General features: G+C 32.0%; 1 protein-coding gene and 1 non-coding gene across 2 annotated transcripts; both read left to right on the top strand.

Moving 5' to 3' along the window:
• The first annotated feature begins 14,742 nt into the window (after positions 1 to 14,742).
• Positions 14,743 to 52,241, top strand: LOC148625289 (poly [ADP-ribose] polymerase 1-like). The gene is made up of 27 exons (XM_088568759.1): positions 14,743 to 14,924; positions 22,639 to 22,659; positions 24,184 to 24,307; positions 24,748 to 24,878; positions 27,122 to 27,261; positions 27,648 to 27,734; positions 28,937 to 29,027; positions 30,028 to 30,144; positions 32,217 to 32,299; positions 33,548 to 33,667; positions 34,122 to 34,226; positions 34,906 to 35,048; positions 37,600 to 37,745; positions 38,834 to 38,903; positions 40,633 to 40,710; positions 40,989 to 41,121; positions 41,639 to 41,837; positions 42,210 to 42,335; positions 43,785 to 43,868; positions 44,131 to 44,253; positions 45,436 to 45,558; positions 45,935 to 46,033; positions 47,993 to 48,145; positions 48,963 to 49,090; positions 49,492 to 49,553; positions 50,126 to 50,246; positions 50,736 to 52,241. Exons 1-27 carry the CDS (start codon positions 14,820 to 14,822, stop codon positions 50,806 to 50,808), a joined length of 2,985 nt encoding a protein of 994 aa, XP_088424885.1. The 5' UTR covers positions 14,743 to 14,819; the 3' UTR covers positions 50,809 to 52,241.
• On the top strand, positions 39,414 to 39,543 carry LOC148625290 (small Cajal body-specific RNA 8). Its single transcript, XR_015920500.1, has one exon.
• Positions 52,242 to 72,089: the final 19,848 nt, after the last annotated feature.

Raw genomic sequence — 72,089 nt, 5'->3', positions numbered from 1 at the left:
TTTCACAAAAGGTGATATATTTGGCTTTAAATTTGTAAATACAGTGTTTTCACATTAAAACATGACCAGTAAAGGGCACCTAAAGCAAAAAAAGTGCTCAATAATGGATTTTCCATGTTGCCATAGGGGAATGCTTATATGGCCTTAACCGCAGTAATGAAAGTGAGTTTTTCCTCATTTCTAACCTAATTTTTGCTCAAATCTACACAAAACTTGATTTCAAGTGCTTATTACTACCATATTTAGGTAAATATAGCCCTCAAAGTTTAATATTTGATATTTTTACTAAATTTTCTACACTTTTTACAAGATAGGACATAAAAATCAGCCAAAAAGACCAATTTTCCATAATTTGGACCTATAACTTAAAAAAATGCATATTTTGAAGGATTTTTGTAGTGTATTCCTCTCATGGCAAAGTTAACAAGATCTTCAAGTAGTTTAAAGCTATTTCAAGAAACTTTTCATTTTGCCATGGCTTCATCTTAAGGCTAAAAACCACTAATTCCACTTCCCATAGGCTTCTATGCTAATTTCACAATATTCAATGGCTTCTCTGGACTTTACCTTAACTTTAACCTGCAGATGACTATATATCAGCATGATTCTACATATGTCAGCTCACAATCCTCAGAATGGCATGTGGGGTTAGCAGACTTGCAGTGCAGTACTGGTCACCGGAAGTGAAGGGTCTATAAATAGCATGGGAAATCCAAGTGTTTTCACAAGATAGGGGTATATTTAAAAATCATTATGGAGATTAGGCTTCACATCACAAGAAGCAAAATGCACCTATAAAATGTACAGAAATGTTTTTCCTTTCAGAAACTGTTTCAATTTTTTAAATAAGATGAGAACTTTTTTCACAGCACTATGAGGAACAGGGGTAATTTCTTCGTAGGACTATTTTTGCGTACGTTCCAAATGCTCATTGGTTGAATTGGTGGTCTGTAACCTAAAGGGTCACTTTTTGTCTTAGAAAAAATAAATAACTATACAGGTATCTTCCTACACACATACTGAATGCATTTGCAAAGTTTCAGTGAAATGTGACAAGCACTTTTTTAAATATTTGATTTTTAAATATAGGGTAACCAAGTTGTGCGAGCAAAAAAGTGAAAATATTCTACCATACTGAAATGCATTAAATATTTGCAAAGAACTTTTTCTGACTTTTCAAATAAAAAATATCAATCACAACTTGTTTTTTAACAATATTAATGAAGAAATAGTTTTAAAAGTAATCATTTTCTGAGAAATTGGTCTATTTTTAAAAATTTATTTCTGACATGCCTCCCCCTTTTTCTTGATCACATGTCAAAAATCCTAAATCTTTAAATTTTCACAAAAGGTGATATATTTGGCTTTAAATTTGTAAATACAGTGTTTTCACATTAAAACATGACCAGTAAAGGGCACCTAAAGCAAAAAAAGTGCTCAATAATGGATTTTCCATGTTGCCATAGGGGAATGCTTATATGGCCTTAACCGCAGTAATGAAAGTGAGTTTTTCCTCATTTCTAACCTAATTTTTGCTCAAATCTACACAAAACTTGATTTCAAGTGCTTATTACTACCATATTTAGGTAAATATAGCCCTCAAAGTTTAATATTTGATATTTTTACTAAATTTTCTACACTTTTTACAAGATAGGACATAAAAATCAGCCAAAAAGACCAATTTTCCATAATTTGGACCTATAACTTAAAAAAATGCATATTTTGAAGGATTTTTGTAGTGTATTCCTCTCATGGCAAAGTTAACAAGATCTTCAAGTAGTTTAAAGCTATTTCAAGAAACTTTTCATTTTGCCATGGCTTCATCTTAAGGCTAAAAACCACTAATTCCACTTCCCATAGGCTTCTATGCTAATTTCACAATATTCAATGGCTTCTCTGGACTTTACCTTAACTTTAACCTGCAGATGACTATATATCAGCATGATTCTACATATGTCAGCTCACAATCCTCAGAATGGCATGTGGGGTTAGCAGACTTGCAGTGCAGTACTGGTCACCGGAAGTGAAGGGTCTATAAATAGCATGGGAAATCCAAGTGTTTTCACAAGATAGGGGTATATTTAAAAATCATTATGGAGATTAGGCTTCACATCACAAGAAGCAAAATGCACCTATAAAATGTACAGAAATGTTTTTCCTTTCAGAAACTGTTTCAATTTTTTAAATAAGATGAGAACTTTTTTCACAGCACTATGAGGAACAGGGGTAATTTCTTCGTAGGACTATTTTTGCGTACGTTCCAAATGCTCATTGGTTGAATTGGTGGTCTGTAACCTAAAGGGTCACTTTTTGTCTTAGAAAAAATAAATAACTATACAGGTATCTTCCTACACACATACTGAATGCATTTGCAAAGTTTCAGTGAAATGTGACAAGCACTTTTTTAAATATTTGATTTTTAAATATAGGGTAACCAAGTTGTGCGAGCAAAAAAGTGAAAATATTCTACCATACTGAAATGCATTAAATATTTGCAAAGAACTTTTTCTGACTTTTCAAATAAAAAATATCAATCACAACTTGTTTTTTAACAATATTAATGAAGAAATAGTTTTAAAAGTAATCATTTTCTGAGAAATTGGTCTATTTTTAAAAATTTATTTCTGACATGCCTCCCCCTTTTTCTTGATCACATGTCAAAAATCCTAAATCTTTAAATTTTCACAAAAGGTGATATATTTGGCTTTAAATTTGTAAATACAGTGTTTTCACATTAAAACATGACCAGTAAAGGGCACCTAAAGCAAAAAAAGTGCTCAATAATGGATTTTCCATGTTGCCATAGGGGAATGCTTATATGGCCTTAACCGCAGTAATGAAAGTGAGTTTTTCCTCATTTCTAACCTAATTTTTGCTCAAATCTACACAAAACTTGATTTCAAGTGCTTATTACTACCATATTTAGGTAAATATAGCCCTCAAAGTTTAATATTTGATATTTTTACTAAATTTTCTACACTTTTTACAAGATAGGACATAAAAATCAGCCAAAAAGACCAATTTTCCATAATTTGGACCTATAACTTAAAAAAATGCATATTTTGAAGGATTTTTGTAGTGTATTCCTCTCATGGCAAAGTTAACAAGATCTTCAAGTAGTTTAAAGCTATTTCAAGAAACTTTTCATTTTGCCATGGCTTCATCTTAAGGCTAAAAACCACTAATTCCACTTCCCATAGGCTTCTATGCTAATTTCACAATATTCAATGGCTTCTCTGGACTTTACCTTAACTTTAACCTGCAGATGACTATATATCAGCATGATTCTACATATGTCAGCTCACAATCCTCAGAATGGCATGTGGGGTTAGCAGACTTGCAGTGCAGTACTGGTCACCGGAAGTGAAGGGTCTATAAATAGCATGGGAAATCCAAGTGTTTTCACAAGATAGGGGTATATTTAAAAATCATTATGGAGATTAGGCTTCACATCACAAGAAGCAAAATGCACCTATAAAATGTACAGAAATGTTTTTCCTTTCAGAAACTGTTTCAATTTTTTAAATAAGATGAGAACTTTTTTCACAGCACTATGAGGAACAGGGGTAATTTCTTCGTAGGACTATTTTTGCGTACGTTCCAAATGCTCATTGGTTGAATTGGTGGTCTGTAACCTAAAGGGTCACTTTTTGTCTTAGAAAAAATAAATAACTATACAGGTATCTTCCTACACACATACTGAATGCATTTGCAAAGTTTCAGTGAAATGTGACAAGCACTTTTTTAAATATTTGATTTTTAAATATAGGGTAACCAAGTTGTGCGAGCAAAAAAGTGAAAATATTCTACCATACTGAAATGCATTAAATATTTGCAAAGAACTTTTTCTGACTTTTCAAATAAAAAATATCAATCACAACTTGTTTTTTAACAATATTAATGAAGAAATAGTTTTAAAAGTAATCATTTTCTGAGAAATTGGTCTATTTTTAAAAATTTATTTCTGACATGCCTCCCCCTTTTTCTTGATCACATGTCAAAAATCCTAAATCTTTAAATTTTCACAAAAGGTGATATATTTGGCTTTAAATTTGTAAATACAGTGTTTTCACATTAAAACATGACCAGTAAAGGGCACCTAAAGCAAAAAAAGTGCTCAATAATGGATTTTCCATGTTGCCATAGGGGAATGCTTATATGGCCTTAACCGCAGTAATGAAAGTGAGTTTTTCCTCATTTCTAACCTAATTTTTGCTCAAATCTACACAAAACTTGATTTCAAGTGCTTATTACTACCATATTTAGGTAAATATAGCCCTCAAAGTTTAATATTTGATATTTTTACTAAATTTTCTACACTTTTTACAAGATAGGACATAAAAATCAGCCAAAAAGACCAATTTTCCATAATTTGGACCTATAACTTAAAAAAATGCATATTTTGAAGGATTTTTGTAGTGTATTCCTCTCATGGCAAAGTTAACAAGATCTTCAAGTAGTTTAAAGCTATTTCAAGAAACTTTTCATTTTGCCATGGCTTCATCTTAAGGCTAAAAACCACTAATTCCACTTCCCATAGGCTTCTATGCTAATTTCACAATATTCAATGGCTTCTCTGGACTTTACCTTAACTTTAACCTGCAGATGACTATATATCAGCATGATTCTACATATGTCAGCTCACAATCCTCAGAATGGCATGTGGGGTTAGCAGACTTGCAGTGCAGTACTGGTCACCGGAAGTGAAGGGTCTATAAATAGCATGGGAAATCCAAGTGTTTTCACAAGATAGGGGTATATTTAAAAATCATTATGGAGATTAGGCTTCACATCACAAGAAGCAAAATGCACCTATAAAATGTACAGAAATGTTTTTCCTTTCAGAAACTGTTTCAATTTTTTAAATAAGATGAGAACTTTTTTCACAGCACTATGAGGAACAGGGGTAATTTCTTCGTAGGACTATTTTTGCGTACGTTCCAAATGCTCATTGGTTGAATTGGTGGTCTGTAACCTAAAGGGTCACTTTTTGTCTTAGAAAAAATAAATAACTATACAGGTATCTTCCTACACACATACTGAATGCATTTGCAAAGTTTCAGTGAAATGTGACAAGCACTTTTTTAAATATTTGATTTTTAAATATAGGGTAACCAAGTTGTGCGAGCAAAAAAGTGAAAATATTCTACCATACTGAAATGCATTAAATATTTGCAAAGAACTTTTTCTGACTTTTCAAATAAAAAATATCAATCACAACTTGTTTTTTAACAATATTAATGAAGAAATAGTTTTAAAAGTAATCATTTTCTGAGAAATTGGTCTATTTTTAAAAATTTATTTCTGACATGCCTCCCCCTTTTTCTTGATCACATGTCAAAAATCCTAAATCTTTAAATTTTCACAAAAGGTGATATATTTGGCTTTAAATTTGTAAATACAGTGTTTTCACATTAAAACATGACCAGTAAAGGGCACCTAAAGCAAAAAAAGTGCTCAATAATGGATTTTCCATGTTGCCATAGGGGAATGCTTATATGGCCTTAACCGCAGTAATGAAAGTGAGTTTTTCCTCATTTCTAACCTAATTTTTGCTCAAATCTACACAAAACTTGATTTCAAGTGCTTATTACTACCATATTTAGGTAAATATAGCCCTCAAAGTTTAATATTTGATATTTTTACTAAATTTTCTACACTTTTTACAAGATAGGACATAAAAATCAGCCAAAAAGACCAATTTTCCATAATTTGGACCTATAACTTAAAAAAATGCATATTTTGAAGGATTTTTGTAGTGTATTCCTCTCATGGCAAAGTTAACAAGATCTTCAAGTAGTTTAAAGCTATTTCAAGAAACTTTTCATTTTGCCATGGCTTCATCTTAAGGCTAAAAACCACTAATTCCACTTCCCATAGGCTTCTATGCTAATTTCACAATATTCAATGGCTTCTCTGGACTTTACCTTAACTTTAACCTGCAGATGACTATATATCAGCATGATTCTACATATGTCAGCTCACAATCCTCAGAATGGCATGTGGGGTTAGCAGACTTGCAGTGCAGTACTGGTCACCGGAAGTGAAGGGTCTATAAATAGCATGGGAAATCCAAGTGTTTTCACAAGATAGGGGTATATTTAAAAATCATTATGGAGATTAGGCTTCACATCACAAGAAGCAAAATGCACCTATAAAATGTACAGAAATGTTTTTCCTTTCAGAAACTGTTTCAATTTTTTAAATAAGATGAGAACTTTTTTCACAGCACTATGAGGAACAGGGGTAATTTCTTCGTAGGACTATTTTTGCGTACGTTCCAAATGCTCATTGGTTGAATTGGTGGTCTGTAACCTAAAGGGTCACTTTTTGTCTTAGAAAAAATAAATAACTATACAGGTATCTTCCTACACACATACTGAATGCATTTGCAAAGTTTCAGTGAAATGTGACAAGCACTTTTTTAAATATTTGATTTTTAAATATAGGGTAACCAAGTTGTGCGAGCAAAAAAGTGAAAATATTCTACCATACTGAAATGCATTAAATATTTGCAAAGAACTTTTTCTGACTTTTCAAATAAAAAATATCAATCACAACTTGTTTTTTAACAATATTAATGAAGAAATAGTTTTAAAAGTAATCATTTTCTGAGAAATTGGTCTATTTTTAAAAATTTATTTCTGACATGCCTCCCCCTTTTTCTTGATCACATGTCAAAAATCCTAAATCTTTAAATTTTCACAAAAGGTGATATATTTGGCTTTAAATTTGTAAATACAGTGTTTTCACATTAAAACATGACCAGTAAAGGGCACCTAAAGCAAAAAAAGTGCTCAATAATGGATTTTCCATGTTGCCATAGGGGAATGCTTATATGGCCTTAACCGCAGTAATGAAAGTGAGTTTTTCCTCATTTCTAACCTAATTTTTGCTCAAATCTACACAAAACTTGATTTCAAGTGCTTATTACTACCATATTTAGGTAAATATAGCCCTCAAAGTTTAATATTTGATATTTTTACTAAATTTTCTACACTTTTTACAAGATAGGACATAAAAATCAGCCAAAAAGACCAATTTTCCATAATTTGGACCTATAACTTAAAAAAATGCATATTTTGAAGGATTTTTGTAGTGTATTCCTCTCATGGCAAAGTTAACAAGATCTTCAAGTAGTTTAAAGCTATTTCAAGAAACTTTTCATTTTGCCATGGCTTCATCTTAAGGCTAAAAACCACTAATTCCACTTCCCATAGGCTTCTATGCTAATTTCACAATATTCAATGGCTTCTCTGGACTTTACCTTAACTTTAACCTGCAGATGACTATATATCAGCATGATTCTACATATGTCAGCTCACAATCCTCAGAATGGCATGTGGGGTTAGCAGACTTGCAGTGCAGTACTGGTCACCGGAAGTGAAGGGTCTATAAATAGCATGGGAAATCCAAGTGTTTTCACAAGATAGGGGTATATTTAAAAATCATTATGGAGATTAGGCTTCACATCACAAGAAGCAAAATGCACCTATAAAATGTACAGAAATGTTTTTCCTTTCAGAAACTGTTTCAATTTTTTAAATAAGATGAGAACTTTTTTCACAGCACTATGAGGAACAGGGGTAATTTCTTCGTAGGACTATTTTTGCGTACGTTCCAAATGCTCATTGGTTGAATTGGTGGTCTGTAACCTAAAGGGTCACTTTTTGTCTTAGAAAAAATAAATAACTATACAGGTATCTTCCTACACACATACTGAATGCATTTGCAAAGTTTCAGTGAAATGTGACAAGCACTTTTTTAAATATTTGATTTTTAAATATAGGGTAACCAAGTTGTGCGAGCAAAAAAGTGAAAATATTCTACCATACTGAAATGCATTAAATATTTGCAAAGAACTTTTTCTGACTTTTCAAATAAAAAATATCAATCACAACTTGTTTTTTAACAATATTAATGAAGAAATAGTTTTAAAAGTAATCATTTTCTGAGAAATTGGTCTATTTTTAAAAATTTATTTCTGACATGCCTCCCCCTTTTTCTTGATCACATGTCAAAAATCCTAAATCTTTAAATTTTCACAAAAGGTGATATATTTGGCTTTAAATTTGTAAATACAGTGTTTTCACATTAAAACATGACCAGTAAAGGGCACCTAAAGCAAAAAAAGTGCTCAATAATGGATTTTCCATGTTGCCATAGGGGAATGCTTATATGGCCTTAACCGCAGTAATGAAAGTGAGTTTTTCCTCATTTCTAACCTAATTTTTGCTCAAATCTACACAAAACTTGATTTCAAGTGCTTATTACTACCATATTTAGGTAAATATAGCCCTCAAAGTTTAATATTTGATATTTTTACTAAATTTTCTACACTTTTTACAAGATAGGACATAAAAATCAGCCAAAAAGACCAATTTTCCATAATTTGGACCTATAACTTAAAAAAATGCATATTTTGAAGGATTTTTGTAGTGTATTCCTCTCATGGCAAAGTTAACAAGATCTTCAAGTAGTTTAAAGCTATTTCAAGAAACTTTTCATTTTGCCATGGCTTCATCTTAAGGCTAAAAACCACTAATTCCACTTCCCATAGGCTTCTATGCTAATTTCACAATATTCAATGGCTTCTCTGGACTTTACCTTAACTTTAACCTGCAGATGACTATATATCAGCATGATTCTACATATGTCAGCTCACAATCCTCAGAATGGCATGTGGGGTTAGCAGACTTGCAGTGCAGTACTGGTCACCGGAAGTGAAGGGTCTATAAATAGCATGGGAAATCCAAGTGTTTTCACAAGATAGGGGTATATTTAAAAATCATTATGGAGATTAGGCTTCACATCACAAGAAGCAAAATGCACCTATAAAATGTACAGAAATGTTTTTCCTTTCAGAAACTGTTTCAATTTTTTAAATAAGATGAGAACTTTTTTCACAGCACTATGAGGAACAGGGGTAATTTCTTCGTAGGACTATTTTTGCGTACGTTCCAAATGCTCATTGGTTGAATTGGTGGTCTGTAACCTAAAGGGTCACTTTTTGTCTTAGAAAAAATAAATAACTATACAGGTATCTTCCTACACACATACTGAATGCATTTGCAAAGTTTCAGTGAAATGTGACAAGCACTTTTTTAAATATTTGATTTTTAAATATAGGGTAACCAAGTTGTGCGAGCAAAAAAGTGAAAATATTCTACCATACTGAAATGCATTAAATATTTGCAAAGAACTTTTTCTGACTTTTCAAATAAAAAATATCAATCACAACTTGTTTTTTAACAATATTAATGAAGAAATAGTTTTAAAAGTAATCATTTTCTGAGAAATTGGTCTATTTTTAAAAATTTATTTCTGACATGCCTCCCCCTTTTTCTTGATCACATGTCAAAAATCCTAAATCTTTAAATTTTCACAAAAGGTGATATATTTGGCTTTAAATTTGTAAATACAGTGTTTTCACATTAAAACATGACCAGTAAAGGGCACCTAAAGCAAAAAAAGTGCTCAATAATGGATTTTCCATGTTGCCATAGGGGAATGCTTATATGGCCTTAACCGCAGTAATGAAAGTGAGTTTTTCCTCATTTCTAACCTAATTTTTGCTCAAATCTACACAAAACTTGATTTCAAGTGCTTATTACTACCATATTTAGGTAAATATAGCCCTCAAAGTTTAATATTTGATATTTTTACTAAATTTTCTACACTTTTTACAAGATAGGACATAAAAATCAGCCAAAAAGACCAATTTTCCATAATTTGGACCTATAACTTAAAAAAATGCATATTTTGAAGGATTTTTGTAGTGTATTCCTCTCATGGCAAAGTTAACAAGATCTTCAAGTAGTTTAAAGCTATTTCAAGAAACTTTTCATTTTGCCATGGCTTCATCTTAAGGCTAAAAACCACTAATTCCACTTCCCATAGGCTTCTATGCTAATTTCACAATATTCAATGGCTTCTCTGGACTTTACCTTAACTTTAACCTGCAGATGACTATATATCAGCATGATTCTACATATGTCAGCTCACAATCCTCAGAATGGCATGTGGGGTTAGCAGACTTGCAGTGCAGTACTGGTCACCGGAAGTGAAGGGTCTATAAATAGCATGGGAAATCCAAGTGTTTTCACAAGATAGGGGTATATTTAAAAATCATTATGGAGATTAGGCTTCACATCACAAGAAGCAAAATGCACCTATAAAATGTACAGAAATGTTTTTCCTTTCAGAAACTGTTTCAATTTTTTAAATAAGATGAGAACTTTTTTCACAGCACTATGAGGAACAGGGGTAATTTCTTCGTAGGACTATTTTTGCGTACGTTCCAAATGCTCATTGGTTGAATTGGTGGTCTGTAACCTAAAGGGTCACTTTTTGTCTTAGAAAAAATAAATAACTATACAGGTATCTTCCTACACACATACTGAATGCATTTGCAAAGTTTCAGTGAAATGTGACAAGCACTTTTTTAAATATTTGATTTTTAAATATAGGGTAACCAAGTTGTGCGAGCAAAAAAGTGAAAATATTCTACCATACTGAAATGCATTAAATATTTGCAAAGAACTTTTTCTGACTTTTCAAATAAAAAATATCAATCACAACTTGTTTTTTAACAATATTAATGAAGAAATAGTTTTAAAAGTAATCATTTTCTGAGAAATTGGTCTATTTTTAAAAATTTATTTCTGACATGCCTCCCCCTTTTTCTTGATCACATGTCAAAAATCCTAAATCTTTAAATTTTCACAAAAGGTGATATATTTGGCTTTAAATTTGTAAATACAGTGTTTTCACATTAAAACATGACCAGTAAAGGGCACCTAAAGCAAAAAAAGTGCTCAATAATGGATTTTCCATGTTGCCATAGGGGAATGCTTATATGGCCTTAACCGCAGTAATGAAAGTGAGTTTTTCCTCATTTCTAACCTAATTTTTGCTCAAATCTACACAAAACTTGATTTCAAGTGCTTATTACTACCATATTTAGGTAAATATAGCCCTCAAAGTTTAATATTTGATATTTTTACTAAATTTTCTACACTTTTTACAAGATAGGACATAAAAATCAGCCAAAAAGACCAATTTTCCATAATTTGGACCTATAACTTAAAAAAATGCATATTTTGAAGGATTTTTGTAGTGTATTCCTCTCATGGCAAAGTTAACAAGATCTTCAAGTAGTTTAAAGCTATTTCAAGAAACTTTTCATTTTGCCATGGCTTCATCTTAAGGCTAAAAACCACTAATTCCACTTCCCATAGGCTTCTATGCTAATTTCACAATATTCAATGGCTTCTCTGGACTTTACCTTAACTTTAACCTGCAGATGACTATATATCAGCATGATTCTACATATGTCAGCTCACAATCCTCAGAATGGCATGTGGGGTTAGCAGACTTGCAGTGCAGTACTGGTCACCGGAAGTGAAGGGTCTATAAATAGCATGGGAAATCCAAGTGTTTTCACAAGATAGGGGTATATTTAAAAATCATTATGGAGATTAGGCTTCACATCACAAGAAGCAAAATGCACCTATAAAATGTACAGAAATGTTTTTCCTTTCAGAAACTGTTTCAATTTTTTAAATAAGATGAGAACTTTTTTCACAGCACTATGAGGAACAGGGGTAATTTCTTCGTAGGACTATTTTTGCGTACGTTCCAAATGCTCATTGGTTGAATTGGTGGTCTGTAACCTAAAGGGTCACTTTTTGTCTTAGAAAAAATAAATAACTATACAGGTATCTTCCTACACACATACTGAATGCATTTGCAAAGTTTCAGTGAAATGTGACAAGCACTTTTTTAAATATTTGATTTTTAAATATAGGGTAACCAAGTTGTGCGAGCAAAAAAGTGAAAATATTCTACCATACTGAAATGCATTAAATATTTGCAAAGAACTTTTTCTGACTTTTCAAATAAAAAATATCAATCACAACTTGTTTTTTAACAATATTAATGAAGAAATAGTTTTAAAAGTAATCATTTTCTGAGAAATTGGTCTATTTTTAAAAATTTATTTCTGACATGCCTCCCCCTTTTTCTTGATCACATGTCAAAAATCCTAAATCTTTAAATTTTCACAAAAGGTGATATATTTGGCTTTAAATTTGTAAATACAGTGTTTTCACATTAAAACATGACCAGTAAAGGGCACCTAAAGCAAAAAAAGTGCTCAATAATGGATTTTCCATGTTGCCATAGGGGAATGCTTATATGGCCTTAACCGCAGTAATGAAAGTGAGTTTTTCCTCATTTCTAACCTAATTTTTGCTCAAATCTACACAAAACTTGATTTCAAGTGCTTATTACTACCATATTTAGGTAAATATAGCCCTCAAAGTTTAATATTTGATATTTTTACTAAATTTTCTACACTTTTTACAAGATAGGACATAAAAATCAGCCAAAAAGACCAATTTTCCATAATTTGGACCTATAACTTAAAAAAATGCATATTTTGAAGGATTTTTGTAGTGTATTCCTCTCATGGCAAAGTTAACAAGATCTTCAAGTAGTTTAAAGCTATTTCAAGAAACTTTTCATTTTGCCATGGCTTCATCTTAAGGCTAAAAACCACTAATTCCACTTCCCATAGGCTTCTATGCTAATTTCACAATATTCAATGGCTTCTCTGGACTTTACCTTAACTTTAACCTGCAGATGACTATATATCAGCATGATTCTACATATGTCAGCTCACAATCCTCAGAATGGCATGTGGGGTTAGCAGACTTGCAGTGCAGTACTGGTCACCGGAAGTGAAGGGTCTATAAATAGCATGGGAAATCCAAGTGTTTTCACAAGATAGGGGTATATTTAAAAATCATTATGGAGATTAGGCTTCACATCACAAGAAGCAAAATGCACCTATAAAATGTACAGAAATGTTTTTCCTTTCAGAAACTGTTTCAATTTTTTAAATAAGATGAGAACTTTTTTCACAGCACTATGAGGAACAGGGGTAATTTCTTCGTAGGACTATTTTTGCGTACGTTCCAAATGCTCATTGGTTGAATTGGTGGTCTGTAACCTAAAGGGTCACTTTTTGTCTTAGAAAAAATAAATAACTATACAGGTATCTTCCTACACACATACTGAATGCATTTGCAAAGTTTCAGTGAAATGTGACAAGCACTTTTTTAAATATTTGATTTTTAAATATAGGGTAACCAAGTTGTGCGAGCAAAAAAGTGAAAATATTCTACCATACTGAAATGCATTAAATATTTGCAAAGAACTTTTTCTGACTTTTCAAATAAAAAATATCAATCACAACTTGTTTTTTAACAATATTAATGAAGAAATAGTTTTAAAAGTAATCATTTTCTGAGAAATTGGTCTATTTTTAAAAATTTATTTCTGACATGCCTCCCCCTTTTTCTTGATCACATGTCAAAAATCCTAAATCTTTAAATTTTCACAAAAGGTGATATATTTGGCTTTAAATTTGTAAATACAGTGTTTTCACATTAAAACATGACCAGTAAAGGGCACCTAAAGCAAAAAAAGTGCTCAATAATGGATTTTCCATGTTGCCATAGGGGAATGCTTATATGGCCTTAACCGCAGTAATGAAAGTGAGTTTTTCCTCATTTCTAACCTAATTTTTGCTCAAATCTACACAAAACTTGATTTCAAGTGCTTATTACTACCATATTTAGGTAAATATAGCCCTCAAAGTTTAATATTTGATATTTTTACTAAATTTTCTACACTTTTTACAAGATAGGACATAAAAATCAGCCAAAAAGACCAATTTTCCATAATTTGGACCTATAACTTAAAAAAATGCATATTTTGAAGGATTTTTGTAGTGTATTCCTCTCATGGCAAAGTTAACAAGATCTTCAAGTAGTTTAAAGCTATTTCAAGAAACTTTTCATTTTGCCATGGCTTCATCTTAAGGCTAAAAACCACTAATTCCACTTCCCATAGGCTTCTATGCTAATTTCACAATATTCAATGGCTTCTCTGGACTTTACCTTAACTTTAACCTGCAGATGACTATATATCAGCATGATTCTACATATGTCAGCTCACAATCCTCAGAATGGCATGTGGGGTTAGCAGACTTGCAGTGCAGTACTGGTCACCGGAAGTGAAGGGTCTATAAATAGCATGGGAAATCCAAGTGTTTTCACAAGATAGGGGTATATTTAAAAATCATTATGGAGATTAGGCTTCACATCACAAGAAGCAAAATGCACCTATAAAATGTACAGAAATGTTGTTCCTTTCAGAAACTGTTTCAATTTTTTAAATAAGATGAGAACTTTTTTCACAGCACTATGAGGAACAGGGGTAATTTCTGCGTAGGACTATTTTTGCGTACGTTCCAAATGCTCATTGGTTGAATTGGTGGTCTGTAACCTAAACACATTCCACAATGATAAAATTATAAAAAAAAAGTACTGTTATTGACAAAGGTAAAAATTACAACCCCGATTTTGAGGTCATTTGTGAAAAATGGACCATAATTTTGCGGCACATAATACTACCATGGCATTTATAATGAAAGTAACCCCCGGGAACGTATGTTTCACTTTCCGGAATACAACAGTCCGACTGTTCTCGCATTTATTATTCTTTGGCGGGAAAACATAATACCATTAATAATTTTATAACGTAAAAATTTCCAAACAAAAAGTAAAATTGAAATAAAAGTATTGAAGTTTTTGTGATATATTTTCTCAAATTATTCTTTGCATACGCTGAAAATTTTATTGTGAAGTATTAGTTTTATCCGAAACTTTAAATAAGTTGTGGTATTTGGATGTATCCTAATGCGAAGCTCAGCAAAAAACGTGTAAACACAAACAAAACAGAACTTCAACATGAGCGACTTCAAAGCTGAGTATGCAAAGAGTGGTAGGGCTGCATGTAAGGCATGTAAAGGGACAATAAGTCAGAACTCCCTCCGGCTTGCTGTGATGGTCCAGGTGAAATTTTGATATTTATCAAAATAGTACATTGTAATGTATTTCACCTTCAGCATTCGTTATGATTTAACCACAGGGGCTTGGTGAAATGTATTTTTAGTAACATACATGCTCGCTAGGCAATGGGGACATTGGAATTGATTTTTTCCAATGTTCCCATTGCCTAGCACATTTCACGAAGCCCCTGTGATTCAACATTATTCATTGCAATACATAATTAACTATGCTACATGTATGTCAGTTCATGAATAATGATAAAGAATGTGTGTACTTACATGTAAGTTTGGCAAGCCAAACTGGACAAAAAAAAATCAGTATTTTGTAATATTAGAAAATGAATTTTAATATTAGAAAAGATTTTTTTAATATTAGAAATTCATATTGTAATATTAAAAATTCATTTTTTTTATATTACAAATTCCTGATTTAGTACGGAGCAGTCAGCGTACCAAAGACTTGCTGTCTTTTATAAACATAAGCTAATGTATAACTGTTTTTTAAAGTTTTGAATACTAAATCTACATACAATGTTTTTTTTTAAGTAAATTATTCTTTATAACCAGTGGCATCAGCAAATTTGATTTATTTGTTGTCTATATATACAATAAAGGTACATGGTCGAAAATTAATGAAGATATGTGATGAGGCGATGGAACGGGTAGGAAATGCGAGGCTCTGCAGAGCTATTTCCCCCCTTCCAAGCCGAATACAAATATCTTCAATAATTTTCGACAATGTACCTATATTGTTTTTATCCTGTTATATTAATAGTTTTGTGCATGTGTATATTTTTAAAATACAATTTTAAAATGCATATCCCCAGAGGAGCCTCAATCATTAAACCGGAAGAAAAAAATTAATACACATGGTGCATGACTCAGTAAACATTGAAATTCAATCTGCACCATATAATCCGTCAAAGCTATTTGAAGAAAATAAGCAATGTATCAAAATTTATTTAATTCCAAGAGACAAATAAGTAACATGAACAATAAATACAAATATTTTGAATGTTGTAAAGTCGATTTTAAGAACATTAAAGTTTTGAATTTCGTGAGGAAGGTGGAAGCTGACACATTTCTGTTTGGTATATGGCAGTAGATTTCAGGGGTGAAATTTGTGCAATAGTTTCTTTGGGATTTGAAATATTTGTTTGAGATTTTTGAAGAAGAGGAGGCAGTTGTATGGGTAGATCTATAATGTAGTGTTCCTCTGATTCATTATCTTGGGGTTTAGGCAGTAATAAATCCAATACCATAACAGTTTCCTGGTCATTTGTCTCTTCAAGAGTTTTATCATATTTTAATGCTTCAATTTCTTTAAGTGGGGACCAGTTTATTTTAAATTGTGACGGACACTCTGGGTCTGAGACCAACATGATTGAAATGACAGGGGAAGTCGTCTGCGAACTGATAATGAATCAAATCTGAACGAGATTTGGGATTTGCCATATACATGACGGTGAAAAAAATACAAACAAAATCTTTATTTGTTTTACATAAAATCTTTTATTTCATTCAGCTAAAAAAAGTGAGAACGAAACAAAACAGCGAAAAAAAGATTAACCGGATATGCAATTGGAATTTGTTAATACATGTATTGTATCTATGGTGGCGGCCATGATTAATTTATGCATACCAGAAAAAAGTAGTTCCACCGATCACGTGAGTGGGAGGAGCCAGAAAGTCAATAACCTGCTAATGTTCAGATACAGCAAAATAATAACCGTATACCTTTATTCGTTTAACAAATAACCTCATTGCAGGATAAATAACCAACATGCTGTTTTCTTGTAAACAATGAAAGTCCAGTAATTCTGCGCATGCTTAGAATAAACACCTGGGTATGGATAAAGGAATGATTTTCAAACTTCAAATTAAGTTTTACAAATTGTTCAGAACATTCCTTGAACAAAGCGAACTGTTTTAGTTGATTTCAACCAATAAAAGTTGCAAAACGATGGGTTCGAATTATTGTTGTGATACCTTAGAGATAACATGTAATGTGATTTTTAAGTGGAGCTAAATGAACAAGTTTCTTTAATTAAATAACTGATTAGTTATAAGGTTTAAAACCAATTAATATATATTGTACATGTCTATGCTACAGTCACAAAATCAAGTTATGTATAAAATGCTCTGTGATGTAACACACAAGGGACAGTAGAAGTTATCAGATATAGATATGTGTTCCTCCTCGGTACAATACTTCAAATGGACCCACTTAAGATAGCAATCACATTGTGCCCAGTTAACAATTTAAGGCTTAGATCCAGTTTGAGTCCATCTGGCTGACATTTTCCACACACGATGCAAGTTTCTGTATCCTCAACTTCAAATTCATCACCATCCTCTAAAACATTTGACTTCTTTTCAGAAGTTTTTGTTTTTTGTTTACCTGTCCTTTTCCTTTAGATTTGTTTTCTTTTGAAGACCCCTTCCTAAATTTTCCATTTATTTCATTTTAATCTGATTCGTCTGGTTTTGACATAGCATTTGATGTTGATGGAATTTCGTTCTCAATGTTAGCATATGGTGTTTCAAATGTTTTTCTTTTCTTTTGAGCAAATTATAATTTAGAAATGTTAAAAGAGGCTTTTGGTGATGTCAGAACTAGGAGAGAAAGTATTAGGTATGCTGCTAGATGACATGGTGTCATAGAAGGCACAATCAGATTACAATTAAGCAATATAACAGGGGTTGATAACCTAAGAATGGGTACTCCAACCATTTTTACAGAGGAGATAGAGTTAGCAAAGCATTGCGTGTCAATGGCAGAAAAATGTTTTTTTTTTTCTTTTGCATTGTCTAAAATTAGGTGAAATTCAAGAAAAAATTTGTTTCTAAAAGTTTTTTTTTTCTTAACGTCAGTATTACTAACACATTGAAAGCTTTCCTTTATTCACTACTTTAGAATAATGTTCTAGCCAATCAGAATATTGCACTATCTAAGGTCAATGTCAAAGTAAAGCAGACGCTCTTGTGTGATCATGGCAGATAAAACTTTCGTTTATTTTTATATATGTTTAAATTTGCATATGGCGAATCATTTCCTTTGGAGATTTATAAAAAAGGAACATGGTTTTGAGCTTATATATGAAAATTCATATATCCAAAATCCAAATCACATGTAGTTCATTGTTTACTAGGTCAACATGTCATTGGTCATTGCACATCAGGGAATCCCCTCGAAGCCAGTCAATTTATCGAATTCTACATAATGTTAAAGATTTTTTTTAACAATTTTACTTAAAAGTGGTATTTAAAGAACAAAACTTACTAATTGTATTCTTGATTGGTATTTTTTAAGGATGAAACAGGTGATTGTAAATTTTCTATTACGGGTATGACGTCAGCGCAGTCATACTGGATGCACAGTGTTCGGGGTAAACACTGTAATATAAAAAAAAACATCACACATTTTGTAATATTACAAATTGAATTTGTAGTATTAGAAAATGCATTTGTAATATAAGAAAATGAATTTGTAATATTAAAAAAGTGTTTTGTGATATTAGAAATCTAATTTGTAATATTAGAAACCTATTTGTAATATTAGAAACCTAATTTGTAATATTAGAAAATTAATTGTAATATTGAAAAATCACTTTGCAATATTGCAAAATCAGTCACATTTTTTAATATAGCAAAATGATTTTTTAATATGAAAAAATCGTAATTGAATGCAACAAATGTATTTTCTAATAGTAGAAAATCAATTTCTTATATTAAAAAATCGTTTTTTAATATTAGAAATTCAATTGAATTTTTAATATTAAAAATTGATTTTTTAATATTTAAAAAGTGTTTTGTGATATAAGAAATCTCATTTGTAATATTAGAAAATGAATTTGTAATATTAAAAAATCATTTTTTAATATTAGAAAATACTCATTTTTGTCCACATTGGCTTGCCATATGTAAGCTTTAATCACAGAGTGGTTAGAAACTGTGTGAAAGGGGTATTATTGTCCTCTCCTATTATAGTTGCTTTCTTAAACTTTATCTTGGTTACCAATTTAGATTTTGCTGTACATATACATGTACATGTATATGCTGGGTTATCCCCAATCTTTTAGTCAAAATGTTATTTGTCTGATCGAGTTACAGATTTGGCCAGACAGCGCTAATGTTATTTATATGAATAAAATTTGGACATTTTTCTTTCCACTTCTGTATATTATGTCATATTATTATCTTTTTTAATTATTAAATGAGTGCATGAAAATCAGATGTCAACTACATCTGCCATTATTGTTGTCATACCCTACTTACAATGCAGAGATTTAACAAGTATGGAGCCCCATATGGGATACAATACAATTCCACTATATAAAGAGAAATATGCTAGTGTTTGATTTAATATATTGAAGAAAATTATTTGATTGAAATTTATTTAGAATTGAATTCATTTACATTTTGTAGATTTTTTTCTAGATCACTTAAAATTGATATACTGTAGGGTGGTCTCTATCATTAGATATTTAAAACTTGCTAATTTCTAAATGATAAATTTTCAAATATTTTATATACCATTTTTTGTGCAACTTCTTATTCATTTGAATCAATTCTGTCTTTGAAAATTAAATCATTTATACATTTGAATACCTTTTAAAAAAAAAAAATAAATAAAATTTTCAATGCAGTGTAAGAAACCATTTTTTCCCCAACTTCTGGCTAGTGGAATATTGATCTTGCTAGCCAAATATAAATTCAATTAGCCAAAATTTTTGTTTTTTTTCCGGTACTATCATCTGTTTTCTCTTGGATTTGACTATCTTCTGCCTTTCTTTTTCCTTCTTCAACTATCTTTTCATTTGTTTTTAAATATATCAACAACTTTTCCATTTTTGAATATTCCCTCCCATTGAAGTTTTTCATGTACTTTACAGTAACACAATGAGTACTCAATTTCTGAACTCATACTTTAAAAATAAAATATTTCAACAGATTTTAACGGTTTTCAGCCAATGTCTTGAAAAACTATAATAGATAGAATGAAACTTTCAATTGAAAAAATGATCCTTTTGTTAAGTCCTAAAGTGTTCTTGAGTCAAAATTGTTGGACAACTTGTTGGAGTTATTGCCCTGGTAAGGCGAAAATTTAACCAGGTGAGCAGTGCTTTCATTAAGAGCTGGTACCTGGTACTTTTACCCAGCTATGGTAGCGTCTGGTACCGGCAGAATAAAATAAAAGCCAAAAAAATCATGAGGAAAAATCTAGATAATAGATATCTAAGATCATTCCGTCTGTAGGATATGTCTCCAAAATTGCAATCTCTAGTGTTTATTATTGTTTATATGGGTGTTTTTGTCAAGATCTGCATCAAAATCTAATCGGTAAAGCACTTTAACCTACGACGATTTAACGTACAGTGTCCATTTATAGAAAACATGTGGTGACTTAACAATGTCAAAGCAATCACTGATTATTTTGTGCTGAACAAAAAGCTAAACACAGGTGAAGATTTTATGTGTCAAAAAATGCTGTTTGTATTTGGAATGCCCCATACCTGTCATTTTTCCAGATATTTGTTGTGACTTGTATAGACGAGTGCAGTAAAATTTAGTGTTGAGAATAAGTCAACTTCTACAGAATATGATTTAAGGGACAACCATTTGATTCGGCGGGGAGAGGAAGTTTTGATAAAAATATTCTAGCAACCCTTTGCTCAAAAGAATATAAAAAATATTGGATCCGAGGTTTAACACTGCTATAGATCATAACAGAAAATAAATACATTGTAATGTTTAAAAAATTCTGTCTGTCTAAGAGTCAACCAGACTAAAACTGCCAGCCTTGTTCTTTTTCTTATCAGACTATGATTTTTAGACCATTATTTCACAATAAGACACATGCAATTGCACTACATGTCACAGTAATAATTAGGCAATAAACAACAACAAAGTTTTATTATGAAAACTATTTAATCAGCACTTGGAACTACCACATGCTATGGAATTTCATTTAATAAATGTTTAGTTTTGTTCCTATGCTTTTATTTGCATGTGTTAGTGGTCAAATTTTGTAACAAGTAAATAAAAGCATAAGAACAAAATATGACATTAATCAATATTTCATATGAAATGGCATAGTATTAAACAGTCAACAAAGTTTATTAGCATTAGTCTAGAAATGGATCTGTTGGGAATCTTGGGGAGTTCCTGGATTTCAGGGTTTTGAGACTAAATCAGTTATGATTCATCATATATCTTGATTTCAAATTCATAAATTTTAAACAAAACTGAAGCAAATATTGCAGACTTAATCCCATATTTTCAAGTCAAAATTTAAATCTCAAAAAGGCTAACATCCAGGAGCTTCCGGGGCACTTTATTCGGTACATCCTACTTTCTGTAAAGTAGCTCCTGCCTGAAAAATTAATGGAACCCCTGACAAATAACATTTTGACCACCAGAATGAGGATAAACCAGTAAACTGTTCTTGGAAAAAAAATTAATCCCTTTATTTGCATTATTTGCTCAGAATTAATTAGTATTTAATAATGGAGGCTAGTTTATGTTTCCTATATTGGTGTGTCCTCCATCGCATTTACCAATATACCAAAATGATGCTGCCATTATACTGTTTTAAGGTCTTAATTGAAGCTTTTTCTGCCCATAAATATATAGTACATGTGTGACCCAGTTTATAATACAGCCATTTAGTTCAGAAAATGTCATGATTTGGTAAAAAGTGGGAATATTTATTGTATTTGAAGTGTTTTTTTCTGAAAAAAGTACACTTTTAAATTTGATGAAATTTGATGATCTAAAAAGTTGCAGGTCTCAAAATATTGTATTTTACTTACATGTACATGTAGGTGTGTAACTTATGAATTGTTATATGGAAATAAAAATATAAGTCATTTGCAATTGTTATTCAAAATTACACAAATATTCCCACTTCATATCAAGAAAACTTATTATTCTTTATAGTGGGTAAAAACCCATCATATGAGGGGTTAAACCCTAATTTCAGGGATTGTTCTCAACCTGATGGAGAAAAAATGGGGAATTACCCAACTGAGTCCTGTTGTGCCACAAGTTCAGGAACTGTCAACTGTCAACAATCAATAAAATTTGCAAAAGCCATGGAGTCCTAAAATTTGACCTAATTGAACTACCATTTGATTTTCAGGGGGTGGGACTAGAATGAAACTTGAAATAAAAAGGCAGGATAGAAAATTTTATTCTAGTCTAACCATAAAAATCAAATTGCTACTCCCTAATGACTGATCATACGTGTAGACCACCTGAGAATATTTTGCAAAATATGTGTGCACACCTTCACTAACCAAATATTCATGTACATGTACATTTATGTACATTTTTGTACATGTACACAACATAAAAGCATTTTGTATTCCCAAAAATACATTTTGTACATGTAGGTACAATGTATGGTGACATCAAGATGTGTACATATGTACATGCACATGTACAATGTTGTACAGGAGTTATTAGATGTGTATTAAATTGTTGTTGAAAATTGAACTTATAAATTAAACAAGTGTCATCTACAACACAAATTTGATACACAGACAACTTGCATGTAATTCAAAGCAAATTTCTTCTGCTGTTTTTATGGTGACATATTATGCTTGAGCCGTTACTCTGTTATTATTTAAAAAAAAAATTTTTTTTTGGCATCAAAATTTAAATCCAATATTGATAACTATGCTTTATTGATTTTCTTTTACTTTATTTTTCAGTCTCCAGTCTTTGATGGAAAGGTAATTACATTGTATTTAAAGTTTATACAGTTTGTACATGTAGTCTCTTACATGTAGGTTTTCAGAAAATAAGTATGTAATTGTGTATATAGTAAAACATGTACTAGTGACTCCCTCCATAGAACAACTTCCTGCCTATAGAGACCCTTTTTATCCCTCACAAGAAATTTCCCATACATTTTACTACTTCAGATTCAGATTAACCAATCAAATAATTAAATGGAAAATAATCTTTGTTCATGAGGTGAATACTGTTTACATAATTGCTAAGGAAAATCTATTTAAAAAAATGGCTTCTCTAAAGAAAAAAGCATTGGATCTTAACCTAAAGTGTTAGATATAAAACTATTAGACAGTGGGAAGCCTGCAAAGAAGGTTGCAGAATTATTTAGCATCGGGAAACCACAGATTCAGAATTTACGAAAGCGAAAACTCAAGGTGTTAAACGGTGCTGAGAACAATGAGATAAATTATTTTAGAATAAAGATATTTTGAACAAAGCATTTTAACAGAAAAAAACACCCATTTTTAATCAAATTGATAGACATTTTTTTGACAAAGAATGAATTTGATATGTAAACTTTGGTATTTGGTAATGTTGATTTTTAAATAATGAAATTGCATATTCATGCATTAAAGTACAGTAAAACCTGTTCTGCCGGTCACCTCAAATCACCAGTCATCTTCACTTAATGGTCATTTTAAAACCTACCCAACTGTTTTCTGTATAAATTGAAACTCAAATGAGCGGTCACCTCCCTAACAAGGCCAACAGTCACCTACATGTATTTTTCGACCGAAATCTTTCTGACTTTTTATACCAGCCTTTTGTAAACATTTGGTTTATCACATGACCTGATAACAGTACTGTGTCACATGATTTAATTATATTTAGTACATGTAAATATAAATAGGTTGCTGAAGGGATTAAATCAATATTGTAGTGAGAACAAAATTAAAGATTCGATTGTAAAGGTGTGAAATTTACTCACTGGTCGGTAATTAAGCCCTAAAAACTTCAGTCTTCAGTTTAATTATGAAGTTTGAGTTGTGACAAAATGTCTCAGAAACGGAAAATTTTGACACTGATCAAAAGAAATGAGGCAAATAAAAAATTAAATTGTGGAAAAAGTGCCTGTGCTATTGCAAAGGAAATGTTTGTCGGAAAAATACAAATGACTCAACTTGCCAAAAGAAAAGCATTAATTATAGAGGACACATTGAAAATAATGTAGACGGTGAACAAAAAAAGAAACAGCATAAAACTGAGGAAATAAACGACTTGTTATTTATTGTCATATAGTCTCAAAATGAAAATGCCTCCATATTTTTCATGATTAGTTTTTTATTCATTAATAAAAAGTAAAATATGTATATATAAATGAAGATTTGCTACTTCAAATTATTCAAAGGATAGTTATCCTATTGCGTGTACATTGTACATCATGTGTAGGAACAAAATATATGTATTAGTGCCTGTTCAATGTACATGTAGGTATTGGTACTCTAATGGTTATATTACAGATTCCAAACTGGTTTCATTATGCTTGTTTCTGGAAAAGAGCCAAGTGTTTAAGTCACACTCAGATAGGAGGATTTGATGCATTGAGATGGGAAGATCAACAAAAAATCAAAGACAAAATCAAAGGTACACGTTTATTGGTATAATTACTGGTAGTCAAAAAACACATAAACATGGTACACATGAAAACTCAAGTACATGTATTACTTACAATTCTGGATACATGTATGTTGCTTTGTAAATTTTTAAATTAAGGACTGTCATTTTTCATACTCATTTGTCTTTACCACTTTTGGTCTCTAGGTGTTAGTTCTAGAAGTGCTTAAACAAACTTCAAAATCATGATATTATAGTCAGGTATAGTTCAATTACTGTGTGCCATGCAGTTATAATTCATTAGTTATGGCTCCTTTTCACTTGAGAAGTATTATCATCAGATCCACTTTCTTTAGTCTATATAGAATTGTAATAATGTAAGTATCTGTTGTTAACAATGTTGCATATGAATTAAATCTCAATCTTGGCATGCTTTGAAGACTTATTGTTATTTGTATATGTACATGTAGGTTCAGGAGGAGGGGAAGGGGCAGATGGAGTAGATGGGCCTGTCATGGGTGTTAATTACAAAGACTACACTGTAGAGTATGCCAAATCTAATAAAAGTACTTGCAGAGGTTGTGATGAAAAAATTGCTAAGGTTAGTAAATATATATACTTCTAGGAGTAAGAGTGTCCAGTGTTCATTTAAATACTTGCATCTAAAGGCCTTGGATCCCTTTGACATTAATACTGAGAAGGAATCATCTAAATTGTAAAAGTATAAAACTAGTACTTTATTACTATTATTAGCATATGTTGCATTATCCACAATATCATGTACATTAGAACATCATTTGACACATGATTTCCAGTAATGTTAATTTGATAAGTGCTTCTGTACTTGCTGACCTATTCCTTCACTGTTATGAGGCTGACCCTATAGCTGATCTTATATAAAAAAAGAAGAAACATAGTTTTGTAGGGGTGTAAGGATTCATTTTTTTTTTCAAACCATACATATTGTTATATGTTTAAGGAGATGCCCTTCTTGGGCGCCGCCATGTTTTACATAACAAAGCTGCTTATGCGCGAGAGGAAATGAGGGAAGTAATTGAATAGATTGGATTTGTCAATCATTGCATTTGTAATAAAACATTTAATTAATATATAATTATGTTTTTCTCTGAGCCACTAAAACAATTTTAGCCCTAAGAGTAACATTTTTATTTTAAAAAAGCATCGCATTGTGAGTATCATAAGAGGCCCAAAATGTATCGTCAGCCAAGTTGTCCTCAAAATATTACAATTTTGGTACATACATTGAACCGAAATTTGTTTCCCCCTTATCGTTAAGCCAGATCCTTTGATCTCAGACTCTGCTATATATTATGTTTTGTCTTTAAACTGTCCTACATCTAGATTCAGGGATTTTATTTATCCTATCTTCCCAAAAGAAGTTAAGATTAAGGACACTACGTAAACCATGATAATGAAGTCAGCCTTATAACTTAATCTACATGTACTCTTAGAGATTGATGGAAAGGGAAAACTCATGACCAAATTAACTGACAAACCTAATGATTCTTTGTTCTGTATTGTCAACTTTCATCTTTGACAGCATCCCTTCAGTACCAGTGACCTGCATATAGAATTTTTGTATAAATTTACATTATGCCAGAGCTTGCTGAAACTGTGCAGACTCAAGACCACACTAGACTTCTTACAATTAGGCTTCTGCAATATTGTTATGTTGCTACAAGTTGGAAGTCATCACTACAAAAATTTTATTGTTGTTATGAATTTCTGGATTGTTAAGGTGTATCCAAATGCACCATGAGAACCAAATGTTTCATTGTTCATAGTTTAAAATTGTCCTTTCCTCTTTCGTGACATGAGAATGTTTAAGTTATAAATATTTGTATCTATATAGGATATTTTATCCATTCATTATTTAAATATGGGTATGTTTTGATATTTTAACACTTTTTACCGCCACATAAAGGGGCAAGGTAAAATGTGATAGCCTCCAAAAATATCGAGTTTCCAGATGATAACTTTAGAAGATATCAAATGGTCTTTTTCAAACTTTGTACATTTATTAAGTGTCTTGCAATACAGATAAAGTTCCAATTTCAGTTTGATATTTTAAGCCAAGTGTTGCATTAAAATATTTCTCCATTCACAATGATTATATTTATATTTTTAACATGCTCACTACAGCCAGATTGCTCTGTCTAATGGGGAGGAATAAACATGCTCACTGTAGCCAGATTGTTCTGTCTAATGGGGAGGAATGAACATGCTCACTGTTGTCAGATTGTTCTCTCTAATGGGGAGGAATGAACATGCTCACTATAGCCAGATTGTTCTCTCTAATGGGGAGGAATAAACATGCTCACGGTAGCCAGATTGTTCTGTCTAATGGGGATGAATGAACATGCTCACTGTAGCCAGATTGTTCTGTCTAATTGGGAGGAATAAATAAGCATGCTCACTGTAGCCAGATTGTTCTGTCTAATGGTGAGGAATAAGCATGCTCTCTGTAGCCAGAAAGTTCTGTCTAATGGGGAGGAATAAGCATGCTCACTATAGCCAGATTGTTCTGTCTAAAGGGAGGAATAATTTAAACCATTTCTATCATAAAGAGTAAAAGATTTATCTACCATTTCTGTTCATGTAAACATGTTTTGCTTATTATAATCTTCGTTGTCATGTCTGAATAAAGTCAAATGCATATTGATTATAATACTTTTGTCCTTTAGGTAAGAAAAATTAAAAAAAAAAAGGTGTTGAGATTTAATCATCAACCAGTCAATCAATTCTGATGTGAACACTTAAATGACTCTTACTTGTTGAACCTACTTGTACCTGAACATACAAGCAATTTTATTTATTTTTCAGGATGCAGTTCGAATTTCAAAGAAAGACTATGATAGCCAGAGAGCTAAGATGTATGGTCCAGTGGATCTCTGGCACCATGTGGACTGCTTTGTTGAAAACAGAGATGACTTAGAGTTTGGAACAGACTGCAACCCTGAAAAGTACTTATCATGTGTTTAATTTTCATTTTTCAAGTACTTAATTGATTAAGATGTTGTTCGAAGTTGTTGTTTTTTTTCTATGAGATGGCTTTTGTTAACTGCTGTAGTGGTCTCCCATTCTCTTCTTGCCTTGAAAGTAGGAAGCTTTGGGTTAGATCTCGGATTTTGGAATTGGTAATACATTGGTTGCTGCTGCTCTGCCAAGCATGCCACACAGAGAGAGTGGCAAAAGCAGAATAATTTGTCTGAGTGCAGTGACATGGGTGTCTGTGGTCTGTTGCTTCTGCAAGCTAGCATGTTAAATATCCATCAAAATGAACTATCTTGTGGAACTAAAATGAAATTTTGAAGATACAAAATAAGTTTCAAGTTTTTTAATTCTGTAGAATGGTTGGATGGGTGAACATCAGAAAAGAAGATAAAGATGAACTGATTGAGAAGCTGGGCAAAGGTAGCAAATCTTCAGGTAACGGGTGAGTATTACTACATAGCCAGTAGTACTTAGAAGAATGTATTGAGGGTATGAGTGTTCTAGTATATATTTTTGTCACTTTCAGGGTTAGATGAGACATCACAAATAATCTAAACTCAATCATTTTAATCTTTTTTGAAAGTAATTAATTTTTATATATTTTTATTACTGATGACTAGATTAATCTATGAATAGCATACACACAAAGTAGGCTGTTGTTTTTTTATATGTCTAATTAATTAAAAAAAACATATTGATTAAGTCAGTAGTCAGCTAGCTCGAATTTCCTCTGACCTTGTAACCCTCCTCTTTTTTATTTGGATATTGATATGTCGGGTTGGGGTCAGAACAATGTGCCATACAAAAAGTTGGAGATTCAGAAGTACTGCAGAGTATCACCCTTCAACCCCTTATAACGACTTTCAAGTTGATATTGTGCATGTCACACTTACCTAGTTTGGAATCATTTTCCTGTATGCTGATATTATATTGGCTATAAAAATTACTTGTTTTTTTGTCGAAGTTTTTGATTACTTTTGGAACAGAAGGGTAGTGGATAGTAATTTTTCAGCGGAAATATTCTGTTAGATTCCGGTTTTAAAAATGGTGTTGCTCCGTTCCGAACAAAAAGCCTACCCTCTATTACGATTCAAAATATAAACAAAACAGGGTTTCTTGTGGAAAAGGATCAAGACTTTATAAAAATGTAATTTTTGTAGCAAGTATCACCATACAAGAAAATGATTCCAGAATCGAACTAGGTGGGTGTGACATTTCTGTTATTTTATTGATAGACAAGAAAGTGTGAAAATGATACCCATGAACAGCTTTTATACTCTGCCACACAAACTGGCAAGGTTCATGTATTATGTGATACTCACATCCTCAGAAAAGTTGCATGACTGTCTGTTTGTCCGTGCCCTCATTATTTTTATAATGATAACTTGAGAATGTATCAATAAATTTTATTTGAAACTTTTCACAGTTGTTTTGTGCCATAAAGTAAAGCCATTTTGAATATTTTGCAGTCTCCTTTTTTCACCATTACATGGCATGGTATCACTTAATGTTCCATTAATACCTTATTTCTTTTCTTGTTGTACACATCCTATGTTTCCCAAACTATGAAAAAATTATATATGGTTATTGTCATTTATTATTATCAATATGTTTAATATAAATGATAAATTTTTACATAATTAGAAAGAAGAGGAAAGGGGCAGGAGATGAAGGACCAGCTGGGAAGAAACCAAAGAAATCTAAAGAAGAGATTGAGGAAGAAAACAAGTTGAAAGTTTGTATATAAAGTCTTATGTAGACCAGTTTAGCATGGTGCCTGCCTCTACTTTCTAGCACCAAGTTGCCCTTAGCATAAATTTTACAATGTGCTCCCACATATTTTGACATTTTATACCACAACACTGGTATGAAGTCTATTTAATACAGGCTTAGAAAAATGCAAGTACATTGAAAGGTGGAATGCCCTGAAATTGTATTTTTTTACCCCGTACAATGGGTTCCATGTTTTCACTAATTTCTAGAAAAAAACCCTATAAAATAGTAACTTGAAATTTATTGCTTGTACATGTTTTGTGGTGTGCTTGAAATTAAAGTTAGTAGATTTTTACCTGCATCACCAATGGTGAAATCTGGTCAATACTCAGTCTGTCATACTTGGGTGTACCTACATTGTAACTCAAAAAATAGGTACCCAATAATATTGACACTTTGCACAGTTTTTATATACATAGTTTTGAAGATGTGCACCTCCTAATTAGGAGGAGTTTGACAAATTATTTCCTACATTCTTTGCATGTTATATCACTTATTGTCGTTAAGGGTACCTTTTTGTGTAATCTGGAACTGAAAAAGTATTGTACTATTGAAACTTTTCACAATGTTTATATACAAATTGAAGATATGCCTCTTGAGAAATTTGGCAAATGTTTTTGTACAGTTTAGTATATTTTTCATGACTTTATGTTGTTAAGGTACCTACTGTATGTAATCTGTAACTCAAATGAAACTTAAACTTTTTGCAGTGGTTATATACTTAGTGAAGATGTGCACCTTCTATTTTCGACACTTATTTTTAACTTGCTTAGTATTAATAGATATACTATAGATACTAAGATGCTTGTCTAGCCATTTTAGTTAATTTCAACATAGGTTTGCAAAAAACAAAAAAAACAAAAAAAAACAAAAAAAAATAGGTGCTCCAGTTAAGTGACTATATGCATCACAAGAAAAGTTGCATTTGTGTTTATTTTTACATAGAATTATTATGTTTGTAGGAACAAAGTCAGTTGATTTGGAAATATCGAGATGCCTTGCAGAAACATGTATCAAACCAAGCCATGAAACTTCTCTTGGAACTTCATGGACAGGAAATACCTTCCGGTGAAAGCAAGGTTTGTATATCCTGTAGGCAGGATATGAACATTGTATTAAGACTGCTGATATTAGCTTTTTAATTCATAGCATAAATATGTGTTGATTTTCTGCAACCACTTTGGTAAACTTTTGAAATAAAAACACCAACCAGTGTCATGACTTTCAATTAATTTTTTAGCTCACCTGGCCGTAAGCCATGTGAGCTATTGCCATCACTTGGCATTCTTCGTCATCTTTGTCGTTAACAATTTCTTCAAACATCTTCTCCTCTGAAACTACAGGATCGATTTGGCTGAAACTTAAGATGATTGTTCCTTAGAGTACAAAATGACTGTTTGGATTTTTGATTGGTTAAAAAACATGGCCGCCATTACAAAAAATAGAACATAGGGTCAGACAGTAGATTTTTGCATATATCTCCAAAAACGTTTAAGCAAGTTTAACCAATTCTGACATCGGGTCAAAGTATTTAGCATGATGAGATCTATCTGTGCCCAAAACTTGGTGAAAATCTGTTGACCCACATTGGAGTTATTGCCCTTTTTGGATGTTTTTTTTTTTTTGCTGTTTTTGATGTTATTGCTTTAAAAAATCTTCTCCTCAAAAACTACTATACAGAATTCAATGAAATTTGGTATTTTTGTTTTTTTAGTATATCGTAACCAAAGTGACTGTTTGGATTTTTCATAGGTTAAAAAACATGGCCAGTGTTACTAAAAATGGAATATAGGGGTCAGACTGCAGTTTTTTTCATACATTTTGGAAACTGTTAGGTTTAGCCAATATCTTCAATTGGTGAAATGATCCTTATAATAAGGCCTATAAAAGTTTCCAAGGGATCAAAGTTGTCAGACGACTCTGTGTAAGAGTTTTTGTCCTATTAAGGTGAAAAAGGACATTTTTTTTTCATAGTTTCATAGTTTTCAGCCAATATCTTGAAAATTATGATAGTTAGAATGAAACTTTCAATTGCTGAAATGATTTTTATGATTAGGCCTACAAAAGTCTCCGGGGATTAAAGTTGTCAGGCAACTCCATGTAAGAGTTATTGCCCTTGAAAGGCAAAAAAATGTGTTTTTAGCAGTTTTCAGTCCGTATCTTTTTACTATAGTATATAGAATGAAACTTTCAATTGGTGAAATGATCCTTATGATAAGTCCTACCAAAGTCTTTGTGGAGTCAAAATTGTTGGACAACTCCTTGTTAGAGTTATTTCTCTTGAAAGGCAAAAATTTAACCAGCTGAGTGATTCAGGCTCCTGGGAGCCTCTTGCTTCAGAAGTATTTCTGAATTAGTCACCTGAATAGTGGTCATAGACGGAGAACCTCTAGGTTTTTTTTAGCATTTTTAGGGAGACCTTTGTATTGCAGAATATTAATGGAATAAAAATTCATTAATACTTGAGGTATTGGTGTCTGACTTTCAAGTTTAGGTTGCAAATTCTGTACTCCCTTCCATTACTCAGGAGATTACCTATGTCTTATCTGTCACTACTCCTATACCACTGAATGGATTTGATTAAACTTTCATAGAATCTTTATTACATGTTTCCATTGTGCATCTCCTATTTTAGATCTTGAATCAAATCAATTTTGTAGTTTCACATAGAAAAATATGTGCTTTGTCCTTATGAATATGGGGACATGGTAGACTCATCTCTTAATCCTCTTACACCAACAAATGGAATTGAATAAAACTTTCACAGAATCTTTATTACATACTCTAATCGGCAAAGTGGTGATCCAATTCCATTCAGAGGTCGAGAGGTGCATGTTATCAAATGGAGAGTGGGGTATCAAGTTAGTGACCATTGTTCTCAGTTTAATGCTCACAGTTTTTCTAGTTTATTTTGGTCCGATTTTCAAAATAATTCCTTGTGAATGTCGATGCTTGTGTTTTTCAATCATAAAGAAGTCTCTGATGATTCTTTTAAGTTATAGGGATCTAAGGCTCTTAAAAGTGAACTTCTTTAAACTTTACATGTAATTAAATTCCAAATTTTGTGCAACATTGTGTCCAATGCAGTTGTTGTGTTTATAATGGAAGTGTAAGTATTTGGTTACATATAATTTCTTGTATTTATTTATAGCTGTTAGACACAGTGGCAGATTGTATGGCCTTTGGAGCTTTGAGTAAATGTCCTGAATGTAAGAAAGGACAGCTTGTTTATTCGTAAGTTTTACTGAGTATTCTGAAAAATTAAGTTCCTATTTATGAAAAGATGTCAATTAAAAAAAATGTACAGGTCTTGTAGTCTTCAAGCAAACTTAGAAAACTGAAAATTTATTCAGATTCTAGGGTCCAACCATTTATTTGTGTTAAAATTTCGACCCCAGTCTGAAAGAAGTATGCTCCAATTTTCCACAATTTTAGCAGAGAAATCACCAGAAGTATCTTGAAGTGTCTAAAATCATTGTTTCAAGATTTGTACATCAACAAAAATGAAATTTTAAAGATGTAAAAAATCCTCTCCTCACTCTACTGTATCAAATTTGTCATCCAGAGGTCACCTCAATGACTTCAGTACAAAAAAAACTGTAATATCGTCATCAGGGATTTAAATGAGAAATTATTTTAAAAATACTGTAAGGTTTGACCAAATTGATGGTTGTCAAAGTTAGTCATTTTTACCTAAGTAATGTCTACATACTTTCATTGAATAGCATTGAAATAATATGAGTAAGTAACAAATTTTATTTGGAATGGTCTTATTATAGGAATCACCCCATCTGTCTGTCTGTCCATCCGTCCGTCTGTCCACATTTCTTGTAAGCACAACTCCTTCTAAACCACTCAATGGATTTTGAGAAAATTTTATTAGAAGGAAGTGTATCATATGCAAATGTGCATGAATGAATCTAACTCAAGAGGGAGATAATCCAAATTTACAAGATAAAACCGCATAAGCACAACTCCTCCTAATCAACTGAATGGATTTTGAGGAAATTTTATAGGTAGGTTGGGTATTATATGTAGATATGCATGAAGGAATATAATTACTGTTGGAGGACCCGGAAGGGAGATTATCCAAATTTTTGGTTTTACATGCAAAAAGCTTGTAAGCGCAACTCCTTCTAAACCACACTAGAGATTTTGATGAAACTTTATGGGTAGGTTTGATACCATGTGAAGATGTGCACGCTAGAATGTATTACTGTCAGAGGACTCCAAAGGGAGATAATCTTAATTAAAGGTTTTATAACATTGTAAGTGCAATTACTCTGAAACTACTCAAGGGACTTTGATAAAATTTTATAGGTAGTTTGGGTGTCGTACACATATGTGCATGAAAGAATATGATTTTTGTTGAATGATGTGAAAAGGAAATAATCCAACAAGCATTAAACAGTTGAAGTGGGGGATATGCTCTTCATGAGCTTGCTCACAGTACTTCTAGTTTATTTTAACATTTTGTTTTAGGAGTGTTGGGTATAGGTGCACAGGCAGTGTGACAGAATGGACAAAATGTCAATATAAAACAAAGACTCCTTCCAGAAAGGCTTTCAAAGTGCCCAAAGAATACCATGATGTTGATGTGTTGTAAGTAAAGGCCAAAATATTAATGTCTTTTTCCTGCTATACTACCGACCCTTATTTTTCTGTGCCTACCTTAAACATTTTATGACCATTTAGATTGTTTAGATTGTTTACTTTATGTAAAATGTTTTTCAATAATAAAATAATTACTTTTTCAACCTACCTTATTTTTTTCTTGCTGGTAGCAGGTTTTTTACCTTAAATTAGTGAAGTACAACTTTTTTTATGTATTAAGTTATTTCTAGTGTGTTTTTTTCAAACTTAGATTCAACATATGGTATAAAATATTTCAGGTTTAGAAGACTATTGCAGGCCATTTTAAGGCCAAATTACTGAACAGTTGTAAAGTTAATTTTTAATATAAACATTGAGAGCCATTCAAATCAAGCTTTATTTTCCCTCTGAAAAAGCAAGGGTCTCATGGAGTAATATATTTCTTTGTTTGTTCTTAATTTAGAAAGAAATACAAATATGTAAAGAGAGAGCGTTTATTCCCAAAGCATGCTGCTGGAGATGAAGATGATGGACCTGTTAGCTCTTCTTTAGATTCAACAGACTCAGGGTTTGTATCAAGTCAGCAAAATCTTCTTTTAATGATGTCTCCCCAACTTTCTTGTTGTCCTGTCTCTGTCTGTTACACTTTTGTAAGCACAACTTCTCGAAAATTACTCTTAACAAATTTCATAAAACTTTGTAGGTAGTAAGGACATGATATGTAGTTATGCATGTTATCAGGTATTTATGATCCACTGAATTTTGTAGGAGTTATATATCTTTAAATCTTGGAATAGGGGAAGACTTATGTTTTGTAAACTTTAATTTCTTTGTTTACTTTGGGAGCAAAGGGATTCTGTCTGTAAGCCACATATTATTTTCAGGTTTTTCTTTGAAAAAGTGGGGAAATGGGAAAATTAGTAGACATGCGAACCCTGATATGATTTGATAAAAGTTTATGCTATTGCCTTGATCTAACCAAAATGTGCTGAATACTAATGTATATTTTTTCTATTATACCCCCACTCATTGAGTGGTTGGTATATTGGAATCACCTCTCTGTCCATCTTCTCAAAATTTGCTGAAATTATCTCCGCTCCAAATGGATGGGTGGATTTCAAATTTATGTGTGGCATTATATAGATAGGTCATATATTTTGGGTGCTGTCTTATATCAGCTTCCTTTACCATAGGGGGAGTATTCCTAGCAAGACAATGCATGCAACTTTATGTTTCAATTAATCTAGATGTAAACCATTGGAGGGTATGAAGTTTGTTATTGGGAAGACTGAGAAGTCTAAAGGTGAAATTACCAAGGAGATACAGAAACTAGGTGGTCATGTTGCTACCAAGGTGTCTTCTGATACTGCTGCTGTTATAAGTTGTAAAGGTAACAAGTTTTTTTTTGTTTTTTTCATTTTCTGAGATGTTTTGTTTTTTTATTGAACTTACTTAACAGATTTTTATGAAATTTTGTAAAAATGTAAGGCATCATGAAGGAATGTTATGAGGGGAGACAACCCTACTTTAGACTTTTATTGTCTCGCCTGCGATGAAAGTTGTGGAAGGCAAGCCTTAGGTTTTGCTTTTCCGGCGATAGCGTTCACAAACTTAACATTAAGTTTTCTGACAAGTCCATATAAACATGAACCCCTTATGCTTGGTCAATGCTGTTTGGTGTACAGATGCATTACCATCATTGTACACAAATGCATGCCGATTTTACACATATACCCCTGCAGTCATGGTCTGTTGACTTAGAAAATACAATGTTGAAGTTTAATGTTATGTTTTCTGATAAGTTCATTTAAACATGAACTCCTTATGCTAAGTCAATGTTATTTGGTGTACAGATGCATTACCATCATTGCATCACAAATTCATGCAAATTTTATGCATATACCCCCACAGCCTTTGTTGAGTTAGAAAATTTAATGTTAAAAGTTTTAACATTAACGTTTCTTATAGTTCATGTAGACATTTTTGTTTGAATTACATATTTACTTATATCTCTACTATCTCAATGTGATGCAATAAAAAAACAATAATCCCCAGCTACTCACTTTTTTGCCATTCATAATCACATGTTATATTAAAAAGAATTTTCTACTTGAAGTCTTTAATTTGTCAGATATTCCAATTCCTTATTCCTTTCCTATTTCATAATTTTATATACATTTAGTTATCAAACATATTGTAAAGATGTGACCTCTTTTTATACCCTGCCACAGGAAGTGTTGAGGTATTTTGTGATGGCCTCCAGAAAAAATTAGTTGAGTGTTCTTCCATCTGTTGTCTTTTGTAGTGGTAACACAATAATGATAATTTTATAATTCATATTATTATACAAAATATGAAAGCAAAACAAAAATTAATATTTGATTAACACACCATTATGTTGACAATATCGAACAGGCGAGACTTACCTGAATGATAGCAGTTTATGTTCACATGAAATTGGCCATCTTTTATTGAAGATTTTATGTTTATGTGTATGCAGTTAAATGGTTATTATGAGGTACTTTAGAAAGTTCAATCTCCAGTTTAAGTAAAGCATGAGATCATTTTTTGTTTTTATTTTTCCTTGAAGTGAAATGCACACCTTGAATCACAGAAAAAAAAATCAGCATGTGTTAACATGTCTGCAGTATTATGCCTTTTTTTCTCTCTCAACCATGATGATATGAATGATGATGTTGAATAAAGTCTGAAACAGGTTAAATGTTTTGATTGGCATAGTTGGGCCACAGAATTTTCCAAAGGATAGAATTTGAAGAACCATATGTGCATACCCATCTTTTGATATGCAGTGAAACTTCTCCAAACTGGCCACCACTGGGGCAAGAAAAAATGGCCAGTTTATATGGGTGGCTGGTTTTGTGACAAATAGCCGTGCATTTTAGGAGCTGTTTCCATTTTTGTGTTTTATAACCCTACACCTTGCCAGTGTGTTGGTCAAGACATGTATAATGCCAATTCAAAACTTTTGGCATTTTTTACAAACGGTACTGCCAACAAAATAATGTTCACGGTTTTTAAAGAATGTTTTTAAAGATCAAAGGGCTATTGATGGTAATTAATTATTAGTATTGTTTCTGTAAATTACCTATCAACTAAGTCTAATCATTTCACTATGTTGTTTTGGCTTAGGTACAGGTCACATTAATTGACAGTAAAAAGATCGTAAAGATCGAACTATTATATGACCCTGGTTGCCTGACGTGTGTACACACCAACTTGACAGCCAACCGGTGACAAAATGTAATGTCTGGATTGAATTTGTTGTTTAAACTACTGTCTACTGATGAAATGCAAACCGGTCAGTGAATGAATTATTAATTACGTAATATTATGTAATTATTTACAGTTTTGTTGACACATTTATTACAGGTGAACAATAACTGGGCAGCCCGAATCGAGAGGTTGTTTTAATTTGAAATATGTAACTAAAACTCTGAATGATCGGCCAATTAAGGTTTTAAGGGGTGGCCTGTCTATAGAAGACAAAACACACAGGTTTTAAGGTATATCGGCCGGGACTTTAGAAAACAGCCGGTTTGAAGGGAAGACTGCTTTTCTTAGGGTCCGGTTAGGAGAAGTTTCACTGTACATATATGTAAGGGTATATTTTTGTCTTGTTTGTTCATTGGTCCCTGTCTGGTCCAACAACTCAAAAATGAGTAATTTGGATTGCTTAATTGTTTTTTTTTTCTTTGTAAAAGAAAGCTTTTGTATGTTTTTCATTGTTATTCCAATTTTGTTTTGGAATTGTGAGACTTTTTTAGGTTCAGGTGTTTGATGTGCTTTAGCTCAGCTGTGTTTTTTTCATTATATACCCCTATTTACTGGGAAACATATTTTTTTTCTTTTGAAGATTGTATTTGTGAATTGTTTCATTCTTATTAAAATCAAGTCTGTATTTTTCAAAACATTATTCATAGCTGAAGTAACCAAGAAATCCACCAACATTAAGGAGGCAGAAAAAGCTAATATTCAGGTTGTTGATGAAGGTTTCCTTGACAGTGTACAGAAAGGTGGAGCAGTACTTATGATACAGAGTCATAACCTTGTATCCTGGGGTTCTGATGTAAGATTTATATGACCATCATATAGCATTTTCCCTGTAAGAATCAGGCAGTGGGTGAATCATGGTGAATAGAAAGTATTTCCACAAAATATGATTCCAAATGTTATCTGAAATGCAGAAATAGCACTCATTTCTTTTTTAATTGTCAGTAATTAGAGGTATAAATTATGTAATGCATTGCAATTTTCATTATCAAAGGGAGATAACTCACTTTTCATTTATGTTATTCTATTGTAACTTTGAACTCTCTTTTCTGCATTCTCTGACACTTCTAAGATGATTGAACTGTTAAAATACATCTTCAATAGACCATAAACCATGTGCCCTCATTGTCAAATTTGTGTGTTTTTTTTTTCTGAGCATGATTCGTTATTTTTCAATTTTGCCTGAATATTTATATGTATTGCTATGTACACTTCAATACAGAAGTTATTGCTGTATCTTTGTTATTGTGAAAAATGTGATTGATTTAGAATTGTGTAAATAAAACTTGCATTACTGCACTTTTAACAGTTAGATCTTAAATTGAAAAAAAATGACTAAATTGACTAAACCTTATTCATTAAAGCAGGCAATAATTTCTGACTTGGCAGTATGCAAACCCCTATAAATCATTTTTTTAAATCTATTATCTTGTCCATTCTAGTATGGAATCGCTGAAAAGAATTTTTTCCCTCCTATATGGATTTTAATTTGATTCCATTAGTAATACATGTAAAGTTGTCTCCAATTTTCCAATTGGCTTAACCCTCTTTTAGATTAATGATGATTCATTGTGTTCTTGGTTCTGTATGGTATTCAGACTTATATTTCACCACTTTGGTGTAATTGATAAGTTATTGTGCAGTTTCAGAGACAACACTACAACACAATACTGTTATTCCTTATGAGCAATGGCTTAGGTTACAGTTGAGTACTTTTTTAAAACTTGTATGATCAGGCTTCAAATATATTCTTTGATAAGCATCAAATAAGGTATACATTGCATTAGATTGGGGGGAACTTTTTGGAGCTCACTGTGCTGTAAGGAAGAAAAGTAACATGTAAAATACAAGTCTTTAAATGTGATGTATTTGTATATGTTTTAGCCATCAGGAAGAATAGTTCCATCTTCAAGTAAAAGTATGGGCATGAGTTCTTACAAACAGAAACAGGAAGGTATTAGTACTGTCAATTCTGAAAGAATTGGTATTTTGACATTTAAACTGGAAAGTAATTTAGTTGTTGGGGTAGTGAACAAAAATTCTGCATGAGTAATCTTGAAAGTATAGTATTGTGAGTTTAAATTATTCCTTTTTTAGTCAGTTGCATTTATTGCAATAATAAAAACATAGATGCAATATCTAAATTTACAGTCATTAATTTTAGTGAAGAACAGGAAACCAAGGCGTGATTGTTATGGGTCCAGTTTTTTATATTATTATCCATTGGATGCATATTTATCCACTGGATGACTTGTACAGATTATACTTGACTTATCCAGTGGATATAAACATTTGTCAAGCAGATAAATCATTTGAACATCTGGGTAAATCTACTTCAGTCTATACAAGGTTTCCAGTAGATAACTATTTGTCCAAAGGAAAAAGTTTTGAACAGCTGGTCCTATGTTATGTTTATTTTTTGTTTTTTTTCTCTGTTACCACAAATTATTTTTTTTCTCAACACTGGAAGTTAGATACTCATCTGAATTTATCATATTGTTCAGGTGACACTTTAATGCTTCCTATAACAAGTCACCTTCTGATGACTACAGTTTATCTAGTTAATGCTGTGGACAGATACGGGGTGTACACTCTCACTATAAACTATAGAGTTTTGCTCTGTCAGTTCTATTTTGTTTCTACAGAAGTCAAGCAGATTCTTTGATTTGATTATCAAGTGAAATTAGCTCTTACATTTCAATATTACATATTTTAGTTTTGTGTATTATTTAAGTCTAGGTATGTTTTATTTGTTGATGAAATAATTTAAATGTGTACAATCTATTAGGTTGATTACAGGGATTGACTACTATTTTTATAATTGTTATAGTTTATCTACTGGTGTATGGTATCAGACATAATCAATATTTGTGTGGAAATTCATGATTATTTTGACCCCAATGAATGAGTGGGTGGTATATTGGAATCACCTTGTCTGTTTGTCTATCCCAATTACATATCAATTATCTTGTCCCAAATGGATGGACTGATTTCAAATTTGGTAGTGTAGCTTTATATAAATGGGGCATACATTGTCAACATTAGGTGCTGTCCAATTTCATTGCATTTTGCCATTTTTCATTATATGGAATGATCAAGAAAATTTTCATCACAAAAATCTTGGCTCCCAATGGATAGGTTGACTTCGAAGTTAGTTTTCTTTTCTCTTTATATCAACTTCCTGTAAGAGTGAGGGTATACCAAGCACAACAATGCAAACATTTTCTTAACTCAAATTAACAAATATATTTAGGAAGTAACATTAATACAGAACAATAAGTGGCAGGCATATTTTCTTTGAAAAGTGTTTTAATATTTTCTCTACCTTACAAGTTTCATTGATACCAAAATTTGCTACTCTTGTTCAGACCAAAATCAAACTCCAATTGACCAATAGGTTAAAGTTTATATTTGTGAAGATCACTATTTTGACGACTTTGCCACCTTTGACCAGTGACTTGAGTGTAACAAATTTCAAAAAAAATTTTTTTTTCATTTTGACTATTTTGGGTGCTTATAGGCATCAGGTTCATTCCAACTCAGCGACAGAATTGTGTTTCATTATTGGTTAGTACAAACCTGGTCTGTTACAATGGATGTAAGTTAGGAGAAATAGAAGTTGAATACATCCTATCTGATTGGAAAGTGTCCATCATCCTTAACTTTTCTATTTCTATTTACAGAGAAATATTTTACCAAGAGTGTTCCTACTACTATGAAGATGAAAGTAAAAGGAGGTGCTGCTGTTGATCCTGATTCAGGTACTGTAATGACAAACGGTAAAATTTGGCAAGTTTGTGATTTATTCACAGATTCATGGATTTCGGCATTACAATATGGATTCTTTATTTTGTCGTACCTATTCTTCTGGTTTTGCCTACCACCACTTAGTTGTTGTTCCTGGTATCTCATCCCTAGAATGGTAAAAAAATATTGAAGATGTAGGTTGCAGTTTTCTTGAAATTTATCCTATATACTTGAAGTTACTAAACATTAAATGCTATGAAAAGTGATTTGATCTTATTTTTCGTTTCCACAGGCCTTGAAGACAGTGCCCACATTGTGGAAAAGAAGGGAGATATATTTAACTCTGTATTAGGATTGGTTGATGTAGTTAAGGGTACTAACTCTTACTACAAAATACAAGCATTGGAGAGTGACAAGGGTGGAGCGTAAGTCTTCTTAAGAAAGATCAAAACACAAATACCAATAGGGAAAACAAAATCTTAATCTGTTAAACTAGAAACACATATTGAACAGTATGTAAATTGCTGTTTTAACCCTTAAGCTGCTACATGCAACTATTGTCGTTCCATTATTTTTATTAACGTTTGCTAGGTGCGACTGTTGTCGTTTTTGGTAGTCAGTTGTTTATGGTCGTTCTTAGACAATGAAGGGAATTCCTGAAGTTGTAATAATGGAAATAAATTCAATTAGGCATTTTAATTGATTGAAATCTGGCATATTTTTGAAATTCTCTGTTTTTAAGAATTATAAGGATAAAATCTAAGGGAAATTTATGTATTGATGCATAATACACACCCCCATGCTCTTGAAATGATTTCTATGTAAAAATATGCACAATATAGACACCAAAATCCAGTAGTTTTATTTGTTGATTTTGTTAAGAAATATTTCTTGTACCCATGGGCTTCATTATTATTAGATGGGCTGTTTTTTCTATTGTAGATGGTGGTTGTTTAGAGCATGGGGAAGAGTTGGAACTACTATTGGTGGCAACAAGCTGGAGAGATGTGGTTCACAAAATAGTGTAATAGACCAGTTTAAAGCCCTGTTTGTTGAGAAGACTGGGAATCATTGGGAAGACAGAAAAGACTTCAAGAAAATCCAGAATAAATTCTATCCATTAGAAATTGATTACGGAGATGTAAGTTACCAGTTTGGACAGGCACATAATGAAAAATTTAAGAGATATGGTGAAAGGAATCAACGAACTTGTGTTTCTTCCCTAATCCATGAAAGTTGGTGTCAAAGACTTAAGTACTTTCACAGTATGGAAACATTTGATTGGGACTAAGTAGCGCTAATAAATAAAAAACTAGTTAATAATTATTAGTATGATGATTATGTTCTACATTTGTTATCTGACCAGTGTTTTTATTTGTACAAAACATAATTCTTCAGTATTGGTCTGTTGCAATTTCTCCTATGTATATAACTATATGTACATACATTCTAATTGCTCTCTTTTATAATGAATTTACATATACTGTAAGATTTTTTATACTTTTTTTTTCAGGATGAAGATGAAGTGAAGAAATTGGACATATCCTCATCATCTTCAAAACTTCATAAGACTGTACAAGATCTTGTTAGGCTGATCTTTGATGTTGAAAGCATGAAGAAAGCCATGTTGGAGTTTGAGGTAATATTCTAGAAGCTTATTGTACAGTGAAAGAATTTATATGAAGGTTTTGCAAATTTCATTTATTGATGCATTAAATAAATCAGTAAAACATTCAACCATTTAAAGGACTTTTTTTAATAACAAAGAACTGAAATAGGAATTGAATTTTTAAATTCAGATATTAAATATAGCTTTTAATGTATTAAGTTCAAGAAAGAAATTGAAAGACTTTAAGGAGAACACAATTTGTCTTTGGGGGATTTTTATCACAGAGGTTTTTATGCAGATTTTACTTATCAGAGAAAGTTCTAAACTGTTAGCAATGTTGTGAAATCTCAAAAACTTTAATTCATGGAATGACTGTGGAAATTAAAACTACCTTATTTTCCGGACTGTAAGTCAATATTTTTTTTTCAACTTGACATATATAATGATTTTTCAAGAAAAAATGTTCATCTTCAATGCATTTCATTAGATTTGTTTAATTTCAATTGTTTTAATTCAAAATTTTGGGTAAACTGCAATCAAGGAAAGCTGTTGCTCAAAACAGTCTAACCGCTGATCGAACTCGAAGATTGTTGATCAGTGCCGCTATCCTTTATGAATGAATACGACAATGTTAATATAAACTTTGAAATTTCGAAACTGTGAAAATATATAAACAAACTCTAGAAAATACTTCAACAAAACTCTTTTTTAACTGGAAAGACATTATTAAGTGTTCCGGAGTTAGCATTCCTTTAATATGCAAATTTATACCTATTTATGGTATGTCGTAACACTTTCGTATGTGGCTCAAATTTTAACCATTAAGGTTTTATCTAAATGGCTAATTGCAGTCAAATTTACAGATAACAATTAATTTTTATTGTATTTCACAATACCAGGTAATATTGTTTATTATTTACTGCTCGTAATTATGACCAATTCATCAAATGAATTTCCCGCTTATTTCACACATGGGTGCCCACACTTGACATGTTTACGATTTGGAACACCTGATGATCTCAGGCTTTAGAGCCATTGACTCTCCATGTAATACAAATAATTGAACTGGCTGACAAAGTACACTTTAACAAAAACACAAATATTAATTTAATTCAAAAATACTGTACAATTTAACAATGCTGGTATAATATGCTGTTAAAAACAAACCGCTCAACTCAGATCTCCGCTGACACCTGTAATATAAATGCATGTCTGACCCTTGACTTATCTATGTTTTTTTTCATCGATTTTGGTCAAAATTAGGCCATTCAACTTATATTCCACATCAACTTATAGCCTGGAAAATATGGTATCTACTGTGTCATAAATATTTTTAAAGTTTTGTGGCACCCATATCTTGATGTAAGAGAAATTTTAGAAAGAATATGAAATACTGTGATGTAAATTTATTTGTTCTTGCTGATTAACCATTAAGTAAATACACTTTTACTAATGTATGAATAATTTTGCCCTTGACAGATTGATTTGAAGAAGATGCCTCTAGGGAAACTTTCCAAGAGGCAAATTGAATCAGCTTATAAAGTCCTCACAGAATTAACTAAGGTATGTGAGTTAAGCACTTGTCTGGCACATATTTCATAGTGAGCAGTATAAAATTGAAAATAAATATAAAAATGCTCAAGTGAAAGTAAGGGTTAAAGATACCAGCTGCATGCTGATTGAATGCTGCAAGAATGAATAGATAGAACAAGAATGCATTTAAAATTTTTTTTCTTGTAATGGTGCGCAGCCTTAAAAATTAAACAGCTGTGTTCGATAACTTAGTAAAATCTTAACTATTATATCATTTCCTTTATTGCTGCAGTTGATGGAGAAAGGTGGAACACAGACCCAGTTTTTAGATGCTACTAACAGATTTTACACTCTTGTACCACATGACTTCGGAATGAAGAAACCCCCACTTCTAGACACTGCTGAAATCGTCAAAGTAAATTATTTTTTTATGCAACAAATTTGTGGTATGAATAAATACTCTGAAATAGGTAATTACTGCTCATTTGCCATGCCCATAGCATATGGAGAAAGAGTATTGGCTGATTTGCTCTGTGAGAGTAATGGTATCTACATGTTTTCCTGTGAGTTATTTGTTCTTTTGAGCTAGCACAATTATAATCTGAATCGGAAAACATTATTATGTACAAGTGACAAACTAATAAGAAGTATGCAACAAAAATCATCTTTATATGTATCAAACAAAAATCATTTACTTGGTGTTAATATGTAGATCAATCATAAGTGTTCATATCCGTAGGTAAATTGATATGACAATGGGTATGACAGTGTCATAAAAAAATCATAGAAATTCTCTCTAGGTTAAGAAAAAATGTCTGTTCTTTGGATGAAAAATAGGATAGATAAGTTGGTAGGTAAAATCATTTTATTTTTTAAAGATCTATTTTATATTGACACTTATTGGATGATTTCTTGACTTTCTTAAATACTGCTCAATTTAAAAAAAAAATGATAGTTTAGCTGCATTTAAGTAGCAGTTTTTAAAAAAAATTAGGCTGGAGGTGATACATGTATGTCAACCCCCCCCCCCAAATTTACTGTGATTTCTTGCTCAAAAACAGCCTTAGTTTTTCATTTTGGTGTTGTACTCTTGAAATAAAATTTATATAGATTGTACATGACAATAGCACTTTGCAAGAACTATCACTCATGATTTGGTTGATTTTAGAGGGATGTTAAACTGTAGTTTTCTCAAAATTGCAAATCTAAATACAGAAAGGACTATTGTCACATAAAAATATAGCATGTGTAGACCAAAAAAGCATCATTTGTTCTGTGGGTTTTTCTACACCTTGACTCATTTTATCACAGGCAGTGTCTTAATTTTATTTGTACTGGTACTTAATAAAAAAAAAAGCAATAAAATGTGCTAGGATAGGGAGAAAAATTGTTCAGGTTGGGTTACCTTTAATCAGACAAGTTTTTTTTTTCTCTTGACCGTAAAAATGAAGACAATGAACAACACTTTTACATATCAGGAGTTTAGCATTCCAGCTAAAAACAACATCACTCAATAATTCTTCAAATTTGATGATCCAATGTGATAAAATACTCAAATGGCAAGAGGAATGTTATATGTAGATGTAATCTATTGTAGTCTAAGACAGAAATGTTAGACAATCTTCTGGAGATAGAGATAGCCTACAATATGTTGAAAGGAGGAAGTGCTGGAGAAGATCCTATTGATAGTCATTACAAGAAACTTAAGACAGAAATTCAGGTAAAAATGGATTAGATACTACCAAAAATGAATAATGGGTTGTATTTGTACTTAACCTGCTGGTGCCTTTTGATGTGTACACCTTTATCAAGGCATCCTTAGTCAAAATCTGACTGTTACCATGAAGGGTTAAGAACACCATGTTATTAAAAAGGAGCAGTTCATGGTTTACTGAAATTTCATTAAATGATTTTTAGTACATTTTGTTGGGATTCAGAAATCAAGATTTTACATTAAAAATCCTTAAAAACAACTTAAGAAATTTTCTAGTGCATAACTTTCAAATGTTATTCTCTCAAGCCAATTTTTGGTTTGCTTTTTTGGTACATGATGGCAAAAAATAATTTGATTGGTTGAAATTTTGATCTTTTCTCAGCCACTTGACAAATCTACAGATGAATTTAAGAGGCTTGTAGAATATGTAAAGAATACTCATGCATCAACACATAACCAATATGAGTTAGAAGTTGAAGAGGTAAATATTATTATTTGAGATAGCAATATTTGTATTTGAAAATAATACCCTTTATTGTCCCATGCTTTTTTTGTAATGCTTGTACCAAATCAGTTTTGTTTTTGGTACGTGGCCTTATTATGAAGAGTTACAGATTAAGTTTGACTTATGGTTATGGTTGAATGATTTTTACAGAAGTTATGGCCCTTCGACTTAGAAAATTTCAGTTAATTGACAGTTTTCCACACTTTTTTTTGTAATGCTTATACCAAATAAGTTTGTTTTTGGTATGTTGCCTTATTATGAAGAATTGCAGATTAAGTTTGACTTGGTTACAGATGAATAAATTTTACAGAAGTTATGGCTCTTGGACTTAAAAAATTTCATTGAATTTACAGTTTGACACTTTTTTCTTGTAATGCTTTTACTAATTGATTTTATATTTCGTATGTAGTCTTACTATAACAGTGTGGGAAACCATTTTTTTCCCCAACTTGCCATTCTGGCTAGTGGAATATTGATCTTGCTAGCCAAATAGAAATTCAACTAGCCAATTTTTTTTGGTTTTTTTTTTCTGTACTATCATCTGTTTTCTCTTGGATTTGACTATCTTCTGCCTTTCTTTTTCTTTCTTTAACTATCTTTTCATTTGTTTTTAAATTTATCAAAAACTTTTCCATTTTCGAATATTCCCTCCCATTGAAGTTTTTCATGTACTTTACAGTAACAAAATAAGTACTCCATTTCTGAACTCATATTTTAAAAATAAAATTATATTTCAACAGATTCAACATCATGAAACAAGAAAATGTTTATCATTTGCTTCTTGTCCATTTTTATTTTGACAATAAACAACTAATTTGCAAGGTAACAAATCTTAAATTACCAAGATAATTTCGTTCAAATACTAATACGAGATCGGGACCATGGCATAGGTTTTGGAACATCTGGTTTACTGTAAATCAAAATGGCAGATCGTAAACAATGCTTTACAAGTCAATAAAATTGTGTATATCATGCCAAAATTCACTTGACATATTCAAGCTAAACTTCTTAAAAAGTAGGGAACATATTTTTAATGTTTGATGTTAAGGAACGTTTTACTAAATAACCTGTTGGCTGGTTAACTTTCCTTGGAACTTGCCAATCAAATGAAGGTAGCCAAATTTTCGAGTGTAAGCTAATGAGAATTCCCCAAAATACACATCTACTGGTATTTGGCAAGCTGATGAGAGGTGGTTTCCCACACTGTATAAGAAGTTATAGATTAAGTTTGACTCTGGTTATGGTTGAATGATTTTTACAGAAGTAACAGCCCTTGGACTAAGAAAATTTTGGTGAATTTACAGTTTTCAGCACTTTTTTTGTAATGCTTTTAGCAATTGATATTATATTTTGTATGTAGTCTTTCTATGAGAAGTTACAGGTTAAGTTTGACTTTGTTTAAGGTTGATTGATTTTTATGGAAGTTTCGGCCCTTGAACTTAGAAAATTTCAGTGAATTTAAAGTTTTCCACACTTCTTTTTTTCGCGGGGGACATTGGAACACTGTTCTTTTATTGTACATAATAACTTAATAAATATATATATATATTCATGAAATATTTATACTCTACACAATGTTGCAGAGGGTGAAATATTTTTGTCAGTCCTCCTATTTTCATTGCAACTCCTTTCAAACTATTGAACCAAATGCTATGAAACTTGGTATGTTGTATGGACATAGTATGTGGTTTGGACCAATAAAATTGATGTTATATTTTTATTATATTGATGAGCAATCATTTATCAACTGTTAAGATATAATTATGTTACCCTCTGAAAATTATTTCTTGATATTACCATTCATGCGATGCAGGTCTGCCACATGCATTGCATGAATGGTAATAACATTATCATATATTTTTAAATCATTTAACCTAATTGTCATTAGAATTGGCAGATTAATAGATTTCTTACTTAGTATCCTTATCTTTATAGGTGTTTAAGATAGAGAGAGAAGGTGAGGTTGCACGATACTCTCCCTTCAAAGATCTTCACAATAAACAGCTATTATGGCACGGTTCAAGAACAACAAACTTTGCTGGAATTCTATCCCAAGGTCTGCGTATAGCTCCTCCAGAGGCTCCTGTGGTAAGTGTATACATAAATATGACAATAATCATTAAAATTGAAAAAAAGAAAGGATATGGTGAAACACAACAAATGCACCAGTGCCCAACCCAAACACAAATTAACAAAAACCTTCAGTGTACACATGAGGATTATTACCTGTGCCTGGTTTCATAAAAAATTTCAAATTGAGGTTTTCGTCTAATCCTTCCTCAACACAAATTTTGACCAATCCGGCCTCTGGAAATTGAAGATTTGAGGAAATTCTCAATTTGATATTTTTTTCATGAAACCCAGGCCTAGAGGCCTAATACATGTTAATGACCAACTTTCAAATTAAAGAGGAGACAATCCAATGTCAGGTGACTCGCTAGCAGTATACAGTATAAACTGAATTCAAGAATTTTTCATGTCACAACCTAAGATATTTTACATATAAATCAATACATTTCTCCCATAAAATTCATTGGCTTAAACTTGTGAATCCCTCATACAAATGATTTTAAATTTATTTTGATGGATTGTGTTGGCTTTATTACTTGCATCAACTTTCTTCTTGACTTGTCTGATACTGGGAACCTTGCAATTTTTCACTATGAAATGGGAAATTTTAATTGCAAAAATTGGCTGCTACTGGGCAGATTCATTTCAAATTTGGTATGTGGCTTTACATATATAGGTAAAGGGCATACATTGTATGTGATTCTGGTTGCTGTCCAATATCAATTCCTGAATGGATGGGGTATACCTAGCATGACAAAACATGCAACTTCATTTTTAGTAGTGCATTACAGTATCTATGATAGTTTTAAAGAATAAAAACTCTTTTTGTTTGTAGACTGGTTACATGTTTGGTAAAGGTATATACTTTGCTGATATGGTATCAAAGAGTGCTAACTATTGCCGTACCTCTAAAGCAGATCCAACAGGCCTAATGCTGCTCTGTGAAGTTGCCTTGGGTAATATGTAAGTATATGCATGTTTTTTCAAAAGACATTTATGACTATGATGGGTCATTCCATTTGAATTATTTTTCCATGACCACAAAATGTATTGTATTTGTATAATGGTATGATGCTTTCCTTGATATCTACATTGTTGTCATGTTTGTAAATGTGTTAAAGGAATGTAAAGCTAACAGCTGTAGTTTAAATAATAGACTCATATTAAATGATTTGGTAGAAGTGGGTATCAGTAAATAAAATCATCAATTTCCATTGTTGCCTGTAAATTTGTTTAATTACCGTAGCGAATAGCCTTAATTGTCACATGATTGTGCTTACCTTGATTGAGTCTGACCAAAGCCAAGTCTTAGACTTTGCTTTAAAGTACAATCATTTGTTACAATGAGGAACTTCAATTTTCAGGTATGAATTACTTGGATCAGAGTATGTTACAACATTACCCAAAGGAAAGCATAGTACAAAAGGTAATGACTTGTACTGTTTACATTGCAACATAGCATCCATTATACACAAATCTACAGGTCATTTTTACAAAGAATTGACATTGACAAGTTCTATTCTTAGAAGAATATGTGTTAAATTTTCTTTAAGTCAAACCATTTTCTCTTCAGTCTTTTTTGATATAGCATTTTGTACTTAACAGTGAATAAAGCCATTGTTTTATTTTACTGAAGTTTGGTTTAAAAGGGGTTTATATGTTATTAAATTATTATTGAATCAGGAGATTTTTCAAGCATTTATAAAGAGTGTTTGATAGTCTATTCAAGGTTCAGTGTGGCAAGGCATTTTTATGTCACCAACACTCCTCGTTTTTTGTCCCTTTGAGTTACCCCAGTGTTTGGATGCTCACTTAGAGTGCAGGAATGGGGGGTTTGATCCATGGCAGAATCATACCAAAACCTAGCAAGCTGGTAATTACTGCCTATCCCCTAGCATGTGGCATATAAGAGATAAATTACGCAAAATATTTGTGATAAAGCAGTAAACTACAATCAATCAATGGACTGTTCTTACATCCATGTTGTTTAATTTACAGGTATTGGAAGGACTGGACCAGATCCTAGTATGATTTATAATGATAAGGATGATGTTAAGATACCAATGGGTAAAGGACACCAACAACCTGATGGCAAAAACTCAAGTCTTTTGTATAATGAGTATCCTTTTATAATATGCACTCTGATGACAGTAGTAATTCTCACAAATCCTTTATAGGTCGTTTCATGTAAGTTTAAAAAGCTGATTGTCTCTATATACAAAAGATGTATGTTGGAAATCTTTGAAATACTAATGAACTTAAAAAAATATGACCTTTTGAAATTGATTGATTTTTCTTATTAAGAACCTTTAAATTTAAAGATCGCCTGAATATAGCTGAAATATTGCTGCTCAGGCGTTAAACCCTAACAATCGGTCAATCATAAAATTTAAAGTGACAGGGACCAATGAAAAGATAGTTTTTCGGTCAGAAAACACTTTTAGCTTTTGCCTTAATAATTAAAGACAATTTTTTTCACCTTAGTTAGTCACCATCATGAAAGCAGGTCTAGTAGCCATTCCACTCTGTCTCTCACAGTCTACCTTTTAACAACCTTATTTAGCCTGTGTCTAGTCCTGCAAATTTATTTCCTTAACCAAAATCCCAGATTTATTATCTATGACATTGCACAGTGTAACATGAAATATCTGCTTAGGATGAATTTCAAGTACAAGTGGTGAAACACATCAGTGATGTATGGGAATGATGTACAAACAGTAGTAATTTAAAACCTTGACATCGGCATCATTAGCGTCTTTTTTTTTTTTTTTGTACAACACTCGCCATGAAGGCAGCTAGTTACAGTAGTTATTGTTTAGAATAATTAATATGGCTTTATTTCATGAACAAAGAGAAAAAAACAGAAGTTAATTTACCCAACTTCTTTTTTAAATCACTATTCATGAGGCTAGTATTGTATTTATCGAGTACTTTGATGGATGATGTTTCTGTTTGAAATACTGTATAAAAACAATAGCCATACATTATTTTATCTTGGTTGAACTAGTAAGTGTTGTGCACATCACGGTTTGATTTAGCACAGTTTATATTAGAGGAAAACAATATGACCTTCAATAATGTTAAAAATAGATTTTTTATAGGAACTTTCATTTGCAATGAGTAAATATAGACTGCAACAGATTAGACATGTAATTGTTAGTGATTTGTTGTTTGTAATATGTTTTGTGTACTCTGTTGAGATTGCAGTACTTTATTATAGAAATTTTTTTACTGGTAAGCAGTGTTCTGGGATTCCTATTTCCCGTTACCCAGGGCAAGTGAAATTTGGATCAGGGAAAGTTAGGTACTTAGTTACACTTTCCCCATTGCAAGTTGAAAACTTCATATGCTGTAAGGATTTGTTTTGTTAGGAAAGCAGTCATTGACTGTGGGAAAGTTGATTTTATATGGATTTTTCCTGAGGAAACATCAATTTCTGAAAAAATCCTAGAACACTGGGTAAGATTGAACATAGCAAAATTAGCAAGGTAATTTGTAGCATAGTAATTTTTATTACATATTTACTACTAAAACAACTGAATGTTTAAATAATTATTGAAATTTAACTTGTGGCGGTAAATTTTTAAAAACTATATCCTTCACTTTTCTATTAAACTTTATGATTAAACAAAAATGTGTTAAGTGTAAAATTTGTTATATATCTAATCAATTCTCCTTCTATGGGGATATCATCACCGATGGCTAATTTTAAACTTATAGTTTTTGCAGCTCATAAATTTAATTAATGTATTGGTTTTTAATGTTTTTTTTTTTTTGGTTTTTTTTGTATCATTCCAACCGGATATGTATGGTCAAAAGCCTTTAAGGGAATCAGATGATGATTTTTTATGAATATTTGACTGGATGTAAAACATTTCATCTTCTTTGCTCTTCACTCTAATTTTAGTATCGACTTTCTGAAACAAAACTCAGGATTGTGTTATTGTTCTTTAAAGCAGTATCTTTTTATTTGCTTCTAGAATATTATTGTACAATTTTGAAAAATAGATCATTGAGGACTTGCTGACAAATAGGAAATTTTGCAGTAGATGTTTATTGTGAAATTAATTCATTCAATTAGAAGTAGTGACAGTAAAAACTTGAAAATCTTGAATTGTTTTTATTTTTAACTCACCTTGCTGGAAGGCCATGTGAGCTATTGCCATCACTATGTGACAATTGTCGTTATCTGTCTTTGTCTGTCGTCGTCCCCCGTTAACTTTTTCAAACATCTCCTCTGAAACTACTCAATAGATTGTAACCAAACTTTGCATGAATGTTCCTTGGGATGTTTTTAACAATTCTTGTGTGGGGATTTTTGATCTGGCAAAAAAAAATGGCCGCCCTTAGTGAAAATAGACCATAGGGATCAAATTGCAGAATTATACATATAACTCAAGAACAGATGGGTTTAGCTAAAATCTGGTAGGGTAAAATTGTTCAGCGTGATGGAATGGACCTTTGCTTAAATTTTCAGAAAGATCCGTTGACAAATGAATGAGTTATGGGTCATGAAATGATTTTTTTCCCTTTAAATCTCCTCTTAGACAACTGGCAGGATGGATTGTAACCAAACATACCTTGAAAGTTTGTTAGGATATCCTTAACAATTTGTTATCTGTCAAAAATAGGACCACTACTAATAAAAGTTGATGACTTGTTGAAATTAATTGAAAACCAAAAGGGTTTAGCCTAATTTTCTAAAATCTGGTATGGGTAAAATCCTTCAGCATAATGGAATGGACCTATGCCGAAATTTTCAGAAAGATCCATTGACAAAGGAATGAGTTATAGGTCCTGAAATAGATTTTTTTTCCAGAATTTTACATTTCCAAATTTGAAAATCTTCTCATTTAGAACTACTGGATGTATTGAATAAAAACTTTGCATGAATGTTATACAGAACATATTTAACAATATATGCATGGGAATTTCTGATCTTGCTAAAAAAAAACATGGCCAGCGTTACTAAAAAAATACCATAGGGGTCAAATTGCAGAATTCTACAAATAACTCGAGAACAGTTGGGTTTAGATAAAATCTGGTAGGGGTAAAATTGTTTAGTGTGATGGGACGGACCTATGCCAAAATTTTCAGAAAGATCTGTTGACGAATGAATGAGTTGTTGGTCCTGAAATAGATTTTTCCCCGAATTTTACATTTCCAACTTTGAATATCTTCTCCTCTGAAACTACTGAATGGATTAAAACAAAACGTTGCATGAATGTAATGTAGAATATTTTTAATAATCTGTGGGTATTTCTGATCTTGCTAAAAAAACATAACAAGCATTACTGAAAATAGACCATAGGGGTTAAATAGAAGAATCATGCAAATAACTCAAAAATAGTTGTGTTTAAATAAAATCTTGCAGGGATTAAAATTATTCAGCATGATGGGATTACCTACATGTATGCCGAAATATTCAGAAAGATCCGTTGACAAATGAATGAGTTGTGGGTCATGAAATGATTTTTTTCTTTTAAATCTCTTAGATAACTTGCAGGATGGATTGTAACCAAACATACCATGAAAGTTTGTCAGGATATCCGTAACAATTTTTATCTATGGAAAACATGACCACTACTACTAAAAGTTGATGACTTGTTGAAATTAATTGAAAACCAAAAGGGTTTAGCCTAATTTAGCAATCTGTGACTCCGAAAGGATATGCATATTGAAGACGAGCACCTTCTATTATGGAGACCACTGATAAATATGTAACTACATTTTAGCATATTGAATTAGGCGTTTCCGGTAACTTAATGTTGTGGATGCCACCTACTTTAACAATCTGTAACTCAAAATGTATTGAATCAATGTCATTCAAACTTTGAACACTGTTAGTATACACATAAAGGATGTAAACACAATATTAATATTCGATAAATTTACTATTTATTTAGCTCGTTGAATTTATCATTTGTCGTCACTTTCTGTGTGTAATCAGTAATTCAAATAGTTTTGAACAAATACAATTTTATTCCGTCATTTTTTGAAAAAAAAATCAGGACATCAGCTATTAAACTTGGATTGAAATTTATTATCTGCACTTGTCCTAACCCTAATCTATACATACCAGAGAAATAGGTGTTATGTTCCATATTTTGGTAATTCAGGGGTGAGAAAAATAGATAATGCCACTTACTTACATGTACCATAACGAAAATGAAAATTAGTTAAACATAATGTTGTACTGTTATCCATATAGAAAAAATGGTATGAAAGAATAACCAAGAGAACCAAGGTTCTAGCGGAAATCAAAAAGAATGTAATCCAGGGACAAAAACCAGACATGGAAAACAGACATACACAACATGGAACATGAAGCAACCAAAGCAACAATAGTAAATGAGCAAATCGGACTCCACTAAAAACTAGGTGCATGGAGCAGGTGCACCGGTAAAGTAAGCATCCTCTGGTTTTCAAGAAACACCCACCGAGTTGCTCATAAAAAGTCCAGTCCGGGATAGACAAAAGAGGAAGGGAAAAATATGACACGTTGAACAAATCAGTTTTCATGGTGCAGATGGATACACCGTAAGGAGTTTTCTTTTTTAAAAAGTTGAAATAACCTTGATAGAAAAGAACAGAATATTAAAACCAATCGTCGGAACTAGAAATTAAATTAAAGAGAGTACTGACACAGCTTCCTTCCTTTTGGGGGTTTTGATCTTCACGTTCAAAATACCTTATGTCGCCGGTCTATTACTGGAACTTCCCTACTATTTCTGAACACTACACAAAAATATAGTCCAAATGTAATTCAGTTTATATCTTTCAATATCTCTTTTATAACCAGTAAATATGTTTCTTGCAATTACTCACTAAATAATATTCTATAATTTTCTGCAAATAGAATAGAGATCTAGTTTTCATTTCATCTGAAGATTTGAGGGACTCCTTTTTGGCTCTGAAAAGATTTTTATTAATAGATTTGAATTTTGTTAATGTAGTTCTAGCAGTAATGTGTCAAGAAGCATAACATGTGTTAAGCATGTTCCATTCAACACACTTATCAGTCAAATTCTCCATCCTTTTATTAATAGTTTACCATTAATAAAAAGGAAGTGAAGATCAGCGATTTTAATCAAGTAAAATTAGTGGGAAAATTCAAATTGATAAAAGTGTCAAGTTTTTTGAAAACATTTTGGGTTTTATTTGAGTAAAATAAATAACCTGTTACTATTGTTTATGGAAATTAACTTTCGTACAGTTTAAAAAAAAATTATTAGGAAAAAAGGTGAAATGGAACAAAATTTGAATTTGTGTGAGAAGTTGGATCAGAAACATAGATTGAATTCAGTTTATACATATTAAGGAAAAAGCAGTTCTTGATATTAAATATGAAAAATGCAAATGTATAATAAAAATTTTACTTTACATCATGTAATCTTCGAAATTTTGTTCATGTTACAATTTTCACAAGAATAAAAAAACCTCCAGTGCTTACAGCACTTTGATTAGACCTATACATCTAATTTTACCGACAGTGATTATTTTTATTATAAAATTATAAAATTATAAATTCTCCTCTCTTGTAGGGTTATTTACTAGCTTCCGCTACATTTGGTGTTTATATCTCTCAGTTGTTGAAGTATGCCGGAGCTAGATCCTGACTTCTTAACTCGCAATGGTTGCCTTAGAGACAGGCTTTTGGAACACTGTTATTATTAAATACACCTCATCATTGTCTGAAAAAAGTTTTGTTTCTGATACATCCAGATCTAGATGATGGACTTTAATAATATCTCACAAATTTATTTATTTTTTATACTCTTTGCTTGTATATTACTATAATTTTCACCTGAAACTTGACGAGTCTTCCCCTCGAAATTCAAGACTCATTTTGAAATTGGTGTCTCCTTTGTCTTACTTGTTTTTTTACTTGATTTAGTTATATTTGTTATTATCAATCGTTCTTATTTTCTGTACTGTTTCGACTACTGATTTCGCAAACTTTGACCGGTGGCAGTTTTATGATACCAGTTCAAATAGTTATATACTAATGCTGCGAACATGCATTAAAACTTACTTTAGTTTTCGAGTTTAATTGGCCTTTAGGGAATACGACTATTTCACATGTCAATGGAAAGATAAATCAACTTAATTTTTTAATAACTTACTGATAAAGTGAAAAACGGTATAGTTTTTGTATTAGAGGAGAGGTCAAACATCAATCGATCCCAAGAGTAAGTTAAGTAAAATCGTACATTGTAAGTGTATGTATTGGGAAATATGTAACATGTAAAGGTCACGTGTAAAGAATTTCAAAATGTAAAAAAAAAACTTTTTGCGATAAAAATTTAATATTTAATCACTGAACAAAAATGCTCCTAAACTGGTTGCATTTTAGTGCAAGATAATACGATACCGTAGAATGTTACAATGAATATCTAAATATTCTGTACTGAATAACAAATGCAATAAACACAGCATTCTCGATTCGATCTGCAACATAAGAAAATGAGTTTGAAGTTGCGAATTTTCATATCTTTTAAAACTATTAATTATCCTAAATTGTCAATTAACGAAACCACTTTCCGAACAACATGTCCTGTTTCCGAACAGTTGTTACAGCAGAAAAGCATAATATCCAAATTACCTTATTTTTGACATGATCAATTTTTAGCAGATATAAAATAGTTTGACATACTTTTTCTGTTATTCAATAATTGATCGCCTAATGATATTCATTTTGAAGAAAGGGTAGGGAGACGATTGGAACCAGAACAGGATATCCATATTCTATACAAAGCACAAAGAATACACACAAAAGTCATAAGAACATATATATATATAAAGTATTAATTAGAAACCAGGGCTTTATAAAAAAAAATGGGGATAGGTAGGATATTAGCTTAACGCTTTCCCTCAGTTTTTCCACAAGCACCCGTCGATCTGTTTAAACATAAATACGACGTCATTCCCGATTTAAACTCCGGTTTTGCTAAAAAAAAAAAATAGGCATCTTGTATATGACGGCGAATAAAAAACGTTACAAAGATTTTTTGTAAATGGATTATTTCAAATAAAACCGACCATTTATATTATATAGACCGATCAAAAAATTCCAAGTTATGAGTGGCTTATTTACGATCTCTAGCTTTTAAAGCTTCGATGTTCGCTAGACAAGGATTACGGCATCCTGTTCCCTCGTTTTGCGTGAAGATAGAGAGGGGCGGGACCGTAACCGTTGGGTAGCGAAGATGCATACTTTAGTTGTTTGTGGTAAATCCAACCTTCAGTTTAATTTTGTTGGTACATGTATATAGATTATAACCCATCAGAGTTCTAGAAGTGAAACATGAAGTGGCTCATTTATTCATTCTTTACGTTAACTAGACAGACGTGATTAGCTGCCCGAAAATTAACATTATGACATAGTAAATCTGTACCGTGTCAAGAAATGACAACGGAAGTAACGGTATTTCTTCAGTACACAAATAGTTCATGGGCTGAGAGGGTCCACTGTGCACCCCCAGTCATCAACTTCATGGTGATTTTTAGCTATCTTTATTGCCGCATCAATTTGTCGCCAAAGAATTTTCTCGGATTCTTTTTCAGTGTAAGCCTATATTTGTATCCCACTGTGTCAAAAAGCCAAGATTTTTATGACTCCATTGTATTCTCTGTTTAGTATTATCACAAATTATACTTCTGGGGTTCTTTTGATGAATTTTAGCTAATTTCGTAATAAGAATTTAAAAAAAAAAAATGCAAAAAAATGGGATTTTCGATTTTTTTTGTCAAAAGTCACATAAATTTGACTCTACAAGTTATTACTCATCTAAAACGTCTCAAATTTTGTATCATTCGATAGATAATTTAATTTTCTACATAAATAAACAACGAAAAACTAATTTTCAAAAAAGAATTTCCAAAAAAGTTAAAAATATTATCCCTACCCCTAGAAAACTGGTCTCAGTATCAAACAGAATTCTCATTCATAGCATACTGACATTGTAGAACTCATCTTTTAGGCATTCGTAACAAGGATAACGATGTACCCTAAATATCTGATCAATTCAGGCGCTTAGATTTTCCTTTTGGGTGACATTTCTATAAAATCGGAAAAATGGAAATTTTCAGAATTTCATAATTTTCTTCTAAATCATCCGATATTGTCTCTTTTCAGAATACCGTAGTTTGAATAAGCTTCTGTGTGATACGGTACATTAATATAGTGTCTTAGCTTCAAAATGAGTCCAAGTAATAAATATTTTAACTTTTCTAAGTCCAGTTAGGTGGAAAATTACCACGCATACCCATGATAAAAAATGTATCAATATGTACTAAAATGTTAATTTTTGGTATATAAACAGTGTACAATAGACATGTTGGGTACTGTTGTTTTAATTATCGATGTATTCAACATATCTTCTCATTTCAGGCCCGTTTTTTTTAGTTTCAATGTGACAATAATGAGTTTTTCATAAAAAGGTGAATTTTCGGAATTTACAATATATACTGCCTTAGCTTTCTAATGAGCCAAAGTAATAAATATTTGAACTCCAAATAGGTGAAAAATTACCATCTTTACCCATGAAAAAAGTACCTCAACATGAACACAAATGTTAATTTTTAGCATATAGTCGATGTAAAAACATGTTGGGTTCTAGTGTTTTGATTATAGATGTATTTAACATACCTGCGCATTTCAGGCGCGTATTATTCAGTTTTAATGTGACAATAATGAGTTATTCATAAAAAGGGGAATTTTCGGGATTTTTCCTTCCATTTCACCTATAATTGGAATTTCTTTTTCAAATACCGTACTTCGGATAAACTTTTGTATATTAAAAAACAATTATATGGTGTCTTAGCTTTGTAACGAGCCCAAGTAATAAATATCGGAAATGCCTGTCAGGATCATTTCGGTGGTTTCCAACTTTCCGGTTTTTATCCTTAATATTGCCATTTGTTCTAAGAATTTCCCTTTTTGACTATTGCCTAGAGTTTATCATTTCGAAAGTCTTTTTACTACCCTTCATGAAGCAGGATAACAGCGAATGTTATGTTTTTATGTTCTTTTTATAGAAGAAATTAAAAGATATGCAAATCATATATATATATATATATATATATATATATATATATATTTTGCGGGAAGTGAAACTTAATCGGTTAGCCGCCATGAAACAGGAAGAATTATGTATTGTATGAACGAATATAAATCGTTATAAAATCGTTTATAAAATTCACAAAGGAAGGACCAAATTCAATATCATCCATTTAAAATCCATTGTCTAAAGTACTATTGTTTTTGAATACTTTTTTTATGGTCGATTGCGTTGTTTTTGTCACGAACCAAAATATATTTGGTTTTGTTCGATACTTTTTTATATTTCTATAATAGTGCATATATGTATGTTTCAATTTGTTTTGTAAAAAAACTAATAAACTGGTTGATTAAATCATGTCCACGATCAAATACCTGGGAAATCGAAAAAATGTGCTTTTGATATGTTTTTTCTTCTTTCTTCCGAGGCTAGTAACTTTTTTAATTGAACTGCAGAAGATCATGGAATTTGCCAGAAAATTTAGCGAAGTTACGTAACGTAAATGTCGAAAACCGCAGATAAAACATATCGGACCTTGCCAGTGCCAACAGTTTCAATGGTGATTTAGATTCCTGAAAACATTTCTTGCCTTTTTATGTTAGACACTCTTATTTTAGCGAGGAATCAAATTTCTAGTATTTCAAACAAAACATTTGCAAATATGGAAAAATTGAGATATGTTGATCTTTCATTCAACAAAATTCTACAACGTCTTCATGAAAAGCAATATATTCACTTGAATATTAGATAGGAATCGTTTTACACGATTGGATATAGCAAATGGATTCAAGTGTAATAAAACCGCCTGTTTATCTAGTTACAGGTATAATAAGTATCGCATAGCGATCGCGAACGAAGCCGGAATTCAGGCTGGAACAGATAACATTTCCATTTGTAGTCGTACAGATCTTTCATACTCGACATTGTCCGTTCAACCAATATTTTCTTTTACAAAGAATAATAACATGCGGAAATAGTTAAGTATTTCCCCTGTGGTGGTCAGGTGTTTGACCATACTACTTTAAAATGTGATTGTTCAGTGGCCGAAGTATTTTGCCTCCATTTAAATGACGTACGCCGTTTCTTGAAATAACATAGTCAGTTCAGGCTATGTACAAGTCCTGATGAGCTCGCTAAAAACAATACGACCCAGTTATATTACAACCAAACTGCACACGATCTCATGACTGGTGATATTGTTGATTATTGTCCCAAAAAGGGAAAGTGTAAATGTACATGTACATCACAACCAAACAAGGGTCTTTTAATAGTAGATTGTTCTAATCAAAGTTGTACAGATTTTCCGGATGTAGTGCCTGTAACAAGACACAAAATTCTTTTGAACATGACCAAAAATTCAATTGGAGATATTAGCACTAACAAACCTTACTTTTCAAAAAGTAGAAATTCTTGACCTTACAGGTAATTCCGTTTAGTCGATGGATAAAAACATTTCAGCTCAAACTAGTCTACAGAAATTGATAATTCCAAATCATAAACTATCGGAACTACCGAAAGAAATTCAACTAATGCACCCAAATGTTATTCAGTTCGGTAAAAAAGGGAATTGTATGTTCTTGTGATAATAAATGGATAGGGGAGTGGAGGCAATTCAAAAGAGCATCAAAGGATTTTCCTTGTGCTCTCAAGTGTTCAAATCATAATGGAACTTTAGTAGAAATACAAATGGTCCTTATTTCAGATTGCGAAGATGTTTTCGAAATTGCTGTGATTTTTGCGATCGTTGGATTCATTGGAATTCTGATTGTATCGTTGACATACTATTGCTGTAAGACTGAAATTTTTGTATGGCGTCTGATCGGAAAAAAGAAGTATTTATACCGAACGTCGTGGAAAAAAGATGTTTATATATCACTTTATGACAACAATAATGACGTACGAGCTTTTGTTTTGACAGAACTTCACGAACTATTCCACAGAAAGGGGGTGTCTACTTTTACTTCGTGTCATGATGAAGATCTCGGCCGTCCAAAAGAGGAATATATAAAGGAAAACATAACAAAATGTAAAAACTGTTTAATAATACAATCTAAAGGTATGTATAGTTCGGTTAACAATCATAACAGTAGGAGATACAAATTTACAGTTGCCTGGAATCATTTCGTCAAACGTAAAATTGAAACAATCTTTGTTATTAAATTTGATGACTGTCCAGATTAAGTATTGACGTCACAAACGCGAGCATTGAGACGCTCGGGTTTGGTTTTTGAAATTTTCAACAGGAAACGATCTTTCCAGCGAAAGCTCCTTAGCGTCTTTGACATTCCTTTAAAGACAAACAGTAATAAACAATTGGCCCCATGTAACAAAGTTGGCCGAAGAATATTTTTACCTTCTCTGAGAAATTGAGATTCTCATAAACAAGGCTAGAGTAAATTTATATTTTGAAAATGTTTTTATTTGTCGTTGTTGTATTGCAAATGGTGCGTATTACTTGTTGTTTTTATTTCATTTTATTAACTATTTGCATGGTTTTGATGGATCTCTCGTTTTTTTATTTTTGGTTTATGTTTTGAGCTTTGCCTCTTTACGGCACTTCTTTAAGCTATAAACAGCACTTATACTTCAGGACCCAACAACCCATTAAAAGAAATACTCTTTAAAAAATCCCACATAATTCGAAGAAAATAAGTGCAGAGGTTGCGAGAATCAATACAGCCAAATAGATTGCTACTCGAAATTAATTTCTTGTTATTGTTTGAATGCAGGTAAGAACGTTTGATACGAGGTGGTTGACATTTTATATCCTTTTGTCCAAAAATGAAAGAAAAAAACCTTTAAAAGAACATTGTAATTTCTCTTAATTTTGGGTCATTTATTCGTTTATTTGCTATGTTTTTGTACATTATGTTTTTGTTATTGTTTTTACTGGTAAGCTGACAGATTATAGGCATCATCGTGTGCTGTAATAAAACTTTTGACGCTCAATTATAACACAATTATTTAAGATTATCTCTGATATGTATTATGATTTTTGTTAGCGAGTAAACTGTAGTATAACACGCACCAGTTCCTATTTTATTTGTTTTTGTTTTATTTGTTATTGTTCATGTCTTGTTTGTTGCTTGCTTGAAGTTGTGTGTTGTTTAATTTATGACGAGAATAGGTCAAATAGACAACAACCCCATCGGGATCAAAATGTCAGCCCAATTTTTGTCTATTTTGTATGCTTCAACTGCATGTATTCTCGTAACATAGTATTGACTGATATAATTATTTGTATTTATGTTTGTCTAAATGTCTTCTTTGTGTATATATATGTCTTGTTTTACTTACCTGCATGATTATATATGATTGTAAATATTATGTTTGTCGGTTCAAAAGCTCATAAGAGCTTATGTTTATTGTTTTACATCTTGCTGACTTTAAATAAAGCTTGTCTATGTCTATTAAAAAGAATTATATACTAGTAAATGCATTACAATTCAAATATATTTTTTAAAATCCTGTTAATAAAAACATTTCAAAAGATAGGAAAACAAAATGTGGATGAAATCGGCCATTAAACAAAATTCACACAAAACTGACAAGGTGACACGCTAGTTCGAAACTGACAAAATTACAACGTGCAAGTAGGTATATCCACCCGGCCACAGTAGAACATTGAACGTTTGTACTTCTCCACAAAAGAGCTAGGAGTAACACTTGCTACTCGCTAAAGCACAAATTCTTAAATTTACTTCATAATTATTTCCTTCAGAACCCCGTTTGAAGGTCAGACAGATTTAAAACTGGTACCAGAAATGAACCAGGCGTTTTGATTTACATGGGCAAGCAAAGCCATATCAAACCTTCCCCATCCCATGGTTCCACGAGATAACATGAAATTGGTATAGCGAATATTTTAGGTCCTAACTCCCGTTTCCATGTTGTCAGTCCCAATCTACGACGTTTAGTTTATTATAATATACAAGAAAAGTACATCAATATACAACTCAGGTATCGAGTACTTAGTTATTCCACTGATATTACTGTAACAGGTCCGTAATATTCACAACTTTAGTTCGTTCATGGTTAATGTTCTTTCCTCTCTTTTCAGTCTCTGAGTCACTCTCGTCTTTAAAGTTTGTAAATTACCATAACATTTCCGCAAACCTGGAAAAATTTAAAAACAAAAAGCAGAAAACTTTCCCGGAGAAAGATGGGGAGAGGGGAGATAAAATTGATGTTGTCTTTGTTGTAAATACATAAAAGAACACAAAAGCGGATGTGTTAAAAGAGGAATTAATTTTACGAAACAAAAAAAAACCTAAGAGGCTACATAAAATTCTGATAAGTGATCAAGGAAAAAGAAACAATCGATGGCGGAAAACAACTCTCATATTTACCCATGATCACATTAACTCAAAAGAACAAAAAAAAAAAAAAAAAGAAACAAAGAATGTAAACAGTCGAAAATATTTCGAAAGAGTAACCAAAGGAACCAAGGCTATAGTGGTAATCAAAAGAATGAAATCGAAGATACTGTATATGAGTCATAAACCAGAAAGTGTGTTCGTGTTGTTCAATAAAAAGAGCAAAGCAAAACCCGTGCAAGTCGATTAGGCAGTCACATTTGTCGGGTTTCAGTTAGAATGTCAAAGTGCTAAAGCATTGTCCGTAAACTATAGAATGCTTAAGTGTAATTAATTCTGCGTTTAGAGTTTCCTATATTTGAGAAAATTATCGGTGGAAAGCAAAATATTTCAAATGGAATACATGGCTTTATTCCATCAACATACAAGAATTGAAGTTCTGCTAAAACAATCATACATATTCTAAGACCAAGTATGCTTTTCATCTACTGGTACTGAGAATCATGTCAAAGTAAGAAGAGATCAATCGTACTGAGAGTATTGCAAGACAATAGAAGGATCTCTAACGGAAGAAAATCAGTTTTGGAGAACGGAATATATATTTCATGCATTATTTGTTGACGAGAAAGTGAGGAAAACTGAGTGCACTAATTCTTATAGTCCAAAGACTATAACTCAAAGCAAACAATCGACGATCTGGCACAAATTCGAACTTGATTTGTAGCTTATCATGGTAATGCTGTGTAGTAAATATCAAATATAAGACTGACGAAAAGAAAACGCGTAAAAACTGATTTCCTAGATTGACGGGAAAAGTGTAAATCTTAAGTTCCCTCTGGCTACAGTCGCTGCTAAGGACTAATAACATCCTTGAGGTAACAAGCTAGTGACTTGTTTAATAATATAATCTACAGATATGTATAGTTCGGTTAACAACCATAACAAGAGGAGGTTAATATATACAGTTGCCGCGAACCATTTCGTCAAACGTAAAATTGCTACAATCTTTGTAATCAAATTTGATGACTTCTAAACGAATTACGCGGAAAACTTCCCTGGAGAAAGATGGGGGGTGGGGATGTTAATTGAAGTTATATTTGATGTAAATACATGATAGAAATGGATGTGCTGAAAAGAGAATAAAAAAAACCCAAGGGGGGGGGGTTAAGAAAATTCCGACACGGGCAATATTGCCAAATAACGACTTTTATTATTAAACGTAGGTTATCTTATAACGATAATCCTTCTTAAATTCAAACTGAAGAATTTAATAAAGTGTTTTGTAGGTCTTTACATTATTAGTGCTCAAAGAACAGGAAACATTTGATGGTAAAGATCAACTTTCATATTTACCCATGATCACATAAACGCAAAGAACAAAAAGAAAGAAACGGAGAATGTAAGCATCGAGAACCTTTCGAAGATACGGTAATCGTGTAGTTACAAAGAGCAAAGCAAAGCCCGTCCAAGTAGACAAGGCAGTCACATTTGCCAGTTTTGATCGAGAAAGTCCATAGTATTTGTCTGTAAACTACCGAATGCTTAAGAGTAAATAATTCTGTTTTGGAAATTCATATTTTTGTAGAAGTATCGGTGGAAAGTAAAATGTTTCAAATGGAATAACATAGCTTTATTCCATTTACATAAAACACTGAGGTTCTGCAAAATATGTATTTATGATATATCAGTACACCATGAATATTCTAAGACCAAGTATAACTTTTATCTACTTGCCAAAGTAAGAAGAGTGCAACCATTGTGAGAGTATTGAATGGCAATACAAGGTTCCCTGACGGATGAATATCAGTTTTAATGAACGGAATGTAAATTTCATGCATTACATGTTAACGAGAAAATTGCTGAAAACTGAGCCTGCATTGATTTTTATAGTCAAAGGACTATAACTCAAAGCAAAATATTTACGAACTTTTATAAAATTCGAACTTATCTGTAGCTTGTCATGTTAAAGCAATGTACTTAATATCAAGGGTAAGCATAACGAAAAGAAAAGCGCGGAAAACTGATTTTTATTTCGCAGTTGGTTAACGGGATTCCGGGGAATTTCTGTTCACGAACTAAGTGAACGGCCTATCAAAAAAGAAAGTTATTTATCTTTTTTTTTTGTTACTAGTAGAGGAAAAAGGAAAACAAGTATCCAATTTGAACCGGTTTAGATATTTTCAGGACGGTAATTTTTTTACTTTCACTATTGATCAATAGAGAAAACTGTGCTTTACCCTATATGCGTGTCCCTTGAATATGTAAAAATGGCTTGCACTCAGTGTAAATAAATAAACATACATTCACGTCATATTTTCCTTTTTCTTTCTTTTTTTTTGTACACATTTCTGCTGCATAAACTAGACATCGGACAAATAAAGTTTCGGATATTTTTGTTGTTGTTACGGTACACCCGTAATCATTCCATTTATTCTAAACATGAGCAACTCACCATTTTTAGTCGATATTCCAGATATGTTCAGACGTACTCCTCTGACGTACTTGTACATGTATACCAAGAGTTATAACACTCTTTTCTGAGACCGTTTACGTGTATATATACAAACTTTTTTGTTACATGGAATCTTAAAAAACATTCATTATATTGTTATTAAGAATTATGGACGAAGTGGTTGAAAGACATACCGATTCGCTGTACGTCTATATTATTTATAGATTTTAGAAAAAAAATGTTCGTATCTAAGTTTTAAATGTTTTTAAATTTGCTTCTTTTAAGAGGGTTTAAAATATACAAGTTTCCTAAAGGAATACTTTTTGTACTCTCTTTCAAGTATTCCTTTTAGGAAAATTGTGTGTTTTAAACATTCGATTTTAAATGTTTTAAATGTTATATTGAGTGATACTGAATTTTTGCCAGAGCTACACAATACTGGGGGCTGCTATCTTTTACTATTTTCTATAGGTCGTTTAATTTTCTATTGTCTAGGTTGACAGTTTATGCTTCCCCTTTCTTCTTTTTATCAATATTTAATTTTTTGGTATCTAGTTCCTTTTCACCCTTTTAAATGTGGCTTGTAATATTTCATATTCATTTGAAGGTATAATCTTGGTTCCCTTGATTACTCTTTAACCAAGCTACGGCAAAACTTAAAACATTATTTCAAAAACTTATACTGATTCGACCGATGATATATTAGATAAAAAGGTTCAATGCTTAGTTGCATATTGTCTACCTATTCAAACATTATGAACTCAATTCTACTCTTAATACAAAGAAAGCAGTCACGTCAAGGAAGTGCCATATTCAATACAATGAAAAACTATACGACAGTTAATTATTGTAATAAGTTTTAAACATATGTTATGGACTTTTGCTTCTTTTGTCGCTTTGCAAATTATTACCTAATTTTATTTTTTGGAAGACTGTTCCAAACACAATATGACAATACAAGTACAAGTATATGAATACTGTAAAAAGGTTATACTAAAGAAATAAAAAATCTAAAGAAATTAGATGATGGATTTGTAATGTTGACTTTGAAAAATAGATGATGGATTTGTAATGTTGACTTTGAAAAATATGAAAAAACTGAAACAACAGCAAGGAGTATGTGTAGTTTTAATAGTACTTGTTTTCTCTTCATGCAAAGGAGGTGAACTACACAAATGGACCGCCGGTGACGGGAAGCAGCTATGGTGTCCAACAGAATGTCTAGAAAAGGAAATTGACCTAGACAAAGACCACTGTTGTGCATGTGATGGAGTACCGGAATGGAAATTACGACAAAACATTGCAAAAAATCGTAATGTAAACGTAGAACTTTTAAGCGTTGATAATATGCATTACAAGATCTTTCCGCTTCCATCAGTTGAATTGAGCATTCAAAACAAATTCATATTTACAAATGGAGGTTTGCGTACCTTTCCAATCAACCTTTGTAACATGACAACTTTGGTACAAATAGACATCTCAGATAACCTGATAACTCAAATCAGTGACATTTCTTGCTTGGTAATGTTAGATACGCTTATTTAAACAAGAAATCGAATTTCAAGTCTGTCCAATCATACCTTTGCTGGCATCACAAATTTAAGATGTGTTGATCTTTCTTACAACCGAATTTCCAAAATGGATTACAACGTTTACCAACTGAGCAACATTTACACTTTGATATTAGATGGAAACATTTAGATAAAGTTGACATAGCAAACATATTTAAAGTCAACAAAACAACTTGTAAAACTAGTTATAAAAATAATCTGGATACGATTGAAATCACAAAGGAAGCCGATTTTCAAGTTGGCAAAGAAGAGAATATCATATGCAGCTACACGGACCTTTCGAACGTGACCATGTCTACACAACCAATTTTTCTCTTTACAAAAAATATAGACTTAAGAAAAATAAACGCTTATTTCCCATGTGGCGGTCAAGTTTACGATGGTACTGCTTATAAGTGTGATTGTTCGGTGGCTGAATTTCTATGTCTCCATCATGAAGATTTACGCCGTTTTTTGTAAAAAGAAGACAAATACAGATACTGCAGCAGTCCTAAAGCTCTCGAAAATAAAACTATAGATGAAGTTTATACAAATCAAACTGCCCGCGACCTGATGACTTGTGATATTATCGACTACTGTTCTAAAAACGGATATTGTAAGTGCTCATGCACTTCACAACCCAACAAAGGTCGCTTGATAGTAGATTGTTCTAACCAAAGGTGTACTGATTTTCCAGATGTAGTGCCAGAAACAAAACATGAAATTATTCTGAACATGACCAATAACTTAATTGTACATATGAATACAAACAAACCATATTTTTCAAAAATAGAAACCCTTGACCTTACAGGCAATCCTGTGCAGTCTTTAGGCAAAAATATATCAGCTCAGAATAGTCTACGTAGACTTATAATTCCAGATCATAAATTATCTGACCTGCCTAAAGAGATTCAACTTTTGGACCCAGACACTATTCAATTTGGAAAAAATGGAATTAAATGTTTCTTCAATTAAACTTCTAGCTAATAATCGGTGGATAGGGGAGTGGAGACAATTAAAAAAAGCATCAAAGGAATATCCGTACGGTCTGAAGTGTAATAACTATGATGGTGAGTTAATAGATGTACAACTTGCTAAAATCAATGACTGCAGTGAGGGTCTTAACAGAAAATCGGTTTACGCTATCGTTGGTTTTATTGGGTTTATAGGAATTGTCATTGGATTACTATGGTTTCATTGCTGCAGAATAGAGATTTTTGTATGGCGAAGAGTCGTCAACTCGAAGAGTCCATATAGAGAGGCGTGGAAAAAAGATGTGTATATATCGTTTGATGATAACAACGATGACTTCAGAATTTTTGTTTTTGAACAACTTCAGAGAATATTTCACAAAAATGGAATGACCACTTTCATTCCACGCAAAGATGAAGTATTTGGTTGTCCTAAGGAGGAATCTGTTAAAGAAAATTTGGTGAAATGCAGGTACTGTCTTATCATACAATCACGTAATAGGTTTAGCTCTGACAACAGTCACATCAGAAGATTAGAGTATACAGTAGCCTGGCACCATTTTATAAAACGTAACATTGCTATGATTTTAGTAGTGAAATTTGAAGAATATGAGGAATACTTTATGGCAAGAAAAACGGAAGCATTGCGGCGTTTTGGTCTTGTTTTTGACATTTATAACAGAAAACAATCTTTGCAAAAAGAATTGTTAAGAGTCTTCGACAAATCTTTTAACCAAGGCAGAAAGTTCCATAACACGGAAGGGCTTATCAGAGATAAAAAGGAAAAAAGTGGGACTGCTTTCAATACAAGAAGGAAACAAAATGCTGATCATTGATGAGGATTTATTTTGTTAAGAAACAAGTGCCGGATTCAATGTGTTTCCGGTCGTTGGGCCCTGTATTGTTGGAAAATCTGTTAACTTTTTTTATGGGATGCGGGCAAAAGTGGGCAAATTATAACCTGGAACACCTCCTTTACAAATTTGTGACCGGAAAACCCCCATTTTTAAAATAATGTTTTTGTTGAGCAGATTTCTGTACGCGTCTTTTCCTCTAAGCACTGAGGCCACACAAGAAAAGATACAAATGAATCTATTGAATAAGTATTAATGGTCTCATTTTACTCGGCTTTAGATTCAAATAAACGTCAGTGAAATTTTATATCACCAAATTGAATGACTTGGTGATTATTTTTTTTATGTACACCTAGTATAGAGCTGAATGATTTGTTAAAACGATACCGTTAGTGGCGCTAACATGTTATGTAGGTAACTCCTTAAATGTATTTATTTTTTAGAGGATAAGGGTAGTAAGTACATTTGATTTCTTTCTTTTATTGTTCTTGTTATTGTAGAAAATTGTAAAAGTATTAATTTCATAGGATACTTTTAAATGAACGTTTTCAAGATTTTCAAAACATTGGCCATTTCTAAGTGTAAAAAACTAATTTCATTAGGTACTGTTTGACCATCGCCAAAAAAAGAGAAAATTAGAACACCATTAATATGTTTGTTACGGTAAATTTTTCTTAACGTAAACTTTCGCACGGGGTTTGGTTGTTTTGCTTTTCCTGTTTTATTATATGACGTAAACATTTGACCATAAACATATTTTCTGTTTCTTTCGTTTAATGTAGAATTCATTTAAATTTCTGCAGCTCAATTATTTAAATTTTCAGTATTAGGTTATACCAATTCCAATCCATATATCTTTTTGAAACAGGTTATGTCAGAGCTTGCCATAATAACGTTTTGTATTGAGCTACTGGAGCAGGGTTATATTGTTACAAGATTGAAGTCATCACTACAGAAGTTTTATGGTCGTCATCATGAACTCGTGGATTGTAACGGTGTATCCATCTGCACCTTGAAAACTAATTTGTTCAACGCGTCATAGTATTCTTTTCCTCTTTCGTCTACCCTTGACTTGACTTTTTTATGAGCAACTCGGCTGGTGTTTCTAGAAAAGCAGAGAACGTTTACCCTACCGGTGCACCTAGTGCATGCTCCCAGTTTTTAGTGGAGACTTAGTTGCTCACTTACTTTTGTTACTTTGTATGTATTATTTTGCTTATTTCATGCTCTTTGTTGTGGGTGTCTGTTTTCTTTGTCTAATCATTGTTCCAGGAAAAAGTCTGCTTAGATACGACCATCCCTGGCATAACGTATGAGTTGTGATATCAAAATTCCATACGCAGGTGCTGAAGCGTTTGTCGTATAGTTTCATCAAAAGTTTTCCGTTACCATTAATCCTTAAATGTAGGTCAAGATATGAGGCTGACTTTACGGTGTCTGTAGTATCCTTTACCTCAAGTTCTTTGGAGAAGATGAGAGGTATAAAAAAACGAAACTAGAGGAGCCTGAGATTAAAGGATCTAGCTAAACGATGTTCCTTTTTTGGGTTAGATCAACTATAAAGTCAGCATCATAAGAGTAAAGGAAAAGGCCAGCGAGTAGTGGAACACGATTTGTTCCCATTGGAAAGCCGACCGTTCGTTGAAAAACGCGTCCATCACTCCGGACAAATATATCGTCGATAAAAAATTCCAGCATTTTGAAAACATTTTCTTTGGTATATTTGGAAGATAATTTGGAATCGTTTTTACAAAGTATGATGAATCTCTCCATATCTTTATCTAGGTGTAATTTGTCTTTTTTGAAGTAACAACGACGTATAATGTTTTTGAGTTTACACTGCTGGCTAAAATAATGACCGTAATGTCCATGAAAGTCAAAATATAACTGAAGCAAACAGATTTTGTCTACTTAAACTCGCATTTTGTTTACTTAGTCATATTTCGACCATATCAACACTTAATATGTCCATTTAAAACACAAATTGTCGAACTCAACACAAAAATGCGTTGTAGTAGACATCAAAGCAAATTAAGTGTTGAGTAGGACATAAAATGTTTAATACAACGTTTTGTTGTGTTGAGATCGACATATGTTGTCAACCTCGACGCCGAAAGTGTTGACGTAGACATTTTAAGTCTAAATCAACGAACAAAGCGTTAACATAGGCATTATTTAAACTCAAAAAATAATATATATATATAGACATATAATGTCTACCAACAGTTTATCATGTTTCGATTGACAAAAAATGTCTAAGACAACACTTTTATCGTTGTGGTAAACAAAATGTATTTTTCGTAGACAGAAAAAGTGTTGATTGAGACATTTTGCGTCTGTATCAAACAAAAAACGACTGTGGATGGTCATATCTGTCATTATTTGATCCAGCAGTGTTAGGTACATTTTCAATTGTTCTGTTTCCATAAAAACTATCAATGAATTTATTAATTTTTTTCATGTGCATCATGAAAATTCATTTGTTCAACTTGTCATAGTTTTCCTTTCCTCTTTCGTCTACCTCGGATTTGACTTTTTATGAGCAACTCGGCGGATGTTTTCAGAAAAGCAGAGTACGTTTACCGTACTGGTGCACCTGGTACATGCTCACAGTTTTTAGTCCGAGTTGCTCATTTACTTTTGTTACTTTGTATGTATTATTTTAGTTACTTTATGTTCTTTGTTGTGTTTGTCTGTTTTCCATGTCTAGTCTTTGTCCCTGGATTATATTCTTTTGGTTACAGCTATAACCTTGG

This window comes from Perna viridis, chromosome 2 (assembly GCF_037379345.1).
Source record: "Perna viridis isolate PV_CMFRI_1.1 ecotype Kerala chromosome 2, ASM3737934v1, whole genome shotgun sequence".
Lineage (NCBI taxonomy): Eukaryota > Metazoa > Mollusca > Bivalvia > Mytilida > Mytilidae > Perna > Perna viridis.
This window is presented reverse-complemented; position numbering and strand designations above follow the sequence as displayed.

Bases quoted from the DNA above. Each gene is read 5' to 3' on its own strand.
- LOC148625289 (XM_088568759.1), top strand. From the start codon at position 14,820: ATGAGCGACTTCAAAGCTGAGTATGCAAAGAGTGGTAGGGCTGCATGT. The intron at 27,262-27,647 runs GTACTTATCATG...TTAATTCTGTAG, and splicing joins ACAGACTGCAACCCTGAAAA to AATGGTTGGATGGGTGAACA. The intron at 43,869-44,130 runs GTATGTGAGTTA...TTATTGCTGCAG, and splicing joins TCCTCACAGAATTAACTAAG to TTGATGGAGAAAGGTGGAAC.